Source organism: Leptonychotes weddellii, chromosome 3 (genome assembly GCF_054177405.1).
Source record: "Leptonychotes weddellii isolate Sample4059 chromosome 3, ASM5417740v2, whole genome shotgun sequence".
In the NCBI taxonomy this organism is placed as follows: domain Eukaryota; kingdom Metazoa; phylum Chordata; class Mammalia; order Carnivora; family Phocidae; genus Leptonychotes; species Leptonychotes weddellii.
The window spans coordinates 176125114-176191777 of NC_138371.1; the positions used below are offsets into that span (position 1 = coordinate 176125114).

Genomic DNA, 66664 nt, shown 5'->3' on the forward strand with positions numbered 1-66664 from the left:
GCACAGTCAGAATCATCCCAGCCTCATCTCCAGGGCGCACAGTCAGAATCATCCCAGCCCCATCTCCAGGGTGCACAGTCAGAATCATCCCAGTCCCATCTCCAGGGTGCACAGTCAGAATCACCCCAGCCCCATCTCCAGGGCGCACAGTCAGAATCATCCCAGCCCCATCTCCAGGGCACACAGTCAGAATCACCCCAGCTCCATCTCCAGGGTGCACAGTCAGAATCACCCCAGCCCCATCTCCAGGGTGCACAGTCAGAATCACCCCAACTTCATCTTCATGGTGCACAGTCAGAATCACCCCAACTTCATCTTCATGGTGCACAGTCAGAATCACCCCAGTCCCATCTCCATGGTGCATAGTGAGAATCACTCCAGCCCCATCTCCATGGTGCACAGTCAGAATCACTGCAGTCCCACCTCCAGGGCGCACAGTCAGAATCACCCCAGCCCCATCTCTAGGGCCCACAGTCAGAATCACCCCAACTTCATCTTCATGGCACACAGTCAGAATTACCCCAGCCCCATCTCCATGGTGCCTATTCAGCATCACTCCAGCCCCATCTCCAGGGTGCAGAGTCAGAATCACCCCAGCCTCATCTCCAGGGCGCACAGTCAGAATCACCCAAGCCTCATCTCCATGGTGCACAGTCAGAATCACCCCAGCCCCACCTCTAGGGTGCACAGTCAGAATCACCGCAGCCCCATCACCATGGCTCACAGTCAGAATCACCCCAGCGTCATCTCCATGGTGCACAGTCAGAATCACTCCAGCCCCGTCTCCAGGGTGCACAGTCAGAATCCCTGCAGCCCCATCTCCATGGCTCAGAGTCAGAATCACCCCAGCCCCATCTCCATGGCTCACAGTCAGAATCACCCCAGCCTCATCTCCATGGTGCACAGTCAGAATCACTCCAGCCCCATCTCCAGGGTGCACAGTCAGAATCCCTGCAGCCCCATCTCCATGGCTCAGAGTCAGAATCACCCCAGCCCCATCTCCATGGCTCACAGTCAGAATCACCCCGGTCCCATCTCCAGGGAGCACAGTCAGACAGCATGAAGCTTCATCTGTCACAGGGTCCTCTACAGCCAGCCCTGCATGGTTGGACAGTGGAAAGGGTGTCAACCTGCCTGGCACTGCTGGGGAACGTACTACTGTATTCAGCTCTTTACAGGCTATAAGCTTTTTCTTGGCAGTAGTTAGAATAACCCCTGGTGCCCAGTGGAAGTCTAAGGAAACCACAGCAGGAAACACATTTGTGCCTAGCTTTCCTGGACGGAAGATGAGCCCATGGTGGTCAGAAGGCCCCTGAGCCATGGCCTCTCTTGTGTGTCTACGGGGTCCTGGAGCTCAGTGTGTGTGCTCTCGGCTCTGACCGTCCTGGCTTCTCGAGAGATTGGTGCTGGCCAGGGGAACATTCCACAGGAACATTCCAGAGCTGCCTCCACAGTGAGGGAAACCAGACAACACCATGGGGAATGGTGCAGTGACAAGCTGAGAAATGGATCAGGCCCTAAAGCTGCTTTGGGCTCCTGATGTTCGTGAGGCCAGCTGGTGGGTGGCATGGTGCTCTCCTGGAGGCCACAGGCAGACCTCACTCCCCACACTTCTTAGTGTTGTGCTCAGCTGGTGCTGGAGGCTCTCTGGGTAAGGGTGAGGCTTCCTGCTTATTGGGCAGACAGCGTCCAAACCTTGGTCCTCCTGGTCAACACCAAAGCCCCCAGGAACTGAGCTTTCACCCCCGTCATGGACAGCTGAGGCTGTGTCCTGCAGCTCCAACCCAGCTACCTGCCCATCCAGAGCCAGCAGAGGGGGCCTGGGTTTGGGGTCCCCTGATGGTACAAGCAGACACATACTTCCGCCCTGGCTGCAGACTGAGAGTGGGAAGGCCCACACTGCCGTGGGTAGAGGCCCTTCCGCTAGGACCTTGGCTGGAGATGGATGTTTCAGGAGGCCATAGTTGCTCAGAGCAGGACCACAGCTCCAAGGACACGGCTTCCCTGCATACCTGGTTTCTCATGGAAAACCACCTGAAGAACCTCTTAGACTAGTTTTCTCCAGTCCTGAGTCAACAAAACTTCTACCAAGATGCTGCCAGATGTTTAGGAAAACAATAGAAAGGACACAGTCAGGTAGGCGGTGGTGGTGTCTGAACACACAGGTGGCTGTGGGCGGGCCCGGGAGTGCCGAGGAGAGGGTGAATGTGCCGGGGACCCCTGGTCAGCCTCAGTAGCCAGGCCTGCCAGAGCCTGTGGGCCTTCCTGTGTCCTTGCCACGGCATCTGCAACTTCCTGCTGTCATCTCCAAGGTGAGCAGGCCCGGGGAGGGGTCCCTCCTTGTGGGTGTCTGTGATGGCCAGCCCCTCTAGAATCCTGGAGACCCCTTCAAGGGCAGGCCCGCCACGGCTGAGGAGGGCTGCTCACCTGCTCCCACCAGGGCACATTTGGGGCTGTTCCACTTGCCAATCCAGCCAGGCAGGGCCCCTCGTGCAGTCTTCGAAGCCATGCCCTCCTTTCTAGAAACCTGGAAGGGAGTCTCTCCTCCTCCGTGCTGCATGGCCTGCTTTGATTCCTGTGTGCTCATTCCTTAGCTGTGGGCGTGCTCCTCAGGCTTCTGTCCTTCCTCCTGCACATGCTCATCTCTGGGTCAGATTGTGACTTCTAGACTCACGTTCAGCTGTCAGGCACCGAAATCCAGACTGCTCCATGCTGGGCTGATGCAGCTTGCAGAGATCACACCCTACTGAGAAATGACAGGGCTGTGGGTCACTTTGCTGCCACATCCGCAGAGCAACATCTGAAAGGAAACATAGCCCAGACCTGTCCCACAGCCCCAGAACATTCTCTGGGGTTTGGTATCTAAAAAAGGAGAATCTCAGTCTTGGAGGAGCCATTCATCTTCGAGCCCAATCCCCAGTGGATGCTGGAAACTTGTCTGGCGCATTGTGCATGGACGCCCGCCGCGACGGAGACCGCCAGCCATCCTGTGGCCATCACATCAGGCAGACGGACCTGTCCTGCTGGAGCTCCAACCTCGACACTGGTCTGCCCCACCACCGCCCCGGGCTTCCGTGACCTCTGTGGGTGCTGGTGGGCCCGGGGCCCCACATGCATTTCCATACGGTGGTCTTCCTGGGGCCAGAGGCTCGTCTGGCCCACCTTGTCTCACAGAGCCGCAGGTGGACCTGCGTGTGCTGATTCCAGGGGTTCCAGCCAGATGTGCTTCTCAGAAGAGAGGAAACAGGGATTTCTGTTTTATACAGAGAAAATGGGAGACCGAGATGGGTTCGTCCAGGGAGAAAGAAGCACATGCTGACCTGCCTTGTGCCAGGAGGGGCGACCGGGGCCCCGCCTCCGCCTCAGTCGTGTCCACAGCACAGAGAGCAGGGCAGCGGCTCCCAGAGCCAGGAGCCGGGTAGGGGTGCAGGGGAGGGTGGAGCTGGGCGGGTACTCAGGACCCCGGGCTCCTGACACCACCTGCTGGGCACTAACGAGCAAGGAGCGGAGCCTGCAGCACAGTTAAAAAGGGTTCTGTAAATATTTTATTTCCCATATTTTTAAGCCAGAAAGAAGCATTCGGTAATAAAAATAACAGAATTATTTTCTTGGGTCTGCTCTGGCATGTGGCAGCCCCTGGCCTCCACACGCTGGACGCGCTGGGGTTGGGGCTGTGGCTTTGGGTGGTTAACATCAGTCCCTCAACTATATACACGTATGTTACAAGGCAACAACAGTCTTGGAGAAGACTCAGCCTGGAGGGGCGCAGTGTCCAGAGCTGGCCTCGCGGGTGGGTGGGGGTGGCAGGCCTTCCCTCCTCCTGCTAGCCTAGGGGGCAGCCTGCTCGACCGGGGGGCAGGAATGTGACGTGATGTCACTGTGCTTGTAGGCGGCCTCGTCCAGGTCCAGCGCCTTCTGGTTGACCTCCAGTGTCATACAGCCGCGGAAGAAGGCCGTGACTGGCGCTGAGGTCACAGGCACATCTGGGCCAGTGGGGAAAGAACAAACACCATCTTAGCAGGCAGGCCGGCCGGCCGTCTGGAGGCCAGGCTGCCCATCCTCCTCGTCCCCCACCACGGTGCTCCCGGGCACCCAAGGGCCGTCTCCGTCCCCGGCCTTTCTCCTCCGGGACACGGACTCCTTTCTGCCCAGAAAGCTCAGTCACACGCCCACAGGCGAGCGCTAAACACCTGCCCGGCCCCCAGGAAGTGCATGCAGATAGTCGAATCAGTTAAATCAACCTGATCTCCTTCTCGGCACAAATGAGTCACTCCCGCGGCAGGGCTCCCAGCCTCCCAGCCCATCCTCTTCAAAGGTTTGTTTGTTGAAACTAAATGGAGCTTGTGTCTGCTAGTCAAGACAGGAACCCCGGCCCAAGCGGCAAGTGGAGACCTGCACTGAGCCGTGGGGGCCGGGGGGGAGCCATGGGGGCTTACATCAGCAGCTGCCCTGGACCGCTCTCTACTGCTTTGCCCTGATCACTCAGGGCCATGGGCAAGCACACTGCACCTGGTCAGACTGGGTAGCACGGGGCTGGAGGTGACTGTGCTCAGAAGCTGTGCATCGGGAGCAGGGTGCCCGGACTCCAGTGAGGTGCCCCCGGCTGCTAGGCCAAGCCTCTGTCTGATGCACGCTCAGGTGGGCGCTCTTGGAGGACGCAGGGACAGCAGGCTCGGGCCGAGGCTCATCCCAGTAAGCGTGGTCCCAGCCTCACCCCCCGAACTGCAAAGCCAGCACCGACAGACCCTAAGGCAGTGAGATGCCAGCCAAGAAACGCATCTGCATTTTCTCTTCTGCTAAAATGAAAGTTCACCCTACACAGAAACGCCCGGGCCCAGTCTGGAGTGAGCATGCTGGGGACGGTCGGAACCGTGGGTGCCTCCACCCCGAGGGTGCAGCCGTGGGAGCCCTACCTGGCAGGCCGCCCACGAAGGTGAGCACAGAGCCCTGCAGGTGCCTCGTGAGCACGGCCAGCCGCTCCTGCAGCCCTGCGGCGCTCACTTCGCTCTGGCCCTTGGTGCCGTCGACCTCCAGGGTGGCCTCATCCTTCCGCACGGAGACGGCCACTCGGTGCTCCTGGCCGTCACAGACCTTGATCTCCATCAGGGCCAGGGTGACACCCTCCACGGCCAGGATGACCAGCTGTTGGGAGACACGCACCTGAGCAAGAGGGCTTCCTGTCCTGTCTCCCTGCCCCCCCAGCCCGCCGTGGGGGCGCTGGTCTCCTGCGGCCAAGGCTCTGCATTCTGTGGTGCACTGTTGTGGGACTCACCTTCCACGTGTGGAAGGTGGACAGAGGACAGACGGGGCAGCAACACCCTCCCAGTCCAGGCGTCGGGGGCACCGTACTCTCCAGCCATCTAAGCGCATGTGCCGCCCGCATGTCCGTAATCCAGAACACAGGACACGGCCACTTCTTCCACATGAAAATGCCACATAAGCCACAACAGAGAGGCCAGAGGTGCGGGGCCAGAAAGGCAAACATCCCAGGAGACAGCTGGTCACGTGCACTGGGTGTTCATCCCAGGCAGAACTCACCTCTGATAACGTGGGCCAGAAACACTGACAGCATAGGAAGGACACACAGCCCGACAGCAGGGGATGGACACACAGCAGGGGACGGACACACAGCCCAACAGGGGACGGACACACAGCCCGACAGCAGAGGACGGACACACAGCAGGGGACGGACACATAGCCCAACAGGGAACAGACAATCAGTCTGACAGCAGGGGATGGACACACAGCAGGGGATGGACACACAGCCCGACAGCAGGGGACGGACACACAGCAGGGGACGGACACACAGTCCGACAGCAGGGGACGGACACACAGCAGGGGACGGACACACAGCCCAACAGGGGATGGACACTCAGTCTGACAGCAGGGGATGGACACACAGCAGGGGACGGACACACAGCCCGACAGCAGGGGACGGACACACAGCCCAACAGGGGACAGACAATCAGTCTGACAGCAGGGGATGGACACACAGCAGGGGATGGACACACAGCCCGACAGCAGGGGACGGACACACAGCAGGGGATGGACACACAGCCCGACAGCAGGGGACGGACACACAGCAGGGGATGGACACACAGCAGGGGACAGACACAACAGGGGACGGTCACACAGCTGGCCCAGCATCGTTCACTGTTCGCGCCTTGGGAGGGTCGGCAGTGCCCTGTGGGTGCCCGAGCTGTTTGTCTGCAGGTCCAGACAGTGTGTGGACTAGTGCTCGGTGGTGGGGGGTCTGCGGCGGGCCTGCTACTTCCCAGTCCGGGGAGCCTAGCGCTGGACCGGCGGTGGGGCAGGCTGGCCAGGGGCGCACGCACCCTCCCGCTCAGCCAGGTCCGCCCACTTTGGACAGAGGCGAGCGAATAAAAGTTCCTTCCTCTGCCCCTTGGCTGTTCCCTGAGCAACAGGGGGTCCCACACAGCGGTGGTCAACTTGGTTGGGTGTGAAGGGCTGGCTGGACACAGGCCTGAAGCACCCAGGGGCTCGGTCCAGGCAGGCACATCTGAGTGTGCAGGAGAAACCAGAAGTCTGCACTGGTCAGTGAAGTGGTGTGACACAGAGGTGAGTGACCGACCGAGGCACGTTGTTCTAAACTGCTATGTCGGCCGACTGTCTGGTGGGAAGTTGCCCCACCGCATAACTGCTCCCAGGCCACGGCCCACACGGCTCTGCCCCCAGGCTGCTGGGCGACCTCGGGTCAGCAGTGTCCTCAGCCCTGCGGCTGTCGGACCTGTGAGGGCCGTGCGATGTGGGGACAGAACCTCCCGAGGCAGAATCTGGGGACCCGCCCGGGAGGGGAGGCCTGGGGTAGCAGCGAGGGGTACCTGCTTCTTGAGCTTCTTGGTGGAGTGGTAATCAACCAGGGCCACGGAGAGGACCACCACGTGGTCACTGCCCACCAGCGCCAGCAGGACCCCCGTGTCGGTAACGGGGCGGATCCGAGCCACGACCTCTATCTGCCAGGTTGCTTCCGTGCTGACGTCCGCGGATGTCTGAGCTGCGGTGAGGGCCGCACATCAGAAGGTGATCCAGGCGGGGCCGGCCGCGGTGAGTGGGGGTGGCAGCTGTCGGCCCCGCCTTGCTGCGGAGGCCACGGGACAACCTGTCCCCAGGGAGCCGACCACTGGGGAGCACGTGGGCCCCCGGGGGTGGCTGTGTCCTCGCTGGCTGCCAGCGCCTGACCCACCATGTGCCCCGTGGGCCGTGGGCGCCCCTCCCTGGCATCCCCCCTTCCTCTCCTGCAGGACACGCTGGAGCGCCCGGCCCTCAACCCCACGGCATCTCACCTGCACCCTTCAGGGGGCTCGACCAAGTCGGACGTGCTTGGAAGACCTTAGAAGGCAAACAGCACCATGCGCCCTTCTCAGACCCCACGGCTTCACGCCGTGAGCGCAGCATGGCCACCACTTTACCCCTCACTTGGGCGCCTGTGTCTACGTATGTGACGTATGAGTGATAGGACGCACGAGCGTCCGAGTGGAAGACATGTAGGATATCCCTACGGATCTTGCACGGACAGTTCCAGAAAACATTTGGGTAGAAAGGGCTGGACCGTGGTTCTCTGGGGGCAAATAAAATGCACATTTCCTCCATACGCTTGAATCGTCTGCTGACGGCAACACGCGAAGACACCCTCCGCCCCACGGCTTGGGTGCGTCTGTCTCAGAGACTGTCAACGTCCCGACGAAGGAGCCCGTTCGGGCGGGTGATGCCGGAGCAGGGGCTGCATCTGTGGGAGCTCAGACGACCTTGCCACAGGTGGGCTGGCGCCGAGGTGAACCATGACCTGGGTTCCACTGGACTGCGAGCACCCTGAACCATCTGTGGGTCTCCTGGCCCTAAGTGGGGTCTGCTACGGTCCGTTCCTGATAATTGTCCACTGAATTGAATGCACGCAGAACTGGAAAAAGCAGCCAAAAACCAAAAACAAAACCAAAAAAACCAGCGATCTTCCCTGTGGCCAAGTGTTGCCTTTATTTCCATCAGAGGAGAGGAGTGTTTCCTGGCACCGAGTTTTCCTGTGACGAGACCAGGTGCATGGTGTGGTCGGAAGTGCTTCCGATGCTGGGGCCTTGGCTGTGCCGGGGGGCCTCTTGGGGTGGGGGGGAGTGAGGTCTCCCACCTCCAACTGCTGCTGGGTACAGACTCTGGGACATCCCAAGGAGGCTCTTCTGAGTTATAAAATGGTATCGTTGGAGGTTTATTAAACATGCATAGAGTTCTAAATACCCTCTGGCCTTTGCTGTCATAGAACTGACTGACAAAGCCAGCTGCAGAAGCGTGCGCGGACCGTGGTGTTCCACGTAAGGGGACACGCCACTGCGGATTCTGCCCAGGCCTGTGTCCCAGCACAGGAAGTGGGCATGATGCTTCGAGGAAAGGTCATGAAGTGCTTTACAGGCGAGATTTTATATTAAATATTATGATGATGTTCTAGATTTTCCTGTATAACCATGAAAACTAAAGGAATAACATGTGTATTGTATTGGGCGGTTCTTTTCTCAGTAATACCTTTAATGGCACAAGAATGGTTTTGACCATTAAAGCAGAGATAGAAAGGGGTGGTGACCCCAGGTCTTGAGGGGATGGCCGCCTCACTAAGGAAGGAGGAGCAGGCCCCGTGTCCTCTGAGCCGGGGGGCCCACAGGTGCTGGAGCAGACGCGTGGGGGGGTGCTGTGGCAGGGGGTGTGGCCCCCGTCCTCTTGGAGAGGCGGTGTGGGTTGTAATTTAACACAACCAGCTCACCATTTGGGAAGAGAGGGGCTGCGAGCGCCACGTGGACAGAGGCAGGGCAGAGCCTGGAATGGCCCTGGGGAGCAGCCGCTGCAGCCCCCTGGGAGCCTGTCTGCACCAGGGTGTTGGCCAGAGGCGGGGAACAGAGGCGCCTTAAGGCTTAAGACAGCCTCTGGACATGGGCTGCGTGGCAGGGACCTGGGCCGTGAACCCACCAGAGACCCCACACGGCCACGCGCCTGGACATTTCCCTGGGCCCCGTACACGGCTGTCCTCGCTCTCCAGGCACAGTGACCATTAAGGGCTCCAGCACGTGAGTGCTCAAGAATCAGGGTTAATTTTAAAGCTAACTAAGGGAAGGATTAGGGAAAATCCACAGAGCCCAGAGTCAGACAATAGAACTGCTTAGCCGTCACCATGACCCGCGCTGTTCATGGGGTTCACGCCAGCATCCGAGAGCTCCCACAGCCTGGTGATTCAGAACGTCAATTCGTGCCACGTAAAGTGTGTGTTTAAGTGACTGCTCCTTGGTCAGCATGTTAGGGTTATGAGTTTTTACAGTAAAGTGAATTTGGTAATAAAAGGAAAGAGGCTTGTGTTTTGTGCTAAGAAAGGACGGGCCCTGCGTTCCAGAGGTGGGAGGGCCTCCGGCCAGCCCCCGGCCCCCTGCAGCCCCTCTCGCTACACTGACGGCCAGATGTCCACTGGGCGTGGGCTCAGGGCGGGGGGCCCTCGACCGCCCGCCCCACCTCCTCGGCTGTGCGTGGACGTCACGGGAGCTTCAAGAAGGGCTGTTCCTGCAGGTTTGGCTTCTTTCCCCTGCGTGCCCTCAACGCTGGCAGGGCCGGACCCAGCTCTGCCGAGAGCCCCGGGGTCCTGGCAACACGGCAGGGCCAGCCACCACCCCTGCTCCTCTGGTTCTTCCCTTCAACACCTGAGCCCCCTGGAGCCCTAGAGGCAGCCACCTGCCATCTCTGGATGCTGCCCCTGTTTCCTCACAAGGCTCTGGTGACTGCAAGCAGAGCTCGGACAAACCTAAGCTCATCTTGTCCGAGGACGTTCTGCAAGCATCCCCTCAGACCCTTCCGTCCCACCTGCCTGCCCACCCCCAGCTGTCCCAGCGCAAGCAAGGTGGACATCTGCTCCCATCGGCCATTTCTTCCTCGCCGGCTCACTGGAAACCCTGACTGGGAGCAGCCACCCTGAGCGGCAGCCCCAGCCCGTGGGGTCATCAGCTTATCCTGGACACCGCTGTCCGAGGAAGCTGTTTCTGCTTTGTCTATTTGCCCTGCATACTGTGCAGAAGCACGACCACGGCCGTGCCCACGCCAGAGCTGAGACTTACTGTAATCCAGGCTGTAGAAGGCAAACCCGCTCCCGGGGTAGAAGGACCCTTTCTCCGTCACAGAGAAGCACTGCATCTTGGGGTTTGCTTTCACCGTCTCTTGGATGGTGGTGTCTTCACCATTTAGCCAGTTCCAGCTCCTCATACAGCCGTCCAGACGGGGGTTTATCTGGAAGGACAGAGAAATCCCAGTGGTTTCCCAGGACCACGTAGCCACATCACAGGCTCCCAGACACCACGGCGGGAAGCCATGTGGCTGGTGCCACCCTGGTCAGAGGGATGGGATGCGTGGCTCAGGTGTGTGCAAATCCACTGCAAAATGGACAAGTCCTACTTGCGGAGACTGTTTATTTCTGGAAAGGGCTCCTCACTGGACAGAATGAGTCCTTGCACTCACGTGGGTCCTCTTCCCAAGCAAGGTAAGGATGTTGTGCACCCTGTATGGATGCCCACCTTTTCTGGCTGTTTGGGTTTGCCCGCTCACTCCCAAAGCAGAGCGCTGACCGCCCACTGGAAGGATGTGGACGAGGGTACACGTGGTGCCTGGTACCTCCGGAAATGTGAGTCTGGGGGCTGAGCGGCTAATTCCAGTGCACCATGAACTTGCTACATGGTTTAGAGCAAACTGGGTCACCCTTGCCTGGTCTGTAAAATGAGGAGGTGTAAACAGCAACTGTGGGACCCCTGGAATGGGGTCTGATGCTCCAGGTTGTATACAAGACATCATCCTCCACCCCTGCAGGGAGGACCAGGCCAACACCTCCCACCAGAGGAACGTCAAAGTGCCCGTGACCCGCTTCTCCCATTTGTGTGGGAATCATCATCACAGGGTGGAGGATTCTGGCCCCGGCCATCCACATGCTGGGTGACGGAGGGATCCTGACGAGGGTGAGGGCTGAGGCCGGGCAGGGCTTTGAGGGATGACTAGTACTGACCTCCCCGTTAGTCTTTCTCCCCTGTGGAAATCCCGGCAGGGTTAACAACCCAAATGCTCTTGGGAATTGTCCAAAAAAGTTGACCGTTCCTTTTGGTAAAGAATAATTTCATTGTGTTTTATCTCCACTGCAAAACAGGCATTTTTATTATCGCTTCAGATGAAAACTCAAGCGAGTCTCACAGGGACACATGGTGCATCCGGGAAACCGCTGCCTGAGCGTGGTGAGCACGAAACACGGCAGCTCGCGGCCACACCTGTCCTCCGTGGGAGCCTGGGCTCCCACACCGCGGCTAAGGACAGTACTCACAGGCTGCACCAGGTCCTTCTCCTTGAAGGGAATGCCTCCCACGGTAAGATTCAGATGGTACAGCCCTCTGTCCAGCTGAAACAGATCCCCGGCCACCGCTATCTTCATGACAGCGTCCTTGTTCACCTTGACGACCAGATTCCGGTGCAGCTCCTCCACGGAGATCTGGAGAAGACCAGGGCCGTGAGGGGGGCGCACCTTGCAAAAGCGCCCCATCACCCCGGGGCAGGGAGCAATGTCGTCGCCTGCACTCTCGCTGTCCCCCGCGCCAACACAACCTCCCTCCAGGCCCTGACGGGCCCCCCAGCCTGGCTTCTCCCTTCACGCCTCCTCCACGTGGAGCCACTGGGGGCCACTCCTCCGGGCCCCTCCAGAGCTTCTCGAAGCCCCGCCATGATCTGCTTCCAGGGAGCGGGAATCCCGGCTGAAGCCACTGCCTCCCACTTTGGCGCTTCACTTCCCCTGTGCACAGCGGTGCCCCACTGAGGGCAGGAGGGCACGCTGCTGAATCCCAGCAGGTAATTAGGTGCCCGGCACAGACGGGATGCTGCTTGGACGTGTGGCTTCACTCCACAAGTTTGCATTCTTTCCTCCTTTCCATGCAGGAGAAGTAAAAACCCATCTCTCTACACTCTGTGTGTCCTCCTAGCCCCCAGAAGTCCATCAGTTTCCTTTTTGGTTAACGTGGGAAACATGGAGGTGCGTGGGTCAAAGTGTGGTCAAGAGGGGGAGCAGGACGGCGTCAGGAGAGGGAGGACGGAGGGGCTGCTTCTGGGCTGACCCCGCCCTGGGCGGCCAGTTCATGCCTCGGGTGGGGCAGCTGTACCAACTGGGTCATGCGTCCCCCAGCTTCCTCACCGGGGCACTGCCTCCAGCCCCCTCCCTCCCTGGGGCCCCTCCTGCTGCCCGTGCAGAGCGCCTGGCCCCGACCCCGAGGGCGGCCGCGACCCTCCGGCTCTGCTGTGTTATCTGAGCTTTGCTGCCGGTATCCCTCCCGCCGCTCTGGAAATACCTGTGCTTCAGGAGCTCGGGGAAGAAGGCAGCGGGCCTGACCATAGGATGGAGATTAGCAAACGTCCACGCTGTTTTTATTCAGAATTTCCCATTTTATCTGAACTTCCAAAGGGAAAAAGAATGCTTTTCTCTCTCAAGTGCTTACTTCTAAAAGCCCACTTCCAACCAGGGGCCTCTGAACTTCTGGAAGGTTCCTGCGTGTCACAGACTGCTGTGTTCTGGGCATTGGAGTGCAGGTCAGGGCAGTGGTCTCAGCGGGACCGACAGGTCAGGCTCTGGGTGGGCAGGGCGTTCTCCAGAAGGATGCGCCTGCGTGTGAGTGTGTCTGCGTTTCTGCAGGAATGGCACAGGCCGCAGGAGCCGGGTCCCAGGATGGTGCAGACACACGGACATGGGAGCCGTGCCCAGACCTCAGCCCAGGGGCCCCAGCCTCAGCGCCACGGACATTCTGAACCGGACAGTTTTCTGCGGTGGGGCCTCCTGTGTGCTCCAGGGTGACCAGCAGCCCCCACAGCTCTTGGCAGCTATGAGGAACAGAACTGTCTGGGGACACAGCCCAGTGTCCTGGGGGAACGGCCTCGCTGAGACTGCAGCTCCTGACCCATCAACTGTGAACTTCCTGTGCGGTGTCCACTAACTGCTGGGTGTGCAAATGCCAGGGCCCTCCCCCAGGAGCCCCTGACCCCGGCCGGCCTGGGGCAGTGGTGGCCACACTCACCGTCTGCCACATGCCGTGGTTGATGACAGGCCCACTGCTGGTGACGCGGCCAACACCGTGGTAACGGAGCTGTAGTTCCAGCCGGCCGGCTCGCAGGCCCAGCACGATCCAGGCGCTGTCTTGATGGCCTCCAGCAAAGAAGAGGACGCCTTCGGGGTCAAAGGTCCTGAAGTCGAATTCGGCGACCAGCCTGAGTGCCAGCACAAGAAACAAACAGGTGACACACGGACTGGCGGCTCACGGCCTCCTGCCCCATGAGACCCAGACAGACGGGGAAGAACAGCAGGTGTGCGGGCAGCCTGGGACGCTTTCCTGGGTGCCAGAAGCAGCGCCCCCGCAGTGGCGGGCTCCCATGCTGACCCGGAGGCCCAGAGCTGGAACCGTGCTGCCGTGGCTGGGCAGGGACTGGGCCAACCGCCAGGACCACTGGGGTGCTGCCCGGGGCATGGCCTGGGGGCCTGCGGTCCCCGGGAGCGTCGGGCCGGCCATCCCTCGGGCTCCTGTCCACTGTGCTTTGCTCTGTGCTGCGTGAGCTGCCTCTCACCTGGTGGGCTGCAGCCTTTTGAAACGCAGTCTGATCACGGGCGTCCCGCTGAACATGCGGCCCAGGTACAAGGACTTCATGCTTTTGGCCACATCGAAAGGCACGCAGGGCAAAATATCCTGTGGGATGGGAACAAGGGGTGTCAGGCGGGGCGCCCCCGGGATAGCCCCTCCCAGTCACAGGGGTCTGTCAGGACGCAGTGGAGCCCCGTCTCTGCCGCTCTGCCGGCCGGGCTCTGACCGAAACCCAGAGCCTGTTACAGCCCGGAGACCGGCAGGTGCGAGCCGAGCGGGGATCCGGCCGGTGAGTCAGGAGACTTTGACTGCACACGTGTCCCGGAGCCCGAGCACGCGGACAGGGAGGGCAGTGTGTGCTCTGGGCGCAGGCCACCGGGTCACTTGTGGGTGGGGAGCTGCCCTCGAGATGTCATGCATGGGACAGACATCCTGTCCTGCACCGCCACCGGCCCCAGGGACACCAGGTTTTCTGGTGGCCCCGTTTCCCTGAGGACACTACCTCGCAGGTGTTCATGTCCGGGGACAGCTTGAGGCCTCCACGCCCGTCACAGTGGCAGGTGTAACCCCCTGGGGAGTTGACGCAGGCCTGCTCACAGCGCCCGTCCGCACACTCGTCCACATCTGCCACCACAAGGGAGACAGGCAAACTTCACCATGTGCAGCGCCCACGCCATCTCTCTGATCATGCCCATGGTGTGCTCACCACGAAAATGAGCTCCGGAGCGTGTGACTCAGGAGGCACCCACCCCCAGGCCACACCCTGCGCTCCCCCAGCTCTGCAGCCACGTGCAGGGCTGGTCAGTGGTCTCTTCCTCTGCTTCTTCTCCAGCTGAAGGAACAAGCTACCAGGTCAGTGCACAAACCACTTCCATGCAGTTCTTGGCTTGAGGGTCTGAAGGGTCTGGTGCCGTTGGCAGGTGTCCCTGCGGCTGCTTCAGGGGCCCAAGGGACACCCTGCAGGGAACACGGAGGAGGGTGTGGAGGGTGTGCAGGCTGGGGCCACCCCACTTTCCCCTTGGAAGGGAAGGGCAGGAAGACTGGTAAGAAAACAAGCCCTCTCTGTGCTCCCCACTGGACACAGAGAGTGCTCATTAGCTGTCCCCAAACACAGCAGGTTGACCTGAGGGTTGGCTAGAGGTTCATCTGTCACAGTGGCACAGTCCCTCCTCCTCAAATCTTTACTGTGTCCGCGGCAGTTTGGAGAAGGTGCCTTGTTGCATGAAGAGGCACCTGGGGATGCATATGTGTATGGTATGCACACATGGGTGATGTGTGTGCACATGCGTGGGCACACACACACATATACACAAGCTTGTATGTGTTCACAGGTGTGTGCACATGCATGTGTTACCCATGCGTGTGATGTGTGCATGGATGCGTACATGAGCACACACAGGTGTTCACACATGTGAGTGTGTGCACATGCATGTGTTACCCATGTGTGTGACACGTGCATGGATGCATACACGAGCCCACACGTGTTCACAGGTGTGTGCACATGCATGTGTTAGCCACATGGGTAACACATGCATGTGCTGTGTGTGCATGGATGCGCACACGAGCCCACATGTGTTCACAAGTGTGAGTGTGTGCACATGCATGTGTTACCCATGTGTGTGACACATGCATGGATGCATACACGAGCCCACACGTGTTCACATGTGTGCACATGCATGTGTGTTAGCCACATGTGTGACGTGTGCATGTGCTGTGTGTGCATGGATGCGCACACGAGCACACACGTGTTCACAGGTGTGAGTGTGGCATACGGCGTGCATGTGTGTGGAGGGGTACCTTGGCAGATCTTCTCCTGGGAGCTGAACGCATAACCCGCGTCACAGAGGCAGGAATAGGAGCCTGGCAGGTTCCTGCAGCGCGCCTCCCCACAGGCACCTCCATTTGCACACTCATCCACATCTGCAAGAGAAAGCAGAGCACTTGACCAGGGCTGTTTCCGCCAGTGGCCAGTCCACGGCTGGTCAAGGAGGTGTTGCAGCGTGAGCCACAGCCTTGGGCGGCGCTCAGCTCAGCTCCTGGGCTGCCTAGGCCCTCCTCCCCTCGCTCCATCCGCTGGACCCTGCAGCCCCAGGCTCAGGCGTGGGGGGTGGGGGGCATTTCCGACCGGGATCCCAGGTGACAAGGTTGACCTCGGACCGGTGGATAGGGCTGTGCTTGTGCAGGGGGTGAGTGCTCGGGCACAGGAAGGTGAAGGAGGACTCCCCGGGGCCTCCTGAATGGAGGTGCCCCTGGTCCCTGGAGCCCCACACACCAGGCCCCTCTGATGGAAATCAAACACCACAGTAATGATCAATTATCGAGGCTCTTCCTGAGGCTCCATCCATTCTGCCACCTTGGCAAACAAGTCCAAAACCTCTGCAGTTAAAAACCCATTTCCGCCAGGGGGTGTCTAGAAAGTGCAATTATGACTTCAAACAACACGGATTCCTTAGACAGCGAATAACCCCTGTGTCACGGAGCCTCACAATGATCCCTAACTCCTTACGAGGGCAGCTTACCAACAAACACAGGCTCTCAAACACGAAAACCCTAGCATGTCGCTCACCGACCGTGGGAAAAAGCCAGGGCAGCAACAGGTGCCCCCCAGAGGCCGTGTGAACGCTGCTGGGTTCACTCTGTCCATCTGCCTCTGAGCCTCTGTTTCAGCCCAAGAGCCAGGCTGAGCCAGCCCCACGTCCAGGAGCTCAGGAGCCTCCGCCCGTCAGCAGGTGGGTGCTGGCTCCTGACGGACACTGGCCACACCTGGGGGGACACCGCCCTTGGGCAGGCACCGCGCTCACACTTGGGCTGCAGGACACGGGCCCCGCACAAAGGATGCCTGGTTAGCGTGAAGCTCTCCAAACCCAGCCTGTGAGACGCCGCTGCGGCAGCAGGTCTCCCCCAGCCTCAGCCGCTGCACAGAAGCTCACCAAAGCCCCCGCAGCGCTTGTGGTGGCGGGAGGGCCCGAGAGCCCGCGTCTCCCCAAATCCCAGGGCCCTGCAGGATGGCCGGCGGCAGCACCAGGGAGGGCCTCCTGGCCTTGCCTTGTTCCAGCACATCAGGGCATCCCAGGCCGTCCCCTCCCCACAGGAAACGGTGCACGAAGCTCTGGACCCCACGTGCCCACTCGGCCCCACGCCACCCCGGCTTCTTCTCCCACACTGGCCATCAGCCACGGCCACAGAGCCATGGTGGGTGGGGCTGGGGGCCCATGGGGCCGAGCTCTGTCCGAGGGCCCCGTGACCCCAGGCTCTTGGCCCCTGCACCCTGCACCCTGCCAGCACTTGGCCCGTTAAGTTGCTGCTGTCCAACAGTTCGCCACAGAGCACAGTGACCGGGAGAGCTGATGCAGCACACAGGGCGTGGCCTTGGCACCGGGCAGAGGCACAGAGGGCCTAGACCCAGTCCTGTGTGGCCCCGTGGCCCCAAACAGGCCCTGCTCCCTGTTGCCCCACTCACCCCGGGGCCTCAGCGGCTCTCCCCCAGGAGAGGCCCCACCCGGCCCACCTCCCTGCCACGCAGCTTGGAGATCCCTTCCTGCAGCCGAGGAGAGACAATGGAGAGGCCCGAGCCCCTGTCTCAGGATGCTGGGGGGCTGTAGAAGTGGGGTGCAGCGACCCCACTGCCCCCTTCCCAGCATCTCAGGGTCTGATCGAGGAGAAGATGGAAAGTCCGTACCACAGTGACAAGGCTCCTCATTCCCCACAGCCTCCTCCTTTGGCTGGGTCTGGGGTCCAGGGTCCCCAGAGAAACAGGTGATGGTCAAGAGGAAGGGTGTACATGAGCTGGTATCGGCAGGCACGCCCTGAAACCTGGCAGCGGAGGTGGGCACCTGCCATCACGCTCATCATGAATCAGTCATGCTATGGAGAGCGGCCGCCGAACCCGTGGGTGCAGGACCCCGCCGCCCTGTCCTGCACGTGGTGCCGAGGGGAAGGGCGCTGGGAAGCAGGGCATCCCTCAGGCTCTCTCACACACCACAGACTTGGTGAGTGGGTGGGAAGTGGACTTCTGCCTCTCAGGGGCTTCCGAGGAGGCTAGAGCAGGACTTCCCGCGTGGCACTCGGCACCATCAGCCACTGGCCCCGAGGACGCTCCCGGCAGCACAGCGCCCCGCACGCGAACTGAGGGCTGCAGAGAACAGGGATCCGGAGGCCACTGGGCGAATGTGTTCAGTCCTTGTGCCCAACATGGGGACGCCCTCGGCCGCTCTCACAGACGTCCCTTTCTTCTGGCCTCGGGGCCAGCCAGCAGCTCTGGGAAGGGGGCCCCTCGTCCCGTCCGACTCAGAGGTTCACCTGTGGCGCTGGCCACCGCGCAAGCCTTCTCCTGAGGCTGCTTCTCCCTCAGCACTCTGTCCCACCCCCAGGTAGGCGGGTAGCACTGAAGAAAGGTCCAGGTTCTCAGGGACACGCCAGCAGTGGATGCCAGCAGGTCTGTGTCGGAGGGCGGGGGCGGGGGCGGCGAGGGTGAGAGCCCCCGGTAAAGTGGGCTGCCCTTCTTTTGCAGACTTTCTGGGGTGGTCAGGGCGCGGGGCCATGGGGCCCCCAGACTGAGGGAGGGCTGAGTTGCTTCTGCTTTGCTCAGTGGACAGCAAGCCTCTGCCGGAGGGAAGCGGGTGTCGGGGCCCTGGGGAAGCAAGCCGGGCGGGCGTGGACAGGCGCGCCTCCTGGGTCAGAGGAAGGCTCTGCTCCCGCCCTAGCCCCTGTCTGGGCTTCCGGGGCTCCGTCCTGGGCTCCGGTCACACGGATGCATGCAGCTGCTTCCCCTTCCTGGGGCAGCAGGGGAGGTCTCCTCAGCTGGGCTGGCCGGTCCTTAGACCCCGGTGAGTCATCCTGTGCCGGGTGCTGGGGCAGCTCCCGTGGCCGCTGACATGCCCGGACATGTGCTCTGCAGGCTGCCCTCCACCCTCTTCCCGCCCCCCCAGAGCCGCTCTCAGAGGAGCACACGGGACTGCCAACTTCAGCAATCTGGCCATCGGGCTGACTCTGGCAACTTGGCAACTGCACAAACAACAAGGGGAGGAGCGGGGGGTGGGCACAGGGAGGCAGGGAGGGGCTCGCAGCCCGGGCGTTACCTCGGCAGGTCCTGCCGTCGGGGGAGAGGGCGTAGCCGCTGTAGCAGGCGCAGTGGAAGCTGCCCGGCTTGTTGAAGCATATTTGGTTGCAGCCCCCGTTCTGCTGGCTGCACTCATTCACATCTGGACACAGGACACAGAGAGACTGGGGAGTGCCCGGAGCCGACACACGACCCCCGGGGGGGCATGCGTCTGCGCCGTGGGCAGAGGGCAGAGGGAGACCCCGCAGCACTGGGGGCGGTGACGACCCTCCCGGCCAGCTCCGTGCCCGCAGTGTGCATGGGCGGAGGGCGGGGGTTGAAGAGGGTGGATCTGGCCAGACTCAGCCTGCCGAGCCCCACACGCGCAGCCCCCCTGCCGCCCGGGTGGCTCGGCACCGCTGTGAAGGGGCCACCCGAGGTAACCAGGTCCTGGGCATCCCCCCCCGCCCCCCACTGCAGACAGGGAGGCTGGCTGTGAAACTCTCTCGTCCCCAGACACCAAGCCCCCTGGGGCAGCCCAATGGTGGCTCCTTCCTTCATTCCAGGCCGCCAGCAGCAGCCGATGCTTCTCAAACTGGACAGCACCCAGCGCTTGGGGGCAGAAGCAGGGCCTTCCCACACTGTCTGAATATTCCTGCTCTCGGGGGCTGGAGGGGCCCCGGGGGCATCCCTGCCCCTGCTCTCCCTCCGCCCCTGAGTGGCCAGGTCCCCGGACAGCCTGGGATTCCTGCCTTAGCTGGAACAAGCCCCCTGTGTCCCCGGGGGCGGGGCAGGCTGGAAACAGAGGGACGGGCCACAGCCCCTCCCCCAAGAGTCCCGCCACCCGGCCCGTGGCTGCAGGGCCCCCTCACCTCTGTCACAGAGCCGCCCGCCCCAGCCGGCCCTGCACTGGCAGTAGAAGTTGCCCATGAGGTCCTGGCACATTTGGGTCCCCTTCTTGTCGCAGGGGTTCGGGGAACACTGGTCAGGCAGGTCTGCGTCAAAAGAAAGGAGAAAAGGGTCAGCTGGGAGGGAGCAGCTCAGGGGTGGGCACGAGGCAGGCCCAGGCTGGTGGCACAGACCCCACCTCCGGGCAGGAGGGCGGTCCTGGGAAAGGCTGGCCAGACCCTTGTCCAGGTCCAAGAAATCCAGGTCAGCTCAGAGGGAGTGGCCACCTGCCCATCGGGCAGGGCCTGGCCCGACTCCCTATGCTCTGACCTCACAAGGAGCAGGCCCACTGACCCCTGGCTGACCCAAGGGGTCACATGAGGAACACACCCCCACCTTCCCAGGCCAGGCACCCTGTCCACTCAAACCCTACCACCGACCTTTGCCAACGCCCTCCCCCGCCAGGGCTTGGCTGCTGCAGGAGCACCCCCACACCCGTCACTGGATGGGGGGCTGCCCTGGCCCTTCCAGAGAGGGGTGCCAGCCGGTTTGCTCTGACCCCCTTGCTCGGGCGGCGGTCTGCCCGGCCCAGAGCATCAATCACCGAACAATTTCCACCTGTTTTAGGGGCTATGGTTGAGACTGTCACATGGAGTGCCTTCCAGGGGCTCGGTGTGTGAAGAGCTTCGCATAGGCCGCTAAGGCTCCAGCTCCCAGGGACCATCCCCGACCTCAGAGGCTAAGGCAGAGCCCCACCCATGGGCAGCCGCACGTTCCAGGGTGCTGGAGGTGGACAGCAGAGCTCCAAGAATCCTCTGCCGGGCTATGGCCATGCTGCGTGGGCAGGCAAGGAGGGAGTCCTCTGTCCCGGAGCTGCTCAGCCCGAAGCCGCGGGGGCAGAGAATGCCAGGCCGGCCGGGCAGGCAGGCCGTAGGGAGAGGGCCAGCCTTGAGTCTCTGAAGCTCACCCCCCCGACCAGGTCTCTGGAAATCTCAACGAGGGAGCTGATGCCTGACATCTGTCTGTCCGCACTGCCCTCGGGCACAGACCGGCCTCTGCCACGCCCACCGTGCCCTTCACACAGCAGGCCCACGAGATCTCCGGCTCCAGATCAGCCTGCTCGTTGTCCCTCCCAGCCCCTGTGTGGGTGTGCTCATGCCTTTGTTGCTTGACAAGCCGTGGCCGCCCTTCCTGTCACGTCCGTGTGGACAGTAAACAGCTCGAGGTGGCTCTGTGGGCTCCCGTTTCTGTCCTGTCCTCTAGTGTGGACACGTGCCTCGTCCAGCCCCTGGACAGCACAGGGTCCGTAGCTAAGGTCCAAACCGAGGGCCAGCACGAAGGGGAAGGTGACACCCCAGCGCTTACGGCCACCTCGAGATCCCTTCAGCTGCAGTGACAATCGTGGCAAATCCTGCTACTCTGGGTGGTTGTCACTGGAGGGCCACGAGGACATTTCCCCAGCAGCCCTACGGACTGTGGCCTCCCAGGCCGACTGGCTGATACCCATTCCCAGGCCCGGGCGAGGGGCCGGCCAGGCTGTGGAGGGCAGGTGACACTCGGGACTGGCCCAAACCAGCCACAGGACATTCTCACCCCGCATCCGCCTCTCCAGGGCCACGCGTCCTATAGGACCCCCGCCGGGTACAAACACTTCCGTCATATTTATGAAGTGACTGGCCCATCGCAACCATGCAGCGGGTGGGTCGCGGTGGAGAGGCTTGTCTAGCTCCGTGACGGCGTTCCAGCTTTTCCCTCTGCCCGAACCAACAGGGCCACCGAGAGCCCAGAGCTCAGGCCCGTGTCCGTCCTGCGGGGAGGCTGGCCAGGTGGGCACTCACCACCAATTCATCTCTTCTTCCTTAAAATGACTGACATTTCCAGCCTGACGCCAGGACTGGGCTCTGAATTTCTGCCACAGGGCTTGGTCCTGGTCCTCGGCAGCGAATTCCCAGCAGGGCCACGTCTGGGCCTCGCCGGCCCTGCAATCCCCAGACCCCCCAGGTCTCCTGTCCACCCTTGGCAGCGTGACTCAACACTCCGCCGAGCTGTGTCCTTTTGTCCCACGCAGCTCTGTGACCTGTCAGGGAGGGTCCCACTTCTCGGGGAATCTGCATACTGGCCTGCATCCTAACAACTGGGACCACGTCTGTCAACGGGTTCCTCCTGTGGCAAGTGTTGGCCAAACACAGCGTCCCCAAGGGCTTGTGACACTTGCACAGTTGTTTTTGGCAGGGCGAGGGAAATGCCTTCTACCCGCACGCAAGTAGGAATGGGCAGGAATGAGGAAATGGGGTCTGGGAACAGTGCGTCCCACAGCTGCCCGGGGGCCTGGCAGGTCAGCCCTGCGGTCCCCACGCCGCCGGACTGGCTGCCCCGCGGGTTACTCTCTGGAGCGCAGAAGGGCCAGGGAGGGTGAGGTCAAGCCCAGCGCCGAAGGGCTCTGAGGGCAGGAGGGGTCGAGTGCCGGGTCCTGGCCAGCTTGCTCACAGCAGGAGCCTGGAGGGGCCCCCGAGGGAGGGAGGGCAGGCGGATGGTATGTGTCTCCACTTGACATACTTGGTTAAAGAGTTAGTTATTTCACAAGTGCGTAACCGTGCATTTGGCACGAGGGCTGGTTAACTTTGGAATTTGCCTAGAACGCCTAAACCCCTCTAATGAAACCTCAGGGTCCCCGCATTCAGGGGCCGAGACCAACTTCTGCGGGGCGGCCTGGGGTTTGGCTCTGGGGGTGGGGGGCGGGCAGGGCGTGCCTCCTTCCTGAGCGGCAGGCCTCGGGGCCTCGTCCCCAGTAAGGATGGCGCTGCATTTGTGGGATGCCCCAGGCTTCGGAGAATCGACGGGCACCCATGGAGGACAGCGTGCCTGGCCCAGGGGCAGGACGGAGAGGCCAGGCGTGGGAGGCAGCGTCCTGGTCGGCTGGGAGCTCACGCAGCATGGCGATGGCACGAGATCTGTCCTCCTAATGGCAGCTCAGGAACACCCCTTCCTTCCACACCCTGGCCACCCGCCACCGGGACAGAAACCTCAAGCCCATTCAGAGCGAATGGTTGCTGTTCGAATAATTCGAGTCCCTCTAACACCACAAGATCTCTCACGTGGGCATGACGTGGCCCAGGATTGTCGCAGCCTCCCTTTGAGCAAGAGCTCGATGATTTTACATCCTCACGTGGTCAGGAGGCATGAAGCACCAGGTAATTGTTTATAATCTCTGGAAAAGCACAGTCTAAAACCCAGGAACTAAAACTATCTAATCAATTTGGATACATAATTTCAAAGGAAGAAACTGGTTTAGCAAATTGACAACAATAAAAAAAATTGCTAAAAACAAAAAGCCGAAATGACACAAAGCTAAAACTGCGAAAACCCCACCCCCTAATGTCTGCCTAAAGCCCCATTGAGGTCACTTCGGCCCTTGGAGGGGCCGAGGTCACAAGTTGACCCCATGGAGGCCGAGGTCACAGGTTGTCCCCGGGGAGACCAAGGTCACAGGTTGACCCCACGGAGGCCGAGGTCACGGGTTGACTCCACGGAGGCCGAGGTCACAGGTCGAACCCTGGGAGACTGAGGGAGGGGGCTTGCTCCAGGTTGCCCATGATACATGGGCATGGGTTCTGGCCACCCCGAGTCAACAGGCACTTATACTCAAAATCAGAAGCCAGTCTGCTCTGCACCTGCTATGTGAGGCTGCCTTGAGGTCAGAGGGGAATGGGAGCTGAATGGCAGCGCCACCTTCCCCTCCCCTTCCTGAGTAAAATCAGTCATTTCCTCTGCTCTTCTGGGCCGGGGCTTGGACCTGGCCAGTCAGACAAGGCCTGCGGCCAGCACGTGGATAGGTGGGTGTCCAGACACAGCGGCACCACCCACCCACGCAGGCCAGGCCCCGTGAGCAGCTCTGGGTCCTCCCCTGCCTTCTTGGGTCCCCGGAGGGCGCAGGCCCCACGTGGAACGCAGCAAGAGCCCTGCTGTGCAGCAGGGGTGGTGTGCTCAGAGCCCGGCTGCCCCACACCTGCGGAGAACGTACTGACACCTGGGCTGGGGGCGACCCGGCAGCTGGCCTCGCGAGGCGCTCGGACCTGAGCGAGGCCCAGAGTCCGTGCCAGCTCAGTGGGTGCAGCGTTCTTCCACGCCTGGCTCAAATGTGACAGAACCACAAGCAAAAAGTCGCTTTTACTGTATGATCGTTTAAAGTGACATTACTACTACTAAGAAAGATGCATGATGAGCTGAGGAAAAATTGTGCTACCTTTAGGACAAATGGCGAATCAAGAGCTCCTACAAATTGAGAAAAACAGGCAAATCACTTGCAGGAAAAGAACACAAGGTTCTGAACACGTAAAGCTCAGCTTCACTCATTAGTGAGAAAAATATAAACAGAAAGACCAGCCCTCATTCTTCACCATTGATATTGAAAGAGACCAAAAAGTAAAAACACACATCAGCTTAGCAAAGACACGGCGACAGGGCCAATCACCCCGCCAGATCTGCGTCAAAGTGAACGATGCCTGCGGGCCGGGGGCCACAATCCTACTGCTGGGAACCCACCCCGCAGACACACTCTGACCTGTGTGAGGTTTGTCTGCAATAATAAAACACTGGAAATAGCCTGAAGTCCAGCAATGCACTCTGGTTACCCAGGCTGGTGCTCATGGACGCCCGGGCTCTGGACGCGCCGAGCTGGAAGACATCCTGCCCGCGGCGGTGGACAATGAACAGCTACACTCAGCTAGCATGTGTGCAAAACCAAGAGACTGTGCACCTAAGTAGGTCTAAGAATATTCTGGGCGCCCAGCTGCTTGACTGGGAGGCACAGAGACATACCCGCTCCTCACACCTGTGAAAGGGTTATTAGATGTCACGCTGCACGCGCTTTTGCCTATTTAAAAAAACCAGACCTTACTTGCTTAAGAGAGAAAGTTCAGCGGAAAAGGAGCAGAGCTCAGGCCGGCGCTACACCTTCTTAGGATGACGGAAACATTCAAGACCCCTGAAAACCACAGCAAAGCCTGAAGTTACCCAAACCCACAGGACTTGGAGGAAGACAGGAAGGAGACAAACTTACTTTGAACGCATGTAACAAAATCTGGGCTCTTTGTGTACGGAGATCCATATTTACTAACGCAGTCTGCAAGAGAGAGACGGAAAGCACGTCATTCCTGTCACAGGAGACAGGACGGACCTTAGAACTTATGTCATCTCTGAGACACCTCTGGAAAAGGAGATTATTCATGTTTACTAGGTGCTGAAGCAACAACACAGTTCAGTTTTAGTTATTACAGATCTTTTTTTTTGAAGATTTTATTTATTTATTTGACAGAGAGAGACACAGTGAGAGAGGGAACACAAGCCGGGGGAGTGGGAGAGGGAGAAGCAGGCTTCCCACGGAGCAGGGAGCCCGATGCGGGGCTTGATCCCAGGACACTGGGATCATGACCTGAGCCGAAGGCAGACGCTTAACGACTGAGCCACCCAGGCGCCTCTATTACAGATCATTTTAACACTGGCAGGCAAGAAAATGCCTTCACCAAAAAGGCAGAATTCTGTGTCCAAAGGTCTGTCTGCAGCCTCTCCCGGGGATTCCTTCTGCTATGGCACTGAAGGATCACTGATAACATTCGGGGAGTTTTCTGATCGCGATCAGAGAGTTAAACTTCAATTTCAAGTGGACTCCCATTTGGAAACACTGCCCTTACTCTGAAAGTCATTCTGCTTTGCACACCCACACCATCCATCTGATGAACCAGGTGTGCACACAGGAGCAGAGGAAAGTGCCCGGAAACTTGAACTTGTGCACAACAGTGTCGAGCCACGTCTCATCCTTCAGTAGGGTCCCTGGTACTATGCCATGTCCAGAAGGACGAGGGCCCGGGCAACCTGGAGGGGACTCCTGGGATAGCTGGTCACCCTTTGCCTCTGGAAGCAAACCCCCAGTACCCAGGGGCCAGGCCTGTGGAGGCCGACAGGGAGCCTGGGAGCGGGCAGGTTTCTGGCTTTTCAGGGCCAATTATGGGTCCACTTTGCTTGTTGCCAGATATAGATCCAGAGAAAGAACCTCTAAGAGGACATAAGGCCAATGGAAAATTTACCAAAATGCACTTTACAAAATTAAAAAGGAAGACCCTGGAATAGATTTATCTCATTATTAAGTGATATGCATCCAAAAATTTCTTAAAATGGTATTAATTAAAGGAACAGTTCTTAGAGAAATCAGGGGCTCTTTCTCATTGTCCAGGTTAGACTGGGCTGTCATTTGTCCTTTTACTTTCTCTCCCAAGTGCACAGGGGAGCTCTCCAGAGGCCACCAGCACAGTGACATCCCTGCTTGGTGGCCAGGGGTGTCTGCTCATACATTCCTTCTTGTTCAAATTAAACAAAAACAGTTTTTACTGTTCTCAGTTCTGATTAATAATATGGCAAATATCAACATATGTAGCCCCCATGAACAAAAGTTCTTTGGGGTCTTCAGTAATTTTGGAAGTGCAGAGACCCTGAGACCAAAATGTCTGAGACCCACTAAATCAATCACATTCCCAAACAATAAGTTAAGCCTGGAGTCAGAGCCGAGAAGCTGTTTGCAAATAATGGCACTGGATCGAGGTTAACACGGATCCTGTGGCGTGAAAGACACAAACCGGTGTTTTGACCGGCATGCTCTACGTAGTCCCAAACCTACTGTGGGATTACAGCCTCCCCTCCGGGAGTAACTGGGTCATGAGCTGGCTCAGCTGTCTCGGACACGTGACACATACCCCTCTATTCTCTTATGACAACTTCAGAAGCAGGGATGTACACTTACCTAAGTATCTTGGATAAAAATAGTCCTGCGGAAAAAGAAGAAGAAGGGGCAAGAGTTTACTGACATGGTACGAGGCTCCCCAAACAGCCCCCGGTGCAGCTGGGCAGTGGGACCTCGCCTTCCTCCCCAGCAGGCAGAGACAGACACCAGGGAGACAGGTGTCTGAGGAAGGGGGGGGGAGGTTCTCCACAGCTGGCCCAGTAACAGCAGAGGAGAAGCACCCAGAAAGCCACTTTCTGCCATGAAGACCATGGCATGAGGAGAGGAAGTGGGAGGGCAGAGCCCGGGCGGCTGACGCAGGCTCTGCAGAATGATGTTTGCAAAACCGCTGATATGATTAGACCTTCTGGAAGCAGCAACAGTGATGTCATTTAAGGGACCTAGGTGGTGCCGCGTAAAGCGTCTCATAGGATGAGGATGGCCATGGGTATAATCGTCTAGACCCTCGCGGACGCCAGGCTCCTCCCAGAGCTGTGCAGACCTGGGTGGGACCATGAGCACATGAGCACTGATTTGCATCCACTGTACTGGTAAAAGAAATTGGTGTTAGATGAGGTATGGAGGGTGCAAGCTGGGGTCCTTCTGTCCATGAACGCAAATTAAGAGGTCTGCATCGTCCATGTTGGCCGTCCAATACTAGGACCAGTCGTGTTGGCCACAGCAGGGAGCAGCTGGGACTGTCCCCAGGGTCCGTGGCCCCAGCCACAGACGCCAGGCCACGGGCTGGTTAAAGCAGCCCCCACCCGTCCACTGTCGTATCCCACTTAGGGTCCATCACAGAGCAGCTTGGCCGTAGATGCGCCCCCTGATGGAACCGAGCGATGCAGGAGCGGCCCTCACCAGCTGCTGGGTGTCGGCTGCATATGGGTACGAATCTGTGAGGGTAGGTTGTTCCATCCGACCCGCGCCACCACGGCATGGTCGGTTAAACGAGCCCGTTATCAGAGACGGGCAGATGGATGTTCACAACACACTGTGGCGTGTGACCAAGGTCGGGAAGCCAGGACGAGCTCTGGATGGCACATGGTCACCGGAACCACGCCGACCAGGGTTGGCCTTGCCTTTGCAGTGACAGGCAGAGGGGATCCCAGGGCTGCCCACAGGCTGGCCAGCCCCCCAGTTACCACAGCACGGGCAGAGGTGCCAGGGACACTTTGCAAAGACGCCCTCAGATGTGTTTCCAGAAAGTCATGTTCTGGTAAAGATCTGGTTTAAAAAGACTCACAACTCCTTTAAAAGAAAAGTCCTGGTCAGAGCGAGTTTGTTATTTCAGCTCGTGTGACGGTTGTGAGGGCGCCACTGAGGCAGATGTGATGGAGGCCAGCGCTGGTCAGGGTGGGGGCACCCCGCCACCCTCATGTCTTTGTGTGGCTTTCAGTCACCGATGGGTAACGCCCAGACAGGGAAGGCCGGCGAGGAGGGGCGCCCTGACAAAGCCCCCGCAGCCGAGGGCAGGCAGGCAGTGGTATCTTCTGGGTTTAGAGGGACAACAGAGGCCCCAGACTTTGTCACAAAGGGAACGGCTCTGGCTCTGAAGGAAAGATTTAGGATGGGTGCATGATGTGTCCACTCAGAAAACCAAGAATCAGACTGGAAACAATGAGGAACGGTGGGCAGAGAACCCAGTTGTTGTAAGTGGTGGCATTATCACAGCTTTCCAGAAAGCTCTATTATATTTTTCAAAACCATGACTTTACTAGTTATTTGCCATACGTTTTAATAATGAGTTCTATTGTTGTGGAAAAGCATCACTGAGAAAAGACATGTGCACCTCCCTTCAGTTAACCACACCTACGGGAATGTGGGTTCTGAAACCACAGGGCCATAACCTGGTGACAATTTATCCTAATTTGTGCACTAGATTTATTTGGGGTGGGGATGATGCTAATTTGGCTGCTAATCTAGGGCAGAGATGGTTAACCCTGAATAACTACAAAGCTGAGATAAATACACCTAAAACCGCTATGCTTTCTCCCAAGAGAAAGAGACATTTCCAACTGTCCTTCAAAGTTCTGACCAGAGAGGAGGACCTATGGAAATCTCCATGAGTGAAGGGCACCAAACACAGGACCTGGCCCCCACCTGCACCACAAATTGGCCACACATAAACCGTGGCCTGAGGTTTAGGAGCTGGGTTGACTCTCATGAGCATTACCCCATGGGGATCAGACAACCAGATTTAAAACCAGGGATCAGTGACCTACAAACTTACCCTCTTTCTTTTTGACCACATAAGGAGCAAGGCCTGGCATGGGGCTGCATGAGGACTGGGGTGGGGTCAGGAGTAGGGAATAGCCAGGACCACCGGGGTTGGAAATGGGACCATTTGTCACCTGGCAATCATTTTTCTCAGGGGTTTGCTTCTGCTTTACTTAAACAGCTGAAGATAGAAGGGAGTGAGCTAAACTGCAGGCTGCTAAACTGTGAGCTGAAGCTCCCAGAGGGGAAGGACAACATCTATCTGCCCAATACCTGGCCTGGAGCTGACTGTTCCCCTGAATGCCCTCAGGAGCCATTGCCAAACAGGTGAATGAATGATAAATGAATGGAAGAATGAGTGAATGGGTGGATGGATGGATGGGTGGGTGGATGGAAGAGTGGATGGATGGGTAGGTGGATGGATGCATGGAAGAGTGGGTGGATGGGTGGGTGGATGGATGGATGGGTGGGTGGGTGGATGGATGGATGGATGGGTGGACAGATGGAAGAGTGGATGGATGGATGGATGGATGGATGGATGGATGGAAGAGTGGGTGGTTGGGTGGGTGGATGGATGGGTAGGTGGATAGATGGATGGGTGGGTGGATGGACGGGTAGGTGGGTGGATGGATGGATGGGTGGATAGATGGTGGATAGATGGAAGTGTGGATGGATGGGTGGGTGGGTAGATGGAAGAGTGGATGGATGAACGAATGAATAGGCAAACACAGTCCTACAATTTTCACTGACTTAGACAAAGTATTGGATTCTTAATTTTACTTATAACATAGATAAGCACACTGGGAGAAAAATCTAAATCAGTGCTCTTAGCTTGTCTATTTCAAAACTTGGAAGTATCAGTACTATGGTTCCTTAAGCTTCCAAGCTGCCAGTACATTTTTAAAGCTTAGATCCTTCGATTAACTGCCATTTGCCCAGCTTTCCTTCTGCCGTTCACACCAAGGGCCCACCCCCCGGGGGCGATGAGCCATGGTGCATGTGAGACTCAGTTGAGTTGTCACCACTGTTGGCAAGGGTCGTCCGTGAGCGAAGCAGCCCTGTGTGGAGCTCACACCCCATCTACGGGAGAGTGCCTGGTTCCAGGAGGCTCAGCGCGCGGTCTTGGCCGAGAGCCCACCTGCTAGAGCTCATCCCCGTGCAAACAGAGTTGAGGCCTCCAAAAAACGCAGCCTTCCTGTCAGACACCATTCTCCCATGCTCCTGTTCCCTGAGGGTTTATAAACACGGGAACCTATGCCCAAGGACAGGCTCCGTCCACTTTCGTCTAACGTGAGCTGAAACCACAGGACAGTGTTTCCATGAGAGGACCTCCCCTGTCTCTGCTCCTTAATTATGTTGTCACCCAGATTGTCCCTTCACTAAGAAGGGAACTGCAGAAAAGGACAATAGGTGGCTGGTGAAATCCTTGAGAATTACCATTTGTGGGCAGAACCTCCCATCAGCCTCTGCCCTGCATGACCCCTGGGACCCCAGTCTGACTGGCAGGGTCTGTGCCCCCAGGGCCCCCCTCAGGGTAAAAGTCAAGAACAGCATGGAGCTGCCCACCCTCCCCACGGGGCAGTCACCTGTGGGCTGTCGACCTGCCACCCATCTCCTCCCCTATCTCAGGACAGTCCATTCTGGAATTCCAGCTCCAGAAGCACTGATGAGCTGGGCAAGCTCACTCGCCCAGCAGCCTGCCCAGCCCATAGCTCCAGAATCCCCTCCAAGGGCCATCCTGTGCACTTCTTCCCCTGGGCTTCTTCTGAGGCTTGGTGGGGTTTGTGGTGGTCTCTTTACCCGACTCAACAGTCTGAGAGCAGATCTGCCTTCCAAAAATGGGCAAAAACCACACAAGCCTAGTCGGTCAACATGTACATTTATCAAGACAGAAGCATTACCTGGGCTCAGAGTGTGGACTGAGCACAGTCAACCCTGATGTAGCTTCTGAATGGGACCACATGCTGTTGGGAAATTCTAGAACTTGGCAACTGACAGCTCGTAAATACCTTCATGTCCAAATCTCCTTTAACTCTTTGAGCCCCTCAGAGGCAAGTGAGGTCCTTGCAGGGACGCGGTGAACCAGGGGAACCGAGACACCTTTTAGCAGTGATGCTGCGGCTCACCGTGCACACCAATGTCCGAGATTCCTGCCCTCTGACGCATCCGGGGACTTACAGGACGCTCGCGGCCAGCACGGCGGAGACAAGTCCGCATCAGCTGAGCGTGACTCTTATCTAGGACTTCTATCTGGATTTGCCCAATGTGACAGCACTTAAACATTAAACAGTAGAACAGCACCGCGATCTTTCAGTAAATTAAGAATGTATTACTTCCTTTAATAAATAACGGCCTGAAATTTTGCTTCCAAAAATCTTTAAACTATTTAACAAAGCTTGTATGTCACAATAACTTTGCTTATTTACATGATACAAATATAAGGCGTTTTCCATAAGAAAGGGTCAGAAAAACTGACTAATCCTTTGACCTTTGTGTTGTCTTGCTAGCAAACTTGACCTCTAAGGGAAAACTTGTCAAAGTCACGACAACTTGAATTGCTCTTACTGAGGCTTTTTCTTTCCGGCTTTTGCCCTTACCGGAGGAACTCACGACCAAGGTCTCACTGTTTATACGATGGCTCTCAGAGAGATTCCCTGCTATCAGCGGGCAAGCTCAGGCCCCTTGGCCTGCATGGAGAGGCTCAATCCCCAAGGCCATCATCACGCAGTCTGTGCATGTTTCTCTAAGCATGGTTCACACAAAATCCTTCTTTCCTTTCTTTCTCCCAAATTCATCTCCTAAGTCTCCAAACCCGGTGCCTGCTTAAGCATTCCACAAGCCAGAAGGAAACACGGCACCCCTACCCTTGCTGGGCAGCTCCCCAGCCGCTGTCGAGCCCAGAGCACCTCCGGGCCAGCCCTGCAAGGGGGGCAGGCCCCAGAAACACCCCACAAGGCCGCGGTGTTCCTCTTCCTTCCTCAGACACTAAAGTGCATGTTTGTTGTTAGGAATTCCTGTGGGACAAAATCCTGGGCATCATCACCCAGTGGTAGGGCTGAAAGCTGATGCCTGCAGCTGCACACTCCCCCACAGCCCCCAGGACCATCCCCCGGTGCCCAACACACACTGGGGCGACAAGGACAGGGGCCTGAGCCAGTGGGGTCCCAGGGAGTGGCTACAGCCCCCTGAAGAGCTGGGGTCTTGGGGCCCTTTTCATAACCAGTTTCAGAATGAAACATAACCATGTGGGAGTCACCCAGTAGCAGGCAGTGTAGACCCTTCTCACCTCTGAAGGTCAACCGCTTCATGCTGACATGCTGACCTTGGGGCCCAGGGACCTGAGTTTCCATCTGCATCCTCCCAATGAAGAGCTAACTTGCACAAGTCCCCACGTAAATTCCCAGGCCTCAACTTCTCGAGCACCTGGAATGAGGGCCCACCACCACATCCTACGACGCTGTGACCAACACTATTGCAAAGCTTGTTCCTGGTTTAGGAAAGGGAAGTTTAAGTGCATCTTGGTGCCTCTCCAGAGTCACGCAAAATCATGGTGTGCTCGTGAGGTGTTTCGCTGTGCGTCTGGCACAGGAGAAGCATGGTGTGGACGCGGAGCGGCCCAGAGCCTGCAGCCGCGGCAAGCGCTCGGGGCAGACCCAAGGCGATCCTTCCGTCACAAACGGCGGGTTTGCCTTGGAACCTGGGGTCCGCTGCACAGACTCACACCACTGGCCCCTGACAACCGCCAACAGCAACGTCCTAGCAAGTCCCTCCATCTCAGTTGGAAGCATCGTGCTAGAGAGACGTGTGTCCAAATCGGAGGGTCGCCTGGGGGCTGCACCCGAGGCCGCCAGCCATGCCCGCCGTGCTGGGCGGACGCGCCGGCCCGGCCTCAGCAGCCCCCGTGCGGAGACGTGCAGCTGCAGGGGTGGCCCGCACAGGCCTGCCCCCAGGGGCTGGCTGATTCCAGCTGTGACTTCCACAGCGCTGCATGTTCCAAGAAGGGGCCCCCACAACCCGGGTCTAGATGGCAGGTTTGGGGGACAGATGTGGAAAAATGTGTGTTATTACCATGCGCACTAATACCAGGAACAATTCTCAAGTCTGAAAAATGAAGTCTGAGAAAACAAATAATAGAGTCACACATCACTATCTCATCTGAACGATACGTTCGTAATTGGTGTGATCACCTGAAGCAGGCCTGATGTGGTTCCCGAGTTCTTTTGCTTCCAACTCCTGAAAAGGGATAACACTTTCAACGAACTGTACCCTGGCAGGGCCAAAACTTAGAAGCACACACTGGGTCTGCAGGGGGCTCTTGGATGCGCATTGCCAGGCACCGAGCACTGCTGACGTCCGACACCACCCTGAGCCCCGATAGATGCTGCATCACAGAAACAGCCCCTGCTTCCGAACTTAGGGAAGAGGAAAGAGCGGGGTGCCTGCCAGCCGTGCCGGAGCAAAGGGACGGCCTGGGACGTGTTTGGAATGGCCTGGCCCCAGCTACTTGGACTCTCAAGAAACAGGCCGCACCGGACTCAAACAGCATCAGATTCTTAAAAGGCTGTTTTGTTCCTAAATAACAAAGGCAGACGTTCAGTGTTTTCCAAAAATGTCTTTAATTGGTTTTCTGCAGATGTTGAGCCCACTGGCAAGGACGCGACATGCCATCCACAGGGCCTGGTCTGTGATTAGGCTGGAGAGCCCAGTGTAAGTCCCTACAGACTCCTGAGAGTAACACGAATATGGGGCAACAAAGTGGGTTAGCGGGCCTGCTCGTGCTGGGCTCACTGGCCTGTCTACCAGCCTCTGAGCGAAGCAGGAACCAGCTCAGACAAAGCAAGACCAGCCCCTGGGACTGGCTTCCCCAAGGCCTTCCAGGGCCGAAAGCCCAAGAAGGAGAGGGTCCAGGAGGGGAGGCCTCAGTCCACAGGGGTCGGTGGGAGCAGGAGGACCCCAAGGAAGGAGACGGGCTGGGCCTGTGTAGGGTGAGGTGTGCAGGCCACCCCAAGGTCACACAGAGAAGAGTGTGTGTGTAGCTGTGCGTGGGGGGGGGGCAAGGGGGCAGCTAGAGGCTATGGTGGAGGCCCAGCCAGGGTGTCACCTCCCTAGCCAGGGCACCCGCACTGCAGAGGCAAGTCACTGGGGGTAACAAGGTCCCTTCTTCCTTCCTCTCTGCCCTCCTGCTGGGGCCACCCCAACGAGGGGCGACTTGAGGGAGAAGCTTTCCTCTCCATAGGGATGCCTGTCCCCAAGCTGTCCCTAAAGAAGGGGGGTCTCAGGAAGACAGGTGTCCTTGGACCAATGCTGCAGCGCTTTGAAGCTGACCCTCCACCACCACCACCGGGTCCCCCCACACCTGAGAGACAGAGATGGACAGAGACTGGGGAGGGTGGACTCGTGTGAGCTCAAGCACAGGCCAGTGGTCACACACCTACCCTCTGGCCTGTGCTTGAGTGTTGTGAATAGTTTGTAGCTCCAATTAAACGAGGTGATGGGTCAAGAACTAGGGCCTGGAATTTTTCTCGTACCACCAGGCTGCGGCTGGCTGCGAGGGCCAGACTCCCAGGCGCTGTGAGGTATAGAAATGCATCTGTGCGGCAGGTCAGGCGGGGTAAGTCTTTTGTCCAGAACCCTTTCCGGAAGCAAAGCCTGATTACCGAAGTGGCATCCGGCGTCTGGAACCCGCCTGCCTTAAAGGATTTAAGTAGGTGACTCCACTGGGCTGGCCTCCGGTGAGCTTAGGAGAATCTCAGAGACAGCTGGGGTCTTGTGTGGGAAGCTGGACTGAAGACAAGCGAAGGAGAGGGAAATGCCAGGCAGGGAGAGTAACCATGTGAGAGGAAACAGATAAGGAGGGAATCTAACTCCGCCTGAGCCCTGCAGAGGAGGTTTAGTGGTGGCAACAATGGGGAGCCTAGGACACTCCCCCGGGTCCTGAGGAGTGTGGGGGAAGACCATCTGCCCCCAGGAGGGAAGCGGGTGGGTGGCCAGGATGCCTGGGAGTCAGGAAGACCCCCCAGGTCCCCTTCCTTTCCAGCATAGGTGTGTGATAACCCCTGGAACCAGGAAGGGGCCATTGTGCTAGGAGCTACCTGCTGTGAAGGTCACTTCCCTTCCCAGAGAGGAAGATAGGCTAGTCTGGAACAATCCAGATCAGGCAGGAACACCCAGCTTGCAGTCTGAGCTCTAGCAGAAGCCCCCAAATATCGGGAAGTACATTTGCAGCCCAGAGCTGGCTTCAGGTCTGGCTCAAGCCCACCCACCTGGGGGGCAGGGCTGAGCTCCCCCAGTACCTCCCTGGGCTCACTCACCGGTGTGCCCCAGAACCCTGGGAATGGACCAGGAGGGCAGAACTGCCTTCTCCGTCAGCAGGAAATCAGCAAGAAAGCGCAGTGTTACCCCCTCCACCAAAGCCAGAGCCCCGGCCGGTGGTCATGTGTGGCTCCCACTGAGCCACTGAAGACAGGCTGGCCACTTCCAGAGTCCCCCACGGTGGTGAGGGGGACCCCTGTTCCTAGCCTGGCAGCTCCCAGCGTTCCACATGCCCAAGGGCCAAATCCAGACAGCAAGGCAAACAGTCTTCACTACAGTCTACACCAGAACAGGTTAAAATGAAGGGTCTGCAACCCAGCTGACCTTGAGGGAAGACACCATAGTAGCCGGGCTAACCTGGGAAACGGGTAAATGAAGGGAAAGATGCAGGCACTCCTGCAGCTAGGGGCTGGTAAGGACAGAATCCTGGATGGTTATGGATGGCTTTGCTATGAGAGAAGTTGACAAGTCCATGCTGGGCTGGCCGTAGGGATGACAGGCCTAGGAGGCAAGGGCGACTGTGACGTCCCAGACAGGAACGCACCCAGAGAGCACTGGATTGCGTTAAAATCATGGGATTGTGAGCATGCTTTCCTTTTCTTGCCTTTGTAGCAGACATTTGTAAATAAAGTTATCATTAAAACATAAAAGCCATTAAAACCAGAGAGGGGATTAAAGCTCTGGGAAGGACACTGTGGTTAATGCACAGTATGTCCAGGCAACAAGGAAAAGCCAGGTCAGGGCCTTGCCGTCCTGGGTGAGTGCGGCCTGGCTGGGCACGAGCTGGTTGGGGTGGGTGGTAGCCTCGTTGCCCAGAACTCTTGTCACCTGTAAGCCCTATTCCATGGTCTCTGTACAGGGTCTGGGGTGGGGGAGCACCCCGCACCTGCCACACAATCCTGCAGCTGCCTGGTGGCCAGGCACACAGCCCTGCTGCTAGGCCCTCGGCAATCCTCTGCAGGGAATGACTCATGGGGCCACCAGGATTCATCATTAAAGAAACCGGAAAACAGGCCAGAGAAGATCAGCAACCCTGTTCCTTACAGCAACATTGAAACCGTGCTGCTGTGAACTCGGAGGGCAGTGGCCCTGGGGAAAACAACCTTCCCAGAGCGGCCCCATGGCAACAACTTGCCCAAGGAGAACAGCTCGAGGCCGGCCATCCTGTTAAAGCTTGCTTCAGAAAGGGCCAAAAAGGGGTTGTCATGCCCATTGGTGAGAAATACAAGTAAAAATAAAAGCCTATATGGGCCACACAGAACCATCCATTTACTGCATGCAAGGTTTATTTCATCCCAGAATTCTTTAAAAGAAAAATCCCGGTAGAACCAAAAACAGCTGTGAAATCACCCTGACCTCATGGTACAAAGTCCATCCAATTTCCACACTCCCACTTTCCAAAGGCATTTGCCCTGGGACAGATACACAGGCAGGGTCCTATGGGTCCCCTCCGGCAAGAGGGCAGGCTCCTGAGCAGATGCTGAGTCCACACTTGGGCTGTTCCCTGCAGTTGGCTGCCCGACGCCCCACATTCCCCAAGGACATTATTAATAGAAATGTGTCCTGAGCCAGCACAACCAGGCTCCTGGAGTCACCAGCTGCTTCGAAAGAGCACCTTGCTGAAAGGCGCCCCATGTGGGTCGCCCTGGCTGGGCCCCCGACCCCAGCCCTCCTGCCCACCCCTCCCGCATATGTTCTAGTCCTATTCCTGTAGTGGTATTTTGGGACCTGCTGTAGCAAGCAGTTCCAGACTCCACATCTCTCAGTTCCTCTTTCAAGCACACGCTCCATCCGCCTCGAGGAGGATCCAGGGGCTGTGGGCAGCCCACACCTCACTTCCAATCCATGGAGTGGGGAGGGGTAGGAAGCTGTTTGGGCTTTTAAACACTGTATTTCTTTTACATCTTAAAAACGGTAGAGGTGTTGTCTATTGTCTATCTCCTTTAAAGTGGCTGCCTTCAGGGGCGCCTGGGTGGACAGTTGGTTGAGCACCCGACGCTTGGTTTCAGCTAGGGTGGTGATTTCAGGGTCGTGAGATGGAGCCCGGGGTAGGGCTCCGGGCTCAGCTGGGAGTCTGCTTGAGATTCTCTCTCTCTCATAAATAAATCTTTAAATAAATAAATAAAGTGGCTGCCTCCAGAGGCCTGCTGGGGGAAGATAACTGAGGGTCTCAAGAGGACCCACTTACACATCTGCTAACAACCGTGGGAGCCCCTGGAGTCACCAGGAGGAATGGGGCTCAAAAGATGTGGCGCAGGCTTGAGGGTGGGACAGGGGACCCCTATGGCCCTGTGCTTCCTCCATGCCCAAACGGTGTTCAAGGATTCTGGATGTGAGACCTGACCGCAGCAGGGTCCCCCCAACTCGAGTGGCTCACTGCGCAGTGGGGGAAGGGAAGTCTGCGGGGAGCAGCCCCGAGGCTCAGCAGCAATGCGCACGGACCAGGTGTTCCCCGTGCGGCGCTGCGGGGACAGCGCCCCGGGAGCCCTGGCGGCCCCAACGCTCCGCACCACGGTCCCACACAGCCCCGAACCCCAAGGCGCCGCGCGCTCACCGTCTCGGGGTCGTTCTCGAACACCTCCCGGGCCTCCTCCTGGCTGCACAGCTCCTCAATGCACTCCCTCTCCAGGTGGCCCTGCTTGGCCTCCTCGAAGACCTGGTAGGCGCGTCGCTGCCGGGGCCGCAGGAACTGCGCCGCCTCGCGCGCCCGCAGCATCACGGCTGCCCGAACGCGGGCGGGAGGACGGCGCCGGGAGAGAGCGGGGACAGAACGGGGACACGCCGTCAACCCCGCCCCGCACGCGCAGTCCTCGCAGCCGCCTGCCGGGGGATGCTGCGGCAGCGCGCGGGCCCGGGGGGCGCGCGGAGCAGGCACCGGCGCTCCCCTGGCACCTGGGGGCGGCGGGGTCCTTTGGGGCGGGAAGGGGGACTCCCGGCCCGGCCCGCGCCGCGACCCCGCTTGGTACTCACTGTGCGCGGACTCGGAGGCCAGCAGCAGCAACAGGAGCGCGGTGCCCAGGGCGGCGGCGGGCCCGGGCGGCGGCGGCATGGCGGGGCCGGGCCGGGGCGAGCGCGGGGCGAGGGCCGGGGGGACGAGGACCGGGCCGGGAGCGCGCGCGCTCAGAGCACCCGGCAGGCCGTGGCGAGCCGCGGGCGCCGCGGGGCGGTGGCTCCGGTCATCCCGTGCAGGCGGCTCTGAAGGTCACATCCCGGCGGCGGCGGCACCTCGGCGCTCGCGGCCGGGGCCGGGGCGGGGCGCGCGGGCAGGACCGGCCTCGGGGCCGCGCGGGGGCGGGGCGCGCCGGCTCCCACCCGCGCCCGGCGCGGGAGCAGGTTTTCGCCACGAAGACCAGAGGCCCCGGGCGAGCGGGTCCCGCAGACGTGGCTGCTTCGAGCGGTATCTAATCGGGGCTGGGGTAAACGGGAAGAAGAAATAACAGCCAGGTACAAGGTGACCGACCAGGTACCAGACTGAAACCCCGTCCTCGCCCCACCATCGCCACCCCAACCCAAATCTACCGCATCGTTTTTGGATTCTTCATTCTTGAGCACATTTTCTCAAGACTTAAAACCATCAAAGAAAAGCTAAACTGAGGTCACACCCAATCCCAGCGAGGTCCAGGGAGTGAGATGAAATTATTTCCTTTTGTAATCTCTGTTTCCCATAACGATGACATTGAAAACCTTGAGGTTTCCCAGTAGATACTTAAGCTGAAAGCAACATTGTGCTAGTTCCAGAGACCAAGACTTTCTGTCTCTCGTCCGGGATATTTCGCAAAGTCACGGGCAAAACACACACAACCAACCACAACCAAAACATAGCAGCCCACTCACGGGGGGCCGAAGCCGGCAGGGAGCCCAGCGGCGCGGGAGAAGGGCCTGGACACCGCCCTCCGCAGGGCCCCGCTGGGACCTGCCCCCGCACCCCAAATGCGCGGTCATCTTATTTGTGGGCTCAGCGTTGAGAGTCTAGACCTCAGTTTCTCCTCACCTTCTGTAGTGTGGGAATGAAATGTCATTGCTGTGGATTCTTTGAGGTCAAGGTTTGAAGGTGGGGTTAATGAGCATTAATATGTTAAATTCGGGGAGTTGAACTTTGATGAAAGCCCTCTTCAAAGAGCATTAACACTTTAATAGGTAGGTCGTCTGCACCTGTGATCCTCAGCTGCAAAGCTCTCTCTCCCTCCTTGGCCAGCAAGTGATGAAAGCACCCTGCAAGGCCATGGGCTTAGAAAGAACAGTACATTAAATTTCCTGCATGTTGTTCTTAAGGAGAAGCGCTGGTTTCAAAAATCTGGGTGGGGCGATACATTCTCGAGTGTGTATTTACACAGATCTTTAATTAATTAATTGCACTTTTGTTATTTCCTAGGGTTCCAGACCCCTGGCCCATGGACAGATTTCAGGAAGTGTGTGCAATTATTTCTTATTTGTGTGTGTTTGGTGAAGAGAGTTTATAGAGTTCTTGCAATTCTCAGAGTTTGATCCCAGTAAGAGTGAGTGTCACGGCCTCTCTATGTCCCTCTGGGAGGGACACTGGGTGTGGCCTCAGTGCTTCAGGTGACCATGCATTAGCATCATCCGTCCAGGAAGGGGCCTTGACCTGTTAACCTGGACCTCAAGCCCCTCCTCCCTCTTCCCCATTCACCCGTTGTACTGAGTTGGTATCTCAATAACCCCAACACCTCCCATGATGTAGAGACTTGGTTTAATAAAATGTCTTCACACTCACCTGACCATTTTGATCACTGCAGAATGCAGAAAGCAAATGCAGGGGGCAAGGGAAGTGGCTGACCCAAGCTAACTCTGTTACCAATGCAGAAAACTCCCACTAAGGCAGAAACAGAAAATAGATAAGAAACAATTTGGATAATGACTTCCAAAGCTGGAAAGAGTTGTCAGACACTCTATTATATACCCTGAAATAACGATGATGAAGTAGAGAGCTCACCTCCACAAGAGGAAGTTAGACCCAGGGCCATAGATGCTCTGTGTGGACTATCAACCCTCTGTGGTCAGAGAAGGAAAGCCAGTGGCTTCTCTAGCCAGGGACAAAATGGGATGAAAGTGTGAAGTGGGGTCAAAGTGGGGGTATAGGAAACGACGTATTTGTAGGGAAATGAAAGTTCTGCCTTCTCCCTTCTGCCATCTCATCTGTAGGTGATGATGATTTCAAGGCACTAAGACCATTCCCTTATGTATCCACTCAATAAACTGAGTTGAGTACTTGCCATTTTGTCTTAAAAGGCAGTGTGCTGGGTGCTGACCAAATCAATCATATTAGGGTTTCTTTGTTTTTAAAGCAGCTTCATTGAGGCATGGGGAAATATAAGCTGCATAAGTTTTGACATATCTATGATGCACGGGTGTATCTGTCAAACCACCCCCACGATCAAGATAAGAGCATACCCATCACTTAAAAACATTTCCTGGTGCTCTTTGGTAATTCCATCCTCCTGAGTGTCCCGGCCCCACCCTCACCTCCATTCCCAGGCAAAATCACTGGCTCACTCTCTGTCACTATAGAAAAGTTTGCATTTTCTGGAATTTTACATAAAAGGAATCATACAGTACGTGCTTTTTGTCTGGCTTTTCACTAGGCATTTTTATTCTCAGATTCACCTACATTGTTGCCTGTATCAATAGTTTATTCCTTTTTTTTTTTTTTGGTAGTATTCCCTTGTATGGATATGCCACAGTTTGCTTAGAACCTGCCGGCTGCTGGACATTGGCTCGTTTCCAGTTATTGATTATTACCAATAAGGCGGCTGTGAGCATTTGTGTATAAGTTACTGTATGCACATAAGCTTTTTATTTCTCTTGAGGAAATATGGAGGATGTGACATTGGACTAACTTTTTAAGAAACTGACAAACTTTGTCAAAGTGAATTACCATTTTATGTTTCCACCCATATTTATGTGGGGGTTTCAGTTGCTCCATATCCCATGCACACTTGCCATGGTTAGTCTTTTTAATTTTAGCCATCCTAGCAGGTCTGCAGTGGTATTCCCTTGTGACGTGAATTTGCATTTTTCTAATAACTAATGATGTTGAGCAAATTTTAACGTGCTTATTGCCATCCAAATATATTCTTTGGTGAAATGTCCATTTAAATTTTATTATCTTTTGTTTTTTACTTTGTTTTTCCAATTATTGACTTATTTTTCTGAGTTTTAAGAGTTGTTTAAATCTTCTGGACACAAGTCCTGTGTCAGACTGTGATTTGCAAACATTTATTCCAGTCTGTGACTTGGTTTTTCATTCTATTAAACAATGAAACTCTGCTCTTTCTCTTCTTAATTTTGAAGTACAGTTTATTATTATTATTTTTAATGAATTCTGCTTTTCAAATTATATTTTCCTAACCCAAGGTCACAAATATTTTCTTCCAGAAGTTTTATAGATTTACGTTTTACATTTAAAACTATCATCCACTTTGAATTCATTCCCACATATTTCACATTTTTCCATCCTATTGTAAATGGAATTTTACAATTTCAATTTCTGATTGTTTAAATATTTGCTTTTTGTATATTTATCTTTTATCCTACAACTTTGCTTAACTAAACTATTAGTTTCAATGTTTTTAGGTAGATTCAATAGAATTTTTTACATAGATGATCATGTTGTCTGTAAATATAGCAAATCTTCTTTCAAATCTGGGTGCTTTTTACTTCTTTTCTTGCCTTATTGACTGTCTAGCAACCTCCACTACAATGTTGACTAGAAATGGTGACAGTGGATCCTGATGCTAGGTGGAAACAATTCAGTCTTTCACCATTAAGTATGATGTTAGCTGTAGGATTTTCATAGATGCTTTTCATCAAGATGAGCTTCCATTTCTAGTTTTCTGAGTTTTTTTCATTAGAAATGGATATTGGAAAAAAAATTTAAAAAATAAAAAGAAAGAAATGGATATTGGATTTTGTCAAATGCTTTTTCTGCATCTGTTGAAACAGTCATATTTTTTTTCTTTTTTCACTCATTAATATGTGAATTACCTTGATTGATTTTCCAATGTCAAGTCAACCTTGCATCCCTGGGAAGAACCTCACCTGGTTATGATGTATTAGTTAATATTTGAGAGTTTATAAGAGTATTTTCTTTCTTTTTTTTAAAAGATTTTATTAATTTATTTGACAGAGAGAGAGAGAGAGCACAGGCAGGGGAAGTGGCAGGCAGAGGGAGAGGGAGAAGCAGGCTCCCCGCTGAGCAGGGAGCCCGATGCGGGACTCCCTCCCAGGACCTGAGCTGAAGGCAGATGCTTAACTGACTGAGCCACCCAGGCATCCCAAGAGTATTTTCTTGTCTTGTCTTGTCTTTATCTGGTTTGTGCCCAAGAAAGCCTGGCCTCATAGAATGAGTTGTTAAGTGCTTCCTCCTATTCAGTTTAATGGAAGAGTTTGTGAAGAATTTGTGTTATTTATTCCGTAAATGATTGACGAAGTTTATCAGTAATGCCATGCATACCTGGAATTTTCTTTGTGGGAAGGTATAAATTCAATTTCTTTCACAGATATAAGGTTATTTGGATTATCTGTTTCTTCATGAGTGAGCTTTGGTAGTTTGTGCCTTTGAAGACATTTGCTATTTCATCTAAGTGATTGAATATATTGGCATAAAGTTACTCATAATATTCCTTTAATATTTGCAGATCTGTAGTGATGACACCTCTCTCATTCTCAATATTGATAATTTGTGTCTTTTCTCTTTTTGTCTGCATCATTCTGGCTAGAGAGGCAACAATTGTTGCCTCTCAAATAACCAGCTTTTGGTTTAATGTTATTTCTCTATTATTTTTCTGTTTTCCATTTTATCATTATGCAACCTAATTTTTATCATTTTCTTTCTTCTGTTTACACTGCATTTCATTTTCTTTTCTTTATCTAGTTTCTTAAGATAGAAGCTGAGGTCATCAACTTGAAATTTTACATCTTTCTAATACAAATCTTCCTCAACTTACAATGGAATTATATCCTGGTAAACCCAGCATACATTGAAAATATCATAAGTTAAAAATGCATGCAATGCACCTAACCTGTTGAACATCATAGCTGAGTCTGGCCCACCTTCGTCTCCTTGTGATGATCAGCTGAAGACCTGAGGGGTCTCTGCAGGTCTCTCTGCACAGCCCTCTCCTTCCTTGGCAGTTGGCGGCTCCACATGGGCGGCTTCTCCATGCCCAGCAACCTCACCTCTCTGTCTAGCCAGTGACCTTGGCAATCCCAGGGCCCACCTCATTTATTTCCTGTCCCTTAGGGTTCACTCCTTTGTTATCTAATTACTAGTGTATCAAAAACTGTTATTTCATATATTTGTCTGGTTGTTCAGTTGTCCCAGGCAGGAAGGTAAATCTGGTCTCTGTTACTCTATCTTGTCCAGAAGCAGAAGTCCCCAGTCATATTTTAATGTTTTTTTTTTCTTTAAAGTATGTTTTGCAACCCACTGATTTAGTGGGTTTTTTAAAAGATTTAATTAATTAATTAATTAATTATAGAGAGAGCAAGAGCAGGGGAAGGGGCAGAGGGAGAGGGAGAGAGAGCATCCTAAGCAGACTCCCTGCTGAGCGTGGAGCCCAGCATGAGGCTCGACCCCACAACCCCGAGACCACGACCCAAGCTGAAATAAAGAGTTGGATGCCCAACTGACTAAGCCACCCAGGCACCCCCAGTGGGTTCTTAATTTAACAAAATTTAGTGTTTTGTTAACCAGTGGTTTTTAATGATGCAGAGTTTTATTGGATATGAGTTCTTTATTTCTACAATACCTGTTTTTGTGAGTATGGACTGGATCATGATGTAAAATATATTTATTACTGAGGGCTGTGGTCAAAAAGTTTGCAAAACACTACTTACCATAGTGAATGAAGGTGGTCAGACCTCATTAGGATGGAAGTCCTTTCATGGATTCCTTCAGGGTCTTCCCCGAGGGGACAAACTGGTCCCAGTGTTTCAGGGATGTTCCCAGTTTTAAAATCAAAAGTCCTAGGTCCCAGACCCCCTCAGCTCGGGGCATCCCAAGATGGTTACTCCCCTACATTGCACCTGGGGGAACCCTTTGCAGCCTGTGACTTACAGTGGGTTTTGTACCAATGTTCCCACATAGGTGGTTTTATAGAATGCCGTAGTGATCTTCACGTAGAAACAACATCTGTTTCCAGGTAAGGTGTCTACTCTAGCCTGGTCAACTCCTCCTTCATCTGACTAACAAAGTAGATGGTAGCTGGAGGGGCTCCTGCTAACCAATCCAAAGACATTCCTATCTTCAGGCCAGCACAGGAGAACTGCCCGGACAGGGGAACCTCGTGGAGGCTGAGGACCACAGGAAGCGTGGGGGTGCAGCTGGACAGACAAGGGTTCCGTGCCCAGGACAGTCAGATGGGATCTCCTCTGTGACTTGCAGGTCTGGGGAGAAAGCATCATCCTAGGGCATAACTGTTTTGCCACAGTCATCCTGATGCACCTGCCCTCTCATGTCATTGCCCAGGGGTAGCTGCCCTAAGACTTGCGCATGTCAGTGACATGTGCATTAGGGCCAGTCCTACATGTACACAAACCCAACACAGATGTGCTTACACTGCAAATGGGAATGTGCTGGTTTGGGTCACTGACCAGCCCAGGCCTGTGCTGACCTCAAGGTCCCGGCAGTAGCATGACCCAGCCTCTCGCTGTCCTGCAGTTAACGTTTCCTGTGTGAGTGGTAGGCACGGGGCAGCTGCAAAAGCTAGCAACATCATCACGCCCAGAGGTTCCTCAGGCAGGCCTCCTGCTGCAGTCGCGGGGCCGTGTTCCCACTCCCGGCCACGTGTGTGCACAGCTGCAATTTGGGAACGTGCTGTGTGATCGACAGCCCTTCAGGGCAGGAAAGAGCTCCTAAAAGGAAAAGTGCTGGGCAGGCAAAATGCAATGGATGTCCTTTATCTAGAAGAAAAGCATTTTGTATTGGAGGTGTAGACGAGTGCACCGTAATACGAATTTGTAGAGCTTCCAGAACAATAACATTTTCAGAAGAATTTTCCCCCTCTGGCTGATAAAAATATTTGTTGGAAAAGTAGGTAAGTTGGCTTAAATGTATGTTTTAATGACTGGAAATGCGGGCATGACCTTGTGGGGTTTGTGCTGCAGTGACATCTGACGGAGTGTCGGTTACACGAGCTTCCTCGTCCAGCTTCTGAGCCCCTCCATTGCCTCACAACTACGTGTGCACTCTCACTTGTATTATTGTGACAAAGGTGCACATTTGCAATGCCCACTCGGAAATGTTCATCTTCTTGTACCCAGTTAGCATCTCCAGTAACTACTGTTAGTGAAGTGACCGAATACACTTCAAGTGGATCTTAGATTGAGTAAAGTAACATGAAATAGCCTAGTCCCTGCTGTTGTGGGTCCTTCCGGGTCCGGCGCCGTCCCGGCTGTTGTGGGTCCTTCCGGGTCCGGCGCGGTCCCCGCTGTTGTGGGTCCTTCCGGGTCCGGCGCGGTCCCTGCTGTTGTGGGTCCCTTACAAGTCTGACTGTAGGAAGGGTCCAGGAGGAATCTGCTCTTGTCTCCTCGGGCATCAAGGCAACCTGGCCCACAGAGGGAAGAGCTGGGACGGCCGGTGGCAGATCGCAGTGGGGGGGCCGGGAAACCAGGGTGCAGGAAAGCAGGGAAGGCGGTTGGGAGGCGCCCGGCGGCTCAAGCAGCTGTTCACTGTGTGCTGGTGTGGGAGAGGAGCGAACGGGGCTGTGGACCCCCGCCCGTGGGCAAGCTTGCACACCCGTCTGTGCATCTGGGTTTCGCTTCACCCCCTTCAGCCTCCCATCCCCTTTCTGTGGCTCCCAGAATTGCAGTGTGGTACAACAATCTGTTCGTTGCTATTTGTTGGAATACTGACATTTCCAGGACTCTCCAGGGTGCTGGGGTGGGTGCTGTCCCAGACTGAGATGAGGCTGCGATCGTCTCTGCTTCCTGTGCTGAACCCACCGCTCGTGTCTGCCTGGGGCAGAGACAGGGCCGCAGCGTGGGCGCGGGGGTCCCCTCAGCCCCGAGAGTGGTTGGTTCCTCAGCGGAGAAGTGAAGTCTTACATTTGCTCAGATCTCCACACTTCCACGGTTTATGTATCCTGCTGTTGACCGTGACTACAGGGGCAGGAGGCAGGAAGATGTGGGGTTCTCCCCAGCTGACAGATGAGAGACCCCGTGGCCCGGGGCCACACGCAAACACTTCCCTGTGTCATTAGCAACCCGCCAGCTCTGTGGCAAGCCAGAGTCTTAACCTCTGGAGACCCCGTTCTTTGGGCGATGACCCTGACAGCTTTCTCTAGCCCATGGTTCCCATGATGCAGGGTCAGCCCCCTTCCTTCCTCATCCACCGCCTGTGTGCTGGTGGGCAGGTGGGCCCAGAGGTCCTGTGTCTGTGGGACTCCACTTCTCCCTGCCTCAGTCTCTCCGCCTGTAAAAGGGGCCAATAGTGCTGTCCTGAGGATGGGAACAGTGGATGCAGATGGAACCCTTGGTCGAGGGCCTGGGCATAGCTTTCAACCACATTCCCCGTTCTGATGATCCCTGTTCTTACTGTTATTGTCACCCTGACCTGCTGGGCAGGCTTGTTAAAAGTGAGAGTTTTAGGGATTCTGGCTACTGTGATAATGAAGTAAATAATGGTGAAGCTAATCCAATCCCAGGTTTCGAGAGTAAACCCTAGTCCCTGGCTCTGAAAGAAATCCTTTTTTGTTTTGTTTTTATTTTTGTTTAGAGAAGAGCAAGTGCGAGCTGGGAGGGGAAGAGGGAGAAAGAGAATCCTAAGCAGGCTCCGCGCTCACTGCAGAGCCCGAGTGGGGCCTGATCCCACGACCCCGAGATCACCGGCCCAGCCAAAATCAGGAGTCAGGTGTTTAACCGACTGAGCCACCCAGGCTCCCCAAGTCCTTTTGCAACATACTGTGTGTAACATGAAGCAGGAGTGCACTCTTCACGTGCCCTGTTTGCTTGCTCTCCACAGCATCAGTGCAAGGATCTCCATGGGGGCGGCCCCGGGGGCCACAGGGAGATGTCTGCAGGCGGTTTTGTGCATCCTGCCTGGCGGAGTGCTGTTAGCACCGGATGGGGGGAGCCAGGGTGCTGCTCAACGCCCTCCAGCACCCGAGACGGCCCACCCCAGAGGATGACCCGCCCGAGGCGGGGTGTAGGGGTGGGGGCGAGCGGTCTGGTCCCCAGCTTCTAGAAAAGGCCCCAGAAACCCCTCCACACAGTTCCCAGGGCAACGTCTGCCCCTGGCCCCCAGGGGACACTGAGGTGCTCATTACCTGGGACCTGTGCCCGAAGGGTTTGCCGTGTCCTGAGAGGCTGGGGCTGGACTCCTCCCTGCAGAGGAGAAGGACCACGCAGGGCAGGGCTTGACTGTGCTGTCGGCGGCCCTGGCTGGGAGCCCCACCCTTGCGGCTTGGAGGTGACCAGCTGCGGGCCCGGGGGCGGGGGCACAAGTGTCCCGTGGTTCTTCCCCTGAGAATTACTGACAACTTTTCTGATTGTCCCATCTTTTGTCTGCAAACAGCCGTCAGGATCTTTGAAAGTCATGTGACTTAGTTTATTCATGGAGAAAACTATGCCGGTAAGCGAACTGCCTCTGAAGACAGAGACAGTTCATTTGCTTCCACAAAATCGGAGGTGATTTTGGATTTTTCTGCAGAAGCCCGGCAGTGAGTTCTGAGCCCAAGCCCAGTGCGCGGAACCGCCCGGGGGTTGGAGTGTTGTCACCCTCTGGCGTCTCTGGGAGAGTGGGCTCCCGCGGCAGGTGCCTGCCATTTAGGGGCCGTGAAGCGCCGTCTCCCTCGGTTCCCCTGATAGAAACGAGGGAGGCAGCAATCACAAGAGACTTACCCAGTCCCCAAAACTCTCAAAAGCCTTCTTTCTTTGATGAGGGAGGGAAACCAAGTAGGTGGGCCTGAGGTGGGATGGGGTCTGGCCGTCTGGGAAGGAGGCCTCCCTCCCGCCCCTTCCAGGGGAAAGAACGGGGCCCCGCTCTACAGTGACAGCACTCTCCCCCTCTGGCTTCAAACCATCACAGAGGTGAGCAGGCCGTCTGGGAGGGTGAGAGCAGTGCCATGACCTCAGGTTTGAGGACACTCGAGACGGAAGTGGACCCGGGATATGAGTGCTGGTCACTTCGCTTCAACAGACACCCAGCAAACCGAGGTGCAGTCCCCCACAAGTGCTGAGCGTGATGAGCTCTTTGCTTCAGTCAAAGTTAAAAACTGCTCTGACTTCGAATTTGAAAAGACCTGAAAATATTAGAGCGCATCCAAACATTTACAGCAGCTGTGGGAGCCTTTGACATTGACCCAGTTGGCCCCCCTCAGTCTCTGGGGCCAGCCACCCAGCGGTCACCTTCCAGGCTGCTTGGTGACCTGCACCCCCTCTCCGCACAGCCAGCCGGACTCCAAAGGTCTTGTACACTGACCTGTCAGTGTCTCAGGGCCGCCGCGGCCAAGGACCACAGACAGGGGTGGGAGGCGGACTACCTCAAAGAGCAGGAACGTATATTCTCCCATTCTGGAGCCACCAGTCCAGAACCAAGGTGCTGCAGGGCTGTCCTCCCGCCAGGGGCTTGGGGGCCCTTCCTGACTCTTCCAGCTCCTGCAGCCTGCTGGAGTCCTGGGCTTGGAGGCACGTACCTTCTCTCTCCCTCTGGTGTCCCGTCCCTTCCTTCAGGACACCTGTCCTGTGGGAGTCAAGCTCACCCCACTCACCTGCTCCAGTGAGCAAACTCCCCTGCACCTGAGCTGCGGAGGGTCAGGACTTCAACGTGTCACGTGGGGGCACAGCTGGCGGGATACAGGGCGAGGAGAGTCTGTGCACTTCCCGAGGACTGCAGAGCCCGGGGCGGACCCGTCTCTGGACATTCCTGCCCCAAACTGCCTTCGGGTCATGGTCTGTCCTGTCTCACGGGTATCTGACAGAGTGTAGTTTTTCAAGTCTCGAAACTTGACTATCACACAAACATAGAATGAAAAGTGTCAAAGATCTATTAACTCATTAATGAAAGGATCGGGACGCTGATACAGCTGGTTCGAATGTGAGCGTGGAGATGCCCAGGGACCACTTGTTTTCACAGACGGTCTGTTTGCTGGACAATTCCTTCTTTGAGGCTTAACAGAAAAGAAGGGGATCCTTGTTGGGATTTCTGTTTGGCAGCTGAGAATCGACACGTGGACCATGGTGTCTGTAAAACAGCTCCAGATGAAGCCAGAGAGTCTGGTCCAGTTCTTAGAATTCATAGCGAGAACCCCCCTATCACCCACCACACCCCCGTGACCCTGTCATGGCCGGCGTGCGGGAGGGATTTGCTCATGTTCAGTACCCGGGGCACCTCAGACCTCCAGCCAGGCCTGCCCCGAGGGGTGAAAGCAGGCGCAGGCCACTGGCTCAGGCCCTGCCTCCCGGCTCCCGCGTGGCCCGGCTCACGGCAGAAGGAAAGCAGGACGTCCCTGGATCTGCTTCGCCACTTGGAGCCTGTTACTGACAAGGGGCAGCAACTCGGTACTAGAGGCCAGCGCCTTCCGGTTCCTTCAGAGGCAGAATGGAGGTCCCCTCGTCCTCGGCGCGTGGCAGGCCCGCCCCAGAGGGCTGAAGGCGTTCCCCCCCCTTGTAGGTTTTCAGGGTTGGGGACATGCGTGACTTGGTCACATGACCGTGGATCTTCTTTCCCAGATGTTCTTCTGCAGCAGACCAAGGGGACACGGCCAGGGAGTCAGGGTGGGCAGAGCGGCCAAGCCCTGAGTGGTCAGAGGACAGAGCTGAGCGGGACTGGGGGCATACACCAACAGCTGCCCATCCTGGAGGCGGAATCAGCTAACGATGTCCAGGGACTTCACCACACCAACCACTTGTCCAAGTTACACCCACTATGGCCCACGTGCGAGGCCGACTGCGGATTTTTGAGCTGCTTGGTGCATGTGAGGATGCAGAGGCTGGGGCCAAGGAGACAAACGCCACCTGCCTCCTCCTCCGGGGTGCAACGTGGCCCAGCTTCCCTCCTGCAGCCTCGGAGGGGACCCCTGGGGGGCTGACGCCCCTCTGGGCTGCATGCTGGTCAAGAGCTGTGGAGATGCAGAGGGTTCCTGCGACAAACTGCGCTTTGTGAACCGGCAGGCTCACGGACGCTGCCTTATTCCAGCGCGTGAAGTGTGGGAGGAATGCTTCTCCTGTGCGCCCACGCCCTCCGAGCTGTCTTGATTTTATGTAGCTGGGGCTGAAGACGTTGTCTGGTGGCCGCTGTCGTGCTCATTTACCTCTTCTCTGCGAGCAGGTCCAGGAAACGATGTGTCTTGATAGAGGAAAGTCGCGAGGGGACCATGTGCCAAGTGTTGGGCCGGGCACTGGACACAGGAACCGAGGGCCTGGGGGGCCGGGGGGCCAGCTGCGGCCGCGTTTGTGGCTCTACCTTCTGTTGATTTCATGGCGAGAGCGTGGGTCAGAGGCCCGAGGTCAGGGCTGAAGCGGGTGAACAGAATGGGAGTCCAGCTCCGCGGGGTCTGCCGTCTCCAGTCCTTCCTGCCGTCCGTGGCGGAGGGCGGGGGGCGGGCACCTTGTGTGTGGAGCGGCGTCTCCAGCCTGCCGCTGGGAACGTGTGCTGTCCCTGCTGGGCCCAGTCACCGGGCCTACCATCCCGCCAGTCCTAACTCAATTGCCTGTTTGCGCGTGAGACATCTGAAAAAAAATAACTCGGTCAGGTGGAAGCCCCATAAAATCAGTCATTTCACTGTGAACAGCTCAGTGGCCTTTAGTGAGTTCTCAATGCGACTCTCCCTAGTTCCAGAACGTTCCGTCATGAGCAGCCACTCCCTGCCCAGCCCCCAGCAGCCAGGCACCTGGGTCCCGTCTGAGGACTCGCCTCTCCTGGGCCGTTCGTGGAGCAGCATCCCGCAATGGGTGTCTGTTGGGCGGCTTCCTGCACATGGTCGATGTGGCCCAGATGGTCCCATGGGGCAGACTGCATCAAGCTGAGCTCCCTTCATGGCTGAGTCATGCTCTGTTTGTGGACGGACCACATCTGGTCTGCTCGGTAGCTGATGGGCGCTGCGTGGTTTCCACCATCTGGCTCTTGTGACAGCGTCGTTCTGTCCCCCACACGTGCCCACGCATTTCTTGTCTTCCCACGTGTACACCCATACGCTCATTTTCATGTCTTGTTTTCAGTTGATGGTTAATTTTTTCCAGAAACCCATTTTGAAAATATTGATGCCTTTATTTCCATTCTATTAAATCTGATAGTTAAATGATAATAAATTTTCTTTTTGGTATAAATAAAATATTTAAACTTAACATTGTGAGTTTTAATATATCCTCTTTTAAGTTGTTCAGTATCTTTCTCAAATACGTCAGCGTTCCAGGAAAACTATTAAAAACGTACCTAAAAGCGTCCAGACAGGGTGCACATTTTTCCTTCTGTCTCAGGTCCCAACATGGCCTGGCCAGCGCTGCTCGTGGCCAGGTGTTGGGGCCCTAGGGGGAGGTCTGGGGCCATGTCGCTGTCCAGTAGACCCCGTGCGGTAAAAAGCCGTCACCATCATAATAATGGTTATAATAATACTGTCTGCTAAGGCCAGCGGATGTTTTCTCAACACTCCATAAGGAATCGATGGTGAAAGAGTCCCTTGTATTTATTTGTAACGTACAACTGAGCAAACCGCGCTAAGATCCAGGCCGACGGCTCACAGGCTTTGGTGGGTGCAGCCTTGCTGCCCTTCCCTGCTGACTTTTCTCCCCTCCTTCCTCCGTCCCAGATGCTCAGCCCCAGGACTCAGTCATCAGAGCAGGTCCGGGGTGGGGACATGCTGGCTCTTGACTCATCCTGGGTCCTGGGTCCCGGCCGCTGCGGGGGTGAGGGGGCCCCCATGTTTCTGACGGTCACTGGATTTGGCCCTGAGCCCACCCAGTGGTGGGAGAGGTGGGGCTGGAGCTCAGGCATCTTGACAGCAAGCATATCAAGGTGCTGCATGGTCCCTCCTCTGGGCTGTGGGGACCCCTGGGCAGCCCCCAGGCCTCCGCCCACGTCCACAATCCAGAGGCCTTGCCGGGGAAGCTGCTGTGGGGTTATTTGAGGTCATGCCTGCCCACCCAGGCTGCAAAATCAGGGCCACGTCTTGACCAAGTCTGTCTGAGGCTTCCCGGGTCTGTGTCTGAGGTAAGGGTAAAATACCACAGAAGGCGGCAAATCAGGGGCCACCTGCCTTGTGGACACTTGCCGGGTGCACCAGACAAAAGCTCCACCCCGTCCTAAGGCAAGGCCTCCAGGTGCTGCCCTGAGTCTCCTGTCTGCTCAGAGTCCCCGCAGGTCCCTAGGTTGCCCAGGCTCCAGGGCCAAGCCTGAAGCGGGGAACACTGGCGAAGGAAACGCTTTTGTCCAACCTCGCTTATCTGATCTCACCAGCAGGCAGCCTGTCTTATGATAACAAATCACTTCCTCTGTTAAACAAGGCAGGGTGTTTGTAAACAGGCGGGGGCCAGATGGAGCGCATTTAGCGGAGGCTCCCTCCCCGGGGGTCTGTGGGTGAGGACCCTCTCTGCTTGTGGTGGGCTGGGGGCGTGGATGGTGAAGCCTGAGGGGACACCGTGAGCCCAGCAAGCACCGGGTTCTGTACTGTTTCTGGGACCTGTGATTCTGTCTGGCCTTTCTCTCAAGGTCATTTGAAGTGCGTGGTGCCCTCCGTTTGTTCCCTCCCCAACTCCCCCGGATAACTGCTTCGAGCCTGCAGAGTTACCGGCCTCCAGAGTAGAGAGGAGGAAAATGAAGCGAAGATTACCCTTGAACACTCACGTCCCACTAAGGCCTGAGGTTTAAACAGTGGCAGAGTCCCTTCTATGACCTCCTCGCTCTTCTTGGTGGTGGAGGATGTGCCCTGGACGCTCTGCTCACAGAAGCCGACCCTTTGGGCTCAGGAGTGGCCGCTGGGATCTCTGCAGAGAAAACTAATTCACAGAGCAGTTTGGTATTCACACATCTGCAACGATTATTATGGAAACTTTCAAACCCACAGGAAGCAGAGAGACCGGTATAGTGAGCCCCGGCTTCCCGTGGCCCTCGCGGGGATGCCAGCCCGCAGTGGCTGGGTTCGTCTACACCCAACCCACGGGTCATTTTAAGCCAGTCCCAGGCACTATATTGTTTTATCCCTAATATTTCAGAAAGTATTTATGAAAGACAAGAGCTGAGCACACGCCCCTCCTCCACAGTCCATATTTGCACCTAGAATAATGGCCAGTGACCCCTTGAGGTCACCAGACGTCAGTGCCCACACGTCCTGCTGGCCACCCGACAGTTTTAAGTAGCTGTGTTTTCCAGCGAGGGCCTCCAAGTCTGTTTTAATCTTTCCTTCTCCCTCCCCAGCCCCTTCTTTGTGACTTACTTGTCTGCGGTGGGCGGGGTCGCCGCTGTGTGCGGGCTGGGCCTGGCCAGGAGCTTGCCTCTCTTCACCTGCTCTGCACCGCCCCCCAGGACCCAGCCTGCCGGGCTCTCCGTGCCGCCGGCCTGGTGACCACCCCATTACCTCCCTGGAGGGGCTGCAGGGGACGGTACGGAATTTCATTCTCCCGTTTTTCATTATTGCTTGCACTACTTCTCTGAGGAGAGATGCCCCTCATCAGCTGTCGGGCCCCCGGAGGGCCCCCATCTGGGAAGGGAGGGGAAAGGCTTCCTTCGTCCCCTTGGTTTACCAGCTTTCAGAAAAGCAAGTTAGTTTTTTAGCATCTGCAAAGTTGACTTACGCTGTTATTTTTAGCCTCATTGTGAACTCCTGGATTTTACCGCATTTGATGTGTTTCAGCCCATTGCAGAGGCTTGAACGGCTGCACGGGCGGCCGGCGGGTGGTGTTCCCTTGCAAGTGTCCGCCACGCACCTCTCCGTCCCTCAACGGCCCAGCCTCCCTCCACGTCTGTATTTCGTGATGTTGCTTTGATGGGCAGCTTGTGAGGTTTACTAATTTTTCCTGGTTAAGATTTTTATGGGAGAAATGGAATGAGCAGGGTTACCTAAAAAGGGATCAGGATTCCTCTTTCTGCCTTAATTACATTTCCCAATTTTATTTTTTTTTTTAAGATTTTATTTATTTGACAGAGAGAGAGACAGCGAGAGCAGGAACACAAGCAGGGGGAGTGGGAGAGGGAGAAGCAGGCTTCTTGCTGAGCAGGGAGCCCGATGCGGGGGCTCGATCCCAGAATCCTGGGATCATGACCTGAGCCAAAGGCAGACGCTTAATGACTGAGCCACCCAGGTGCCCACATTTCCCAAAAATTTTACTCTGAGAGCAGAACAGAGAAATTCTCTTGCCCACTGCCCGGCCATGGTTTCTTCTCACATGGAAGTGTCATTTTGCAACTAAACACACTTGTTCAAAATAGAGGGAATGGGGACAGAGGCTGGACAGAGGTGGTGGGCCACAGTGCCCTGGCCCCTCCTTCTTGCAAAGCCTCAGGCACCCATAACCTGGCTGTGGTCCTTAATGGTCAGGGCCTGTCTTTCTCAAGCACTCCTGCTGTGGTGGCAATATGGGCACCCAGCCCCATCCACACCCAACGGGCTGCATCACAGATGCTCCGCCTGTGATCGGGGGACCTGGGAGAGACGGGCAGGCCCTGGAGGCAGGCATAAGGCTGTGGGCAGGGAGCCCGAGGTCCCGAGATCTGGATGCTGTCTGGAGGATCGGAGGTGGGAACTGTTCTCGGCTCAGGAAGGTGTTCAGGACGTGCTGCATGGGGCCGGGGCTCATTGCAGGTGGGGGAAGCCAACCGACTTCTTCCTCTGCCATCCTAGACCTTTGCCCTTCAACCTGGGGAGGAGACCCTCTGAGCTATGCTTCCCAAGGCAGACGAAAGCCATCTCCACAGCTGGGCAAGGGTGCAGGGGGAACTTCCAGTGGCCAGTCCCTGGTCCTCCCTGTGAGCTCCTCCCCTGCCCACAGTGGACGGGGCACAGCGAGGCAGCAGCAACAAGAGGGCTCACCAGCGCTGCGGGAGGCGCGTGTGGACATGGGCTGAAGGGCAGGAATGTGCATGGGAGCCCGCCGGCCAACTTGGACACCCTCCAAGTGAGGTGGCATTTGACAAAGAAAGGAAGAACAAGAAGGAAAGGAAAGGCGTCCCCGTCCCACGCTCCCCGCCCCACCCCCCCGGATCTGTGCGCAGGGGATCTAGGCGGCTGAGTGCACGGTAGAGAGTCTGGAGAGGTGCGCTGGGACACCTCGTTGGGCCACCGGGTGCTGCTACATGGAAGGTCTCTTCCCAAGCCTGTGTACTCCTGCCTTTGGCCCCCAGCACCCCCACTCCACCCTCATCTTCCTCAGCCCCACCTGCTGCCTCCACCCAGCCCCCCACGCGACCCCGAGACCACAGGACAGGGTGTCCTGTCCCCACAGAAAGGTGTCTGCCTGTGACCCACGTTCCAGGTACAGGGACCTCCCTGCGTGGCTCACATCTCTGGCATTGGCTTGGTGCATGGCGGACATCCAGTAAGTGCTCGTGAAAGCAAGAATAACACACACGCATCATCTCACAGTTCTGGAGGTCAGAGGTCTGAAGAGAACTGTCGATGGCTGCTTCTTTCTGGGGGCTCTGGGGAGACTGCGTTCCCTGCCTTTTCCAGCTTGGGGGCACCCATGTCCCTCAGCCCATGACCCCTTCCTTAACTTCAAACCAGCAGCCTCTCTGACCCTCCTGCCTCCCCCCTTCCCTCATAAGGACCCACCCAGATAACCAGGATCACCTCCCATCTTAACACCCTCAACTCAATCTTGCCTGCAAGGTGACACGGCTCTGGGGATTCGGTGTGGATGTCTTAGGGGGCATGACTCTGCCAACCACCCAAGCCACATAAAAACTACCACGTGTATTCCCACTTTCCACATTGACTCTCAGATGGATCAGTGGGTTAGTGCACCTTTCAAAACAGAGTTCAGATAAACCCTTCAATGTCAGCTGTAGAAGGTATAAGATATAAAATTGACGAGTTTGCACAAGAACACAAACGTGCTGAGTGTGGGTTGCTTCGCTGTCCGTGGTCTGTCTGCTCAGGGCTGCACCAGCCAGAAGCAACCTTCGCTTCAGTTCCAAGGTCTGAGGGGGTGTCTGCTCTGCCTCCAGGCTGGGGTGGGGTGGGAAGCAGGGTTTGGGGGCCCAGGGCCACCATCGCCTCTCCCTGAGGGTGGGGAGCGCAGTCCCCAGAGAACTGGGGGCTGTCAGGCGTGTGTTCAACGGTCAGCCCTCAACCCCGGACCACCAGCTCATTGGACCCCTGAGACCGGAGTCCACGTGAACTCCCCCTCCTCCTTCCCTGCAGGGGAGGATGAGCCTTGGGCTCCTTCCCTCTGAGGCTCCTGAAGACCCTCCCACCACCCTCCCCCCAGGACTGACTCTGCCCTGGCCCTCAGCCTGAATTCCCTCCAGGTTCTCTTCTTCATTTTCATCCATCCAATGATTCTCTTGCAGGAACCAGGAAGATGGCCACATTGTATTAACGTACCTTGTATCCTGCAACCTTGCTGTCCTCCCTTACTAGATCTGTGACTTGTTGTAGCCACCGTTGTGGGTTGGGATTTTCCACCTGGCCAATTATATCATCTGCAAACAAAGATAGTCTTATTTCTTCCTTTCCAATTTGTATAATTTTTATTTAGTTTCCTCGTCTTAATTGCATCACCTAGGACCTCCAGTACCACATTAACTAGGAGTGGTGAAGGGGACATCCTTTGCCTTGCTCCTGACCTTAGGAGGGAAGCTCTAGTTTCCCAGCATGAAGTATGATGTTAGCTAAAGGTTTTTTGTAGATGCTCTTTATCGAGTTGAAAAGTTCTCTTCTATTCTTAGTTTGCTGAGGCTTTTTCTCATAAATGAGAGTTGGATTTTTATCAAATGCTTTATGTAACTAGGGATATGTTCGTTGGCTTCTTCCTCCTTAGCACACCTGGGATAAATCCCACTTCGTCATGGTGTATGTTCCTTTTATACCATTGTTGAATTCAATTAGCTAATATTTTCTTGGGGATTTTTGCATCTATGTTCATGAGAGATAGTGGTGTGTACTTTTTCCTTTCTTATTTTTATATTAGGGTAATGTTGGCCTTACAGAATGAGTTAGAAAGTACTCTCTTATATTTTCTGTGAAAGATTGCAAAGAATTGGTATTATTTCTTCCTTAAATGTTTATGTTTGGTACAATTTGCCAATGGATCCATCTGGGTCTGGTGCTGTTTTGGAAGATTATTAATTATTGATTCAATTTCTCTCATATATATATATATAATATATAAGCCTATTGAGATCATCTGTTTCTTTTTGTGTGCATTTTGGTGGGCTGTGTCTTCCACAGGATTGGCCCATTTCATCAAGGTATCAGACGTACAGGCTTAGACTTGTTCATCATATTCCTTCATGTCCATGGGATCTGTAGTCTGTGTTGATGGCCCCTCTTTCATTTCTGATGTTAGCAATTTGTGTCTTTTCCCCCGCTTAGTCTTGCTGGAGATTTATCAATTTTATTAATCTTTCCAAAGAACTAGATTTTGGTTGTTGATTTTCTCTATTTTCTGTTTTCAATTCCTTGATTTACTATTTCTTTTTTTCTTCCTACTTTGGGTTTTACTTGCTCATCTTTTTCCAGTTTCACAATGTGGAAATTTAGGTCATGCACTTGAGACCTTTCTTCTGCAATCATCTGCAAATGCCCCTGAGCACCCCTGTCCCTGCACCCCACACATCGTACATGCTAAGTTGCATTTTCTTTTCACTTAATCAAGATAATTTTTCATTTCTCTGGAGGCTCCTTCTTGGACCCATTTATCCAAATGTTCTGGTCAAACCCGCCGACCTTTTCCTCATCGCTGTACTAATGAGTCCGTCAGGATTTGCTTGATTTTCACGACCACGTTTTTCATTTCTTGCGTTTCTTTTTTATTCTTTCTTAGAGTTTCCAACTCTCTGTTTACATTATTCATTTATTGTTGCATATTGTTGATTTTGTCCATGAGAGCCCTTGGCTTATTAACTGTAGTTATTTTAAATTACTGGTCTGATCATTCTAGACACAAATTGCTAACATCAGAAATGAAAGAGGGGCCATCAGCACAGACTACAGATCCCATGGACATGAAGGAATATGATGAACAAGTCTAAGCCTGTACGTCTGATACCTTGATGAAATGGGCCAATCCTGTGGAAGACACAGCCCACCAAAATGCACACAAAAAGAAACAGATGATCTCAATAGGCTTATATATTATATATATATATATATGAGAGAAATTGAATCAATAATTAATAATCTTCCAAAACAGCACCAGACCCAGATGGATCCATTGGCAGATTGTACCAAACAGCTGGCTCTGTTTTATCTGCCTGTTAGCAGCCTTGTGACTTTTTGTTGAAAGCTGGACGTGATGTGTGAGGTAAAAGGAGCTGAGATAACTAGACCTTTAGGCTTTGGTGTGAGGTTTTTGCTTATCTGGTGCTCTTTCTCGCCATATTTCTCTGGCTATTACCTCCAGCACATGTTGGAAAGAAATGGTTGGAGCAGTAACTTTTAACTTGTTTCTTATCTCAACAGGAAACTGATATTTCACTGTTAAACATCATATCCACTGTATATTTTTAAATGACCTTTATCAGATTGAGGCAATTCCCTCTGCTTTGCTGTGTTCTAGTTTGGTTACGAATGTTTGCTGAATTTTGTCAAATGCTTTCTATACATCGTTGAGATGATCATATGAATTAATCCTTCATTCTGTAATCCTGAAAATTACTAAAATTGATTTATTAAATTACATCTTTTTATTTTGAGATAATTTAAGATTCACACTCAAATCAGAGAGATTTCATGCATCCTTTATCTAGTGTTCCTCCAATGGTAACAACTTGCAAAACCGTGAACCAGCATCACAAGTCGGATGCCAACATGGATAGGTCAAAGCACGGACGGTCCATCACACGAGGACCTTTGTTAGTCACACTTCTTCAGGTAGTGGGTTTTCACATTTTGTCCAGAACTTGTGTTTGTTATCTGTGGGCAGACTGGTTCAGGGGGAGCTGTTCTCTGTGTTCTTTTTATGTGATGACCGTTACTTCTTTGCCAAGTGTATAAAAAGCTTCCCCCCAGTTTTTCCTTTATGTATCATGTTTGTTTCCCCGAAGAGTTTAAGAGTGTACTAGAGTTACTTTTATCAGCCTTTTTCTCAGCGCCTCTGGATTGTGGATTTGGAAAGATGTCCAGATCCTCCCTAGCACTGCCATTTTTGTTCCAAGATTACAAAAGTATGTGCCTGCCTGCGTGCTTGCTTTCTTCCCAATTCTTTCACATTTAAATCCTTGATCCATCTGAAATGTATTTTACTATATGGAATGAAGAGTAAAGAGTAGGAGTATTATTTTACCCAGATGGATAACCGGTTGCCTTAATATCATTTATTAAATAATTTATCACTTAAATATTTTATTATTTAAATGATTAGATAATTTATCACTTAAATATTTATATCACCCTCAAATATAAGTATTTCTATCTCTATTTCACAGATGAGATCATTGAAATCAAGTTAAGTAAGTTCAAGTTCACGCAGCTAAAAACTCTGAAAAGTCAGAATCAAGTCAGTTTTGCAGATCACATGATCCACCTTCTTCCTTCCCAGTTGTAAACCACCTTGTCTAATGTCAGAGCTCCAAGGGGCCATGGGAGTCTGCCTCCTGGAAGACCATGTTTGGACAAGTTGCCCAGCAACACAGTCTTTGGTTTGGGGCCTAGAGATGCTTTGTAGGAAATGTTTTTAGAGGGATGTCTCCGTGGCACTAAGATAGTTAACCCCCCTTGGATGATCCAAGGCACCTCAGTCTACACCAAATTTGCCTTTGTGGTGCACCAACGAGATTCAGATGGAAAAAGCTGAGGCAATAGGAAGATTTCTGCTCCAGAGTGAGTTGGCTGGTGGCTGGTACATTCTTTCCCCTTATCCCACACTTTTGTGGTGGGAAGAAGTATGCTTGGCTGAGAGGTGAGCAGGAGGAAAAGCAGTTGGCTTGGCAGATGGACCAGGAGAGATTCTTCCCAACTGGGGCCCACTGCGGGAGGGCCGGCTCGTCTCACTGCCCACCACATTCCACAGAGGGAAATTAGCAGGGGAACAGTGACATCATGTCCATGTCTTTGAGCAGGTGAACTGCTCTGTGGCTCCTGACCCATGTGGAAAGCATGTACAGGTTGTCATCATACAGAACCCTGGACATCCAGGGTCAACATCACCCTGCTTCTCCCTGCAGCCCTCCAGAGCAGTCCACACAAACACATATGTGAACACCTACTAAGTGCCAGAGACTATGCTGGGTCCTTAATCTCAGACATGTCCGTTAGTAGGATTAATGATGGAGTGCAGCACAGGGTGGAGCAAGGTGTGGGGTTAGTGGGGAGAATGATGCGGGGTTAGTGGGGCGCATGGTGCTGAGTAGTGAGGAGCAAGGTGTGGAGTTCCTGGGGCATGGCGTTAGGAGGCCAAGCACACAAGGAGGCAGTGTGACATTCACGGGGGCTTGGGGTTCACTGAGCCAGGGTCTGCACGTGCCAAGGCAGCCAGGGCAGCTGTGACTGGGATGCGAGGCCAGTCAGGCAGGTTAGGGCAGCAGGTGGGGATGCGCATGGTGAGCTGAGAGGGTGCCGCGGGAGGCTAAGTGGAAACCAGCTGTCGCCCAGGGTGACAGTGATGAGCAAAATGCATGCAGACAGAGAAGAGAGATCCGCGTCTTGCTGGCAGGTCTGCTACCCCTGACAGAGCTTCTCCATGGCTCTCCATGGCCCTCGGGGTGATTGGCTGGGGCTCCTTGTGTGGCTCAGGGTGCCCCTGCCCAAGCGTCCTCCCTCCATTGTGCTCCCCGTGTGGGCCAGTCTCCCTTCTCTGATTCGCCGCATACTCTGTTGGCCCACGTCCTTCAGACCTGCAATCACCCAGCCTCTCCTGCCTGGGACCCTGGCTGCCCCACTCTGTCCTGCCAGCCCTGCACAGTGTCCCAGCTGCCGGGACCCTCTCTGCGCCCCCATAGGCCTGACTCAGGGGTCTTCCCATGTGCTTGTCCCCTGGAGTCATCAGGAAACACGTGCCCAGCATTCCTGGGGCCGGCAGAGGTGTGTGAGTGTGTGGAAGGACAAGTTATGTGGGAGCACCAGGGCCAGCAGGGAGAAGTCCCCCAAATAGCGAAGTATTAAAACCTCTCCTCTGCTGAAGACCCCCTTTAGAGGATAAAAAATAAACTACATTCTGAAGTACTCGCAAATCACAATTCTAACAAAGGACTTGAATCCAAAATATACTCTAAATTCAGCTGCAAGAAACAAACAAGCCAATTAGAAAATGAGCAGAAGATCTGAACAGACACTTCACCACCAGCATTAGCCATGAGGGAAATGCCAGTTCAAGACACAGTGAACGATCGGTGCGCACCTGTCAAGCCCACACACTGGCAGGGATAGCAGGAGGCTGGTCCCCATCAGCTGCCGGTGGGAGGTCAGGGCGCACAGGCTGCTGGAGGACGGCCCTGCGGCCCCTTCTAAAGTGGAGCACACACTCGCCGAGCCGCTCCGCAGCACACTGCTTGGCGTTTACTCCAGGAAATGAAAACGTCCACACAAAAGCTGGCAGCAGCTTTACTCGTGATACCTGCGGCCCAACTGTAGGCCTGGAGAGGGCTCAGCGGTGGCTGCGAGTTAGAGAGGGGGTTCCCACTCTGGGCTGGCACAAGGGCCGAACGAAAGTTAATTCTTTATGACTTTGTGTAGTTGCAGGCACAGAAACCCGGGGCGGCCTATGGGGCAGGTGAGTTTCTTAGGTGGCTTATGTAGCTCAAAGCCCAGGGACAGAGCGGGCAGATGCCTGGACCAGGGCCTCTCTGCTGTCTGGCCCTTGTTCAGACCCCTCGGACTAGGTGGGCTCCCGAAAGAAAACCAGGAGCTGTCTCCCAGGGGAGGGGCCGTCAGTGGGGAACACGAACAGCAGGTAGCATACGCACCTGTCTCGCCCACTGCCTGTAGTCCTGTCCGCAGAGCCCCGCTTTTAGAGTAAGAGCCCACAGGCGGTAGGCTCAGCAGGGGGCCGATGTGTTGACCCTGCGCTTTCAGGAAAAGGCAACAGAGAAGACAGCAGCAGGGACTCTGATGTTTGGAAGGTGGAGCTGGGCTCTGCAGCTGGAGGGGTCCCCCGGCCCAGGCTGCGCACAAGCAAACCACGGCACAACACAAACACTCCACTCTTCCTGCTGCGCTGCGCTTGCTCTCCAACAAAACTGGTGGAGGCGTCATGGATTTACTTGGCTGGGAAAGTTACTTTAGAGGCTATTATACATTTCAGTTATTAAAAGCTTGGGCCTAAGTAAATAAAGCAAAGGTGAGGAAGAGAGGTGTTTGGAGGGAAATTGTTTCCAAAGAAGAAATCTGACAATTCAGAGCTCTAAGCAGAATTTAGTTTTGATTGAGAGAAGCCAACCAGGAGGAAAGAATCCCAGGAATTCTTCGCAGGGTCTGAGTCTGGGCATGTCGCTTAAGCCCCGTCATGGTTCCCAGTCCTGGACTGTTCTTCCTGGCAGATGGGGGGCTTTGCAGGTAAAATGTGCATATGGTACGACTGTGATAAACTGATTGTCCTGTGTAACCCCCACCTCGATAAGACACAGGAACTCTCGCTCCCCTTTCCAGCACCCCCACATCCTGCCAGAGGCAGCCAGGTGCTCCATCACAGAAAGGCTGGTCCTGTTTGAACTTCATGGAGACGGACGCATGTGGTTTGCACTCTGTGTCTGGCTTCTCTCCTGCGCTGAGCTGAGACTTGTGCTGTCCTGCCCTACACTGGTCCTCAGGAGGCAGCGTGGCCCTATGTGGATCCCGAATCATTTCCTCCCTGGAAAGAGATGCTGCCCCGTAGCTGTTTGGCTAAATGTAGACGAATCCCCTCTTCTGTGGGGAAGGGCCTTGTGTCAGGGGTGAGGGGCCCCCATTTCCTGGCCACTTCTAGATCGAGAGCATCTGCTCCACCCTGCCAGGGACCCTGTCTGCAGCCCTAGGGGGAGTTACTGACAGGGAGGGACTGAGGAAAGAATGAAATCCAGAAACCCGAGGTCGGAGGTTTTTCCGGGCAAGGTTCCTCAGGCCCTGCCTGCAGCAGGTGCTAACACCATGGTCAGATTCAGTGGGATTCTCCTTAGCAGGAAGGTGGAACCCTCAGGTGGAGGGCCGGCAGGCGGCATCAGTGCTGGGCCACCTCCACAATTAAACAGCAGAGTGTGCAGACAGGACCAGACTCTTGTTGCTGAGATTTCGTTTTTCCTCAGAGAAGCAGGAATTTGGATGCTCTGAACTGTCAACAAACCCAAGGCTGTGGCTTCAGGGCGGGGAGAGGGCTTGGTGTTCTTATTCCAAACTTAAAAGGCCTGAAATAAGAATAGATCATCACTAATTGGGCCTCGGGCTCCAAGATGCTAAAACTCAGCTTCATCATGACCACCCACAGGCTGGAGGAGGATGAAAGCTGCCCCCTCTGAGATTAGAGACCACAGGCGAGTTGCACCAGGGGCTCGGCCAGCTGGAAGCCGGCCCTGAAGATCACAGGATCTCAGATCTGAGGGGAGCAGAAAGGTCTCACTCGGCTCCGTGTGCGATGTTGCCACCACCCTCTGCCCTCCCACCCTCCTCTGCAGCCCCAACAACTCCCCTCCCTCGTCCTGCTCCCTGGAGCCTGTGGGGCCGGTTCAGGAAACAAATATACTAAGCCGTCCAATATAGAAGTAATGAATAATGGAAAATTAGAGCCAATCGACCAGGAAAAAGATAAGGAACATGGTCACTCCTCCGGAGAGTCATGTTTTCTCTGCAACATGAAATGGGATGGAGATAAACTCCAGCGGGTATTCAGGGGTATTCTCTGCTGTTCCATTGCTGTGTAGTAAATACGCTTTGAGCATTTCCTGCCCCAGGACTCCAGGTTTGCACATCCCTCCCACCTCGCCACCATGCCGGCTCTGTCTGACCAGGCAGGCAGGGGCTCGGCATCTCAAGGGGCTCCTCCAGAATGCAATACCCACCTCGCCATCACAGGGCCAGAAATGCCTGGAGGGGGCTCCATGCCCACTGAAGATCCAGGACCTGTACTTTGGGTGCAAATAGGAGATGCTCCATAACTACAGGGAAAAAAACCCTCACATAGACCCCTAGTAAACACCAAGCTATGCACTCCTTGGCACTGTTTGCATAGCTCTTCAGAGTAGAGAACAAACTCCTTCCCACAACTCTCTAACAGAGTACAAATGTTCCAGCATTTGAATGTGTTTTATTTAACTAAAAGCACTTGGTGTAAGTTCAGCCAGGTGATATGTGTCAAGTCTTAAAGACATCCATATCCCTTGTGCCAATATCCTACTTCTGCGAAAGGAATTCAAAGGAAAAAACTCAAAAAATGGAAAAAATCAATATACCCCAAAATAGGCATTTTGGATAGCATTATTTGTAATAGTGAAAAATATAAACAACCCAAATGTCCAAGAGGGAGATTAGGTGGGCTCTGTGGTAAATCCTTATACCAGATGATGCTAAAACAATAAACACAGACACATCAAGAGCTAACAACATGCACTCGCATATCCCTGAGTTACCGTAGTGTTCTGTGTAATAATTCTGTTCCAAAGCAAATAAGATAGTATACATCACATACGAGAACAGGTTTTTTTTTTTTTTTCCTTGTGCTATAATATAAAAGAAAATACGGCAAAAATGTTCACCATGGTTTTCTCTGGGTGATAGGAATCTAAGTGATTTCTTCTTTTTTTTCCATTTGTTTTTTATTTTCCTAATTTCCTATAGAGCATTTTATAATGGAAAACTCCCAATAGAATGTTGGCTTCATTCTGTATGGAGCTTTTGCGGCATGCATGTCGACTGCAGCTGTGCGTGTTGACCACCTCCCGTGTGCATTACCTCCTCCACCACGTGGTACATTGCTACGCAAACCAGTGAGGACCTGGGGTCCCCAGCGGAGCACAGAGCTCTGCACACAGTCACCTCCCCTTCCTGTCTTCAGAGCAGGATGGATGACCTACCTGTGTACTTCCCCTCTGCACAGATGAGGAGACAGAAAAGTACACGGTGCCGGGGAGCCAGATCATCCCCACATCCCACTGATAGACTTCAGCAGGGGAATTAATATTTTTGGTCTATTAATATCATTCCTGGATGTAATGCAAACCATTTCCAACACCTCCATTGTTTCAGTGCATACTTTCCTTATGAGGTTGCCTTTGGTGGCCAGGGGATTTGCACGCTACAACAAAGTCCTCATAAATTTCCAAACAATAGTCTCTGGTGTCTGCCTCTCTGGCTGAAGGACAGACATTGCAGCTTTGGGCTCACTTTCTTCCAAATATGCATACTGTTAAAGACAGAGGATCTGTCACTCCTTAATAATCAGGACCTACTGGAGTGGGTCCCTCTTGTAGCATTTAAGAAAGACAGACTTTCAGGAAGATGGCCAGAAGGATAGCTTTCCTTGGGCTAAATACTCGGACAGAGGGAGAACAATACCCCAAATAAAGGACACCCCACAAAGTCCAGCAAGGAACTCTCTAAAAATAATGGGGAGATTTAGAGAAAAAGACCATCTCTAGTCCAGTTAACAATAATTGCTCCGTGGGGAGGTGGGGAAGGTAGAGGAAGAGGGCCACTGAGCTGGGGTTGGAACACCAATTAAAAACTGTTACTCGAGTACATCTGGATTTACACTAACTATTTTAAAAAGAGAGAAAAATGTAAATGCCTGTAAAGACAAGACAGGTTACTGGTATTCAAATACCAAGCTTGTAATCATAATAGATATTTTAAAAGATCAAACAAAGACGCCATGTGGATCACAGTCCAAAAGCAAGGCAGAAGCACATAACGATGAAGCACCAGAGGAGCAGGAGGACTTGGGGAAAGGAATCTCAGAGGTCCCCTCGCCGACTCGAGCATAGTGCCGGCGGCAGCAGCGATATTGATCCCACGTGGTAGTAATAACCCCATTCGTGGTGCGTGTGCAAACGTTGTCGCATTTATCCCTCCAAACCCAGGGAGGAAGGCGCCACGTATCAGGTGCACAAATAAGGAAACTGAGGCTTGCAGAGATTCAGTGCTTGCCCAAGATTACGCCATATGCAAGCAGGGCCACGTCGCGACCCAGATACAACTTTCAAGCCCTTACAGCAATGTGGAAATGAATAATTCAAAAGTGAATTCCAGAAACTTTCCTGACCGAAAGTGAATCTTGGCACGGATATTACAGGCAGCGAGCCTTGCCCAAAAGCAATTTTAAAAGAAAGGCCCCACCCCCATCTCCAACGCCAGGCACCTACTTGTCAAGTTTTAAGATTAAAAAGAGAGGGAGGGCGCCTGGGTGGCTCAGTCGGTTGAGCGACTGCCTTCGGCTCAGGTCATGATCCTGGAGTCCCGGGATCGAGCCCCGCGTCGGGCTCCCTGCTCGGCGGGGAGCCTGCTTCTGCCTCTGACCCTCCCCCCTCTCATGTGCTCTCTCTCATTCTCTCTCTCAAATAAATAAATAAAATCTTTAACAAAAAAAAAAAAAAAAAAAGCAAACACGTTCTGAGTGGGTTAAGTGCATGTTCTTTCTGTAGCCAGAGGAATAAACAGAGTTGGGTTTTCAGGATCCTGTCCAAGTTTTTGGTTTTAGGACAATTTTTCCCTTTGATGCTCTCTTTCCCAGACAGACCCCAAATGACCCACTTCTATTAAAGTAGGTTCACTCCGGGGCGCCTGGGTGGCT

General features: G+C 55.1%; 1 protein-coding gene across 1 annotated transcript; it reads right to left on the bottom strand.

Annotated features, from left to right (window-relative positions):
* Positions 1-3522: 3522 nt before the first annotated feature.
* GAS6 (growth arrest specific 6) lies at positions 3523-37987 on the bottom strand. The gene is made up of 15 exons (XM_081815245.1): positions 37832-37987; positions 37416-37582; positions 26351-26375; positions 24617-24679; positions 19542-19664; positions 18710-18832; positions 15429-15551; positions 14134-14255; positions 13618-13736; positions 13074-13263; positions 11342-11506; positions 10098-10266; positions 6843-7015; positions 4914-5142; positions 3523-3983 (listed from the first exon to the last, which is right to left on the bottom strand). The coding sequence occupies exons 1-15, from the start codon at positions 37908-37910 to the stop codon at positions 3829-3831; spliced, it is 2025 nt and encodes a 674-aa protein (XP_081671371.1). The 5' UTR covers positions 37911-37987; the 3' UTR covers positions 3523-3828.
* Between the last annotated feature and the right edge of the window lie 28677 nt (positions 37988-66664).

Coding starts and splice junctions, on each gene's coding strand:
- GAS6 (XM_081815245.1), bottom strand. CDS start 37,910: ATGCCGCCGCCGCCCGGGCCCGCCGCCGCCCTGGGCACCGCGCTCCTG. Junction 15,552..18,709: donor CGACGGCAGGACCTGCCGAG/GTAACGCCCGGG, acceptor TTTCTCTTGCAG/ATGTGGATGAGTGTGCAAAT. Junction 7,016..10,097: donor CTTCTACAGCCTGGATTACA/GTAAGTCTCAGC, acceptor CCCTCACCGCAG/CTCAGACATCCGCGGACGTC.